Source organism: Ctenopharyngodon idella, chromosome 20, assembly GCF_019924925.1.
Source record: "Ctenopharyngodon idella isolate HZGC_01 chromosome 20, HZGC01, whole genome shotgun sequence".
Classification (NCBI taxonomy): Eukaryota; Metazoa; Chordata; class Actinopteri; order Cypriniformes; family Xenocyprididae; genus Ctenopharyngodon; species Ctenopharyngodon idella.
The window spans coordinates 33,341,906-33,413,994 of record NC_067239.1 but is presented as its reverse complement, the minus strand read 5'-3'; the positions used below and the strand labels follow the sequence as shown (position 1 = coordinate 33,413,994).

Below are 72,089 nucleotides of genomic sequence, written 5' to 3'. Positions count from 1 at the left end.
TCAAAGCTGAATTTTCAGTGTCACATGATCCTTCAGAAATCATTCTGATATGATAATTTGCTGCTCAAGAAACATTTATGATTATTATCAGTGTTGAAAACAGCTTCATATTTTTGCCTGTTTTAATGAATCTGGGTCAATGACGTGACGGGTCATTTTTTTGTCCAAAGGCCTTAATAATAATAATAATAATAAAAAACACAGATATGACATCCAAAGTATGTAAGGTAGTACAACTAGATCAATTTTATAGAAACCAAAAGGTTTTAATTATATTTTGCTACATATAAAGGCATTTTAAAGATTTTGAAGTGTCAAAAGGTCATTTGGTTTAACTGTCCGAAGGCCAATACAGCCATTTCATTTGTGATTAAAATATCTTAAAATGTAATAAATGTATATATTTTTTATTCTGCCATGATTTTATAACATCATATATCAACAGTGCAAAATAATATTAAAATTATGTGTAGAAGTCGTTGCTTTGTTATGAGAAAGAATGTCCGGAAAAATGAATTTCATTGATGTCATTCGGAGTAACCAATATAAAGGGACCATTTTGGATCAAGTCATGTGGTCAGTATCATGTGACAGGATGTGACATCATTCAGACACCTGTGAAGGATCACATGGTCATGAAGCAAAGTAACTAACTCTCTCTTAACTATTTGATAAATTCATGTTTTCACTTGCTCATACGCATGTCCCGAAACATCAGGTCATTCGGTACAACCGCTATAAAACATGAAAAATGTTGTAATATTTTAAAAACTTGTACTAAATATAAAATATTTGCTAGCTAGACATCAGCCTGTTAGCAGTGTTTGACAATATCGTCATTCGGTATAACCAAAAGTGTCATTCGGTGAAACCGAAATTTTGGTTAAACCAAATTACTTTTTTGGTCTTTTTCTAGTAAAAAAAAAAAAAAAATGACAAAAAGAGTGTTAATTGATTATAAAAACCACATAATCTCATTGTTAACACTTAATAAAACTTCAAAATTAATTATATCTTCATTATGTTTTAAAAAACCTTATTCGTCAATGACCCTCTTAACTTCGTCTGAATTTATTATTTCGCAATTCCACTTGGTGCCAACAGAAATTACTTCATGTTTAAAATCTAAATGGGTGTGGCCTAGTAGCAGCATCATTACCTGAAGCCCCTCCCCAAACCTACTCCACATCATTTCCTGTCCTCTCAGTACTAAATATTTTGGCAAAAAGGCACAACGTGAGTGGTGCAAAACGTCGTATTTGCAAAGGTGTTCGGAGTGTTTTGTTGTTATGAGGTTGCAAGGTTAACGGGAAGTTTCTACCACAACATGTAAATGCATGTTTTTGTGTGTCTCACCTCCGCACCACACCGTCAGACGGCAGGTTCTGCTGGTTCAGCTCCACTGCAAAGTTTCTGAGCTGGTCAGTGATATCAGCAGCGGATTGCAGACAACTTTGAGCTTCAATGAAAGCGTTGGCATCTCCACCCTGCAGCGCAAACACACACACACACACACACACACACACACGCCGAGAACAATACAAACCAGCCATCAGAAAAGCCCAGGATCAACAAATCCACACAGTCACCCTGCCGAGTGTGTGACTAGGCCTCGTTTATGTGGCAATCTGAACTACAGAACAAACAAAACTTAAATCTGTAAGCTTAAACTTAAACTTAAATCAGCTCTTGCTCAAACAGCAATATTACACACTAAAGAAACATGAACAGGAATAAGTGCTCTTTGAGTTTGAAATGAAACCTAAATCTCAGTTCAAACAACATAGATGAAATTAGCAAAAAACAAAGCAGAAGATACAGTTCAGTGTATATGAATATATGTATATATCTGTAACAAACTGAACAACTAAAGATTCGATTATTGTGTGCAAAATGCATCAGATCGTGTGTGAACAGAGTTTATTCATCCTCATGTCGTTCCAAACACGTATGACTTTCTTTCTTCGGTGTAACACAAAAGAAGATATTCTGAAGAATGTTCACGCTGCTCTTTTACACACACACCGCATTAGTATTTAGTCTTTTGTATTTCGTTTTTGTCTTTTCCAGTACAAATAACATTCTTAAATCAAGATACATTTACTTACCTAAGATATTAAGTGTCGCTTGGCGCTCTTTTTATTTATTGCCTTTTTTTCATATCACATGTTTTAGTAATCATCATAAATATCAATCGAAAGCTTACGAACTCAAGATTCAGTCTGTGAAAACCGTATTGAAATCGGATGTTGCATTACCATGGAAATGGTACTTTAATTTCTTTTAGCGAGCTCCTCAACTAGTGGGTGGTGTCAGGTTTCATATTACAATATTTATTTTAGCTACTTTATAGTCAAAACCTTTTCTAATCTTGACAAAACACATATCGGCGGAAAGGTCTGAGTCTCACGGTTCCATATTTGTCCACTATTTTGTGACAGAAGTGAAATTTGGACAGAAATGTATCAATTTGTAATGGAAGAAAAAATTCAATAGAATGTCGGTGACACCCAGTGGCTATTTTTGGTACATCATCTAAACAAAATCTCATGGGAACTTAAATTTTTGTGATATCAACTTCAAATTTGAAACACAACTTGATTAGACATATGGCTTTCATTTGATAGCAATTTTAAAGGGTTAGTTCACCCAAAAATGAAAATTCTGTCATTAATTACTCACCCTCATGTCGTTCCACACCTTCGTTAATCTTTGAAACACAAATTAAGATATTTTTGATGAAATCCGATGGCTCAGTGAGGCCTCCATAGCCAGCAATGACATTTCCTCTCTCAAGATCCATTAATGTACTAAAAACATATTTAAATCAGTTCATGTGAGTACAGTGGTTCAATATTAATATTATAAAGCGACGAGAATATTTTTGGTGCGCCAAAAAAAAACAAAATAACGACTTATATAGTGATGGCCGATTTCAAAACACTGCTTCATGAAGCTTCGGAGCGTTATGAATCTTTTGTGACGAATCATGATTCGGATCGTGTGTCAAACCGCCAAACTGCTGAAATCACGTGACTTTGGCGCTCCGAACCGCTGATTCGACACGCTGATTCATAACGCTCCGAAGCTTCATGAAGCAGTGTTTTGAAATCGGCCATCACTATATAAGTCTTTATTTAGTTTTTCTGGCGCACCAAAAATATTCTCGTGGCTTTATAATATTAATATTGAACCACTGTACTCACATGAACTGATTTAAATATGTTTTTAGTACATTAATGGATCTTGAGAGAGGAAATGTCATTGCTGGCTATGCAGGCCTCACTGAGCCATCGGATTTCAACAAAAATATCTTAATTTGTGTTACAAAGATGAACGAAGGTCTTATGGGTGTGGAACGGCATGAGGGTGAGTAATAAATGACATTATTTTCATTTTTGGGTGAACTAACACTTTAAAGTACAATATATTTGATAAAATATACATTTTATATAAAATAAAAAATGTTTACTACAATACATTTGATTTAAAATAAATTTAAACTTACATAACTTTTTCATATTTTTATTCATGCTAATTTTTTAAATAAGTAAATAAGGATAATTTTAATTTTTTGTGAACTAAATTTTATATATATATATATATATATATATATATATATATATATATATATATTTTTTTTTTTTTTTTTTTTTTTTTTTAATATTATTTTTATGATACATACCAGTCGGCAAAAAACAATCCAAAAAAAAAAAAAAAAAAAAATTTTAAAAATTGGGCAAAACGGAGGTAATGATTAATAATAGTAATAAACTATTATTTTAGCACATGCATTATACATGTTTTACTTTCATTTTCTCCAGAATGCCTCAGTCAGATGAGGAACAGGAGTGTTTTATTATCTGAGAAATGTTAATTATGTGTGTAAACACACTCATGTGATTCTCATGACCTGTACAGCACATTTATGATCCTGTGAACTCTTGACAAGGTTCCTGAATCCACAAAACTGTGAATATATAGGCTACTCACAGACTTAAGTATCACTGCTGTCCTGTCCAGGTAATCCTGACACTGAGTCTGTAGAAACAATATCCGCTGCTGCATAGACGGCATGGTAGGCCTGGTGGGAGAAAAAAATAAAAATCAGCTTTGCATCACAGGAATTAATTACATTTTAAAACGCATTCAAATTGAAAACAGTTCTTTTAAATTGTAATATTATTTTGCAATTTTTTACAGTTTTTACTGCATCAAATAAAAGCAGAAAACAATCTTATTTATTCCAAACTTTTGACCAGTACTGTATGTAAATGCAATTATCAGTACAAGCAATGCAGAGATTTATAAATGGGCTTTTCACTGCTGATCCTGCAGTAAACACTTCCTCAAGACAAGCTCCTCTAAACCATAAACGCTTCAAAAGCCCATCTGAACACTGACTGATTCATTGTGGTTTATGAGCAGCTTGTTCTTCGCTGATTTACGGCGATGCATTCCTCTATCGCCCTGCAGAATCTCTCAGTCAACCCGCGACACGGAGACGCCCAACCAGCCGGAGCAGGTCAAAAAACTCCTGTATATGAATCTGATCCATTTAATAAATCTCTCCAGTACTGAAAACACGGCTGTTTTGCTTCCAATACTTTCTATTTAGACTAATACTTGTCAGGTTTTATTATATTACAAGTTATACATGATTGTTTCCAACTGAAGATGATAGTTTTATAGGTCACTCCTTGAATTAATGATCTACTGTAGATAAAGACAGTTTAATGCTGTGCAAACAAAGCAATCAAGCACATCAGCTCCTGTTAGAAAAATATACTTTAAGAATTTTAAAAGCAAACGCTTTTAACTTTTCAACATTACAATGCTGGGTTGTTTCAACCCAAATTTGGGTCAAAAATGGACAAACATTTTTAAATTAAATTTTTAACCCAACGGTTGGGTTTGTCCATATTTGACCCACATTTGGGTTGAAATAATCGCATACAATTGAAATGTTAAAAAGCAGCTTTAAAAATGTAAAACAAATACAAAATTATATATACATTATATATATTAGAATATTATATATTTTAAATATATATGTATCGAAATATGATGTTGTATCATTAAAATATAGTATTATTATAATTTATTATTATGTGATATTTATGCATAAAATTGAAAAGTTAAAAAGCAGCTTTAAAAATGTAAAATACAAAATTATATAAACATTTTATATATTAAAATATTATATATTTTACAAATATATATTGAAATATGACATGTTATATAATTAAAATAGAATATTTAATATATTATATATTTTTAAAAAGATATATAATTATATTATTATTATAATTTATTATGATATAATATTTATGCATAAAATTGAAAAGTCAAAAAGCAGCTTTAAACATGCAAAACAAATACAAAATTATATATACACTATATATATATTAAAATATTATATATTTTAATATATATTGAAATATGATGTTGTATAATTAAAATATAATAAATTAAAAAGCATATTATTATTATAATTTATTATATAATTTTTATGCATAAAACTGAAAAGCTTTAAAAATGTAAAACAAATACATATTATATATATATTAAAATATATTAAATATTATATATTTAAATTATATATTAAAGTATATTATATATACATTATTATTATAATTTATATATTATTTATTATTTATATACATTATTATATAACATTTATATACACATATTACATTTTTAAAGCATATTGTTGAAAATGAAGTTTATTTTGCATTATGACTGTTCAGTTTATATAAATAAAATATAATACATTCTTAAATAAATTATTAAAATAAACCATACTAAAAAAAAATTATTTGATTTAATTTTATCTGATGCATTGTTTTACATTAATATCTTGCGTAGGCGTTCTGAGTTCTAAAACATGTGATACAAAGTTGAAACCAAAAGGAATGTTTTGGTGCAAAACATTCAACGAATAAAATTAGGCAAGTAAACAAATAGAAACCAGACATATCTAAACGACCCATCTCATTTGAATGGAGAATATGCATATGAATGCACAACAGAGTCGTTATTCATGTTTATGACCAGTAGCTGCCAAATGACTCATGAACTTCTGCGCAGCGCTTGGATACGGCAGCCATCGCCTTCCCCACAGGATCCTGCCATTACTGAGCATGTAGATTTACAGGAAGCTTTGCACGACAAGAGTCCTAAAGTGACCTGTAAACTCGCGCAGAAACGAAAACAAAGGAGCCACACAGTATCAGCAGGGATTGTGTTACCGAAGAGCCCGATCCACCTGCAGCAGAGGCCTACATTTACACAAGCTCACTTCAGAAACTCCCAGCTTTATATACTCTCATTCTGAGAGATATGAGCGCCTTTGATGTGTCTATATAACCTTTGAACCTCTGCTACAGTTTCACTTCAACAGACAATGTACTTCACTCAGGTTTTACTCCATCACTGTTTTTACTAAAATGCTGGGTTAAAAAACAACCCAAGTTGGGTTGAATATGGACAAACCCAGCAGTTGGGTTGAATGTTTGACACAACCTGCTGGGTAGTTTGATTTAACTCAACTATTGTTTAAAGATGACTATATGGCTGGCTTAAAATGAACCCAAAACATAATTACTAGAGGCAACAATAGTAATCAAAAGGTGAACATTTATTAATAAGCAATTTAATAAATGTTTATTATTTAATTATTAGTTATTAAACTTATTAATAAATGTTTCCTATTTTGGGTTAATTTTAAGTGAGCAATATAGTAATTTTTAAACAATAGTTGAGTTAAATAAAACTACCCAGCAGGTTGGTCAAACATTTAACCCAATTGCTGGGTTTGTCCATATTTAACCCAACTTGGGTTGTTTTTAACCCAGAGTGTAGTTCTGTTAAATACATCTCTTTCAACATTTTTAATCTTTTTGCATTATTATTTTTAAAATGATTTTGAATGATCTAAATGTTTACCATTTTGTATTAGATTTATTTTTTCTTAAATAGACCACGTCTGAACACTGACCCGAGCCTTGGAATTGTGAGAAAAAAGTCAGAATTGTGAGAAAAAAGTCGGTATTGTGAGGTATAAACTCGGAATTGCAAGATACAAACTCGGAATTGCGAGAAAAAAGTCGGAATTGTGAGATAGAAACTCAGATTTGCAAGAAAAAAATGGAATTGTGAGATAGAAACTCGGAATTTTGAGAAAAAATTCAGAATTGTGAGAAAAAGTCGGAATTGTGAGAAAAAAGTCGGTATTGTGAGGTATAAACTCGGAATTGCAAGATACAAACACGGAATTGCGAGAAAAAAGTCAGAATTGTGAGATAAACTCGGAATTGCGAGAAAAAAGTCGGAATTGTGAGATAGAAACTCAGATTTGCAAGAAAAAAATGGAATTGTGAGATAGAAACTCAGAATTGTGAGATAGAAACTTGGAATTGTGAGATAGAAACTCGGAATTGTGAGAAAAAAGTCAGAATTGTGAGATAGAAACTCGGAATTGCGAGAAAAAAGTCGGAATTGTGAGAAAAAAGTCGGTATTGTGAGGTATAAACTCGGAATTGCAAGATACAAACTCGGAATTGCGAGAAAAAAGTCAGAATTGTGAGATATAAACTCGGAATTGCGAGAAAAAAGTCGGAATTGTGAGAAAAAAGTCGGAATTGTGAGATAGAAACTCAGATTTGCAAGAAAAAAATGGAATTGTGAGATAGAAACTTGGAATTGTGAGATAGAAACTTGGAATTTTGAGAAAAAATTCAGAATTGTGAGAAAAAGTCGGAATTGTGAGATATAAACTCAGAATTGTAAGATATAAACTTGGAATTGTGAGATATAAACTCGGAATTGTGAGAAAAAAGTCGGTATTGTGAGGTATAAACTCAGAATTGCAAGATACAAACACGGAATTGCGAGAAAAAAGTCAGAATTGTGAGATAAACTCGGAATTGCAAGATACAAACACGGAATTGTGAGAAAAAAGTCAGAATTGTGAGATAGAAACTCGGAATTGCGAGAAAAAAGTCGGAATTGTGAGAAAAAAGTCGGTATTGTGAGGTATAAACTCGGAATTGCAAGATACAAACTCGGAATTGCGAGAAAAAAGTCAGAATTGTGAGATATAAACTCGGAATTGCGAGAAAAAAGTCGGAATTGTGAGATAGAAACTCAGATTTGCAAGAAAAAAATGGAATTGTGAGATAGAAACTTGGAATTGTGAGACAGAAACTTGGAATTTTGAGAAAAAATTCAGAATTGTGAGAAAAAGTCGGAATTGTGAGATATAAACTCAGAATTGTAAGATATAAACTTGGAATTGTGAGATATAAACTCGGAACTGTGAGAAAAAAGTCGGTATTGTGAGGTATAAACTCGGAATTGCAAGATACAAACACGGAATTGCGAGAAAAAAGTCAGAATTGTGAGATAAACTCGGAATTGCAAGATACAAACACGGAATTGCGAGAAAAAAGTCAGAATTGTGAGATAAACTCGGAATTGCGAGAAAAAAGTCGGAATTGTGAGATATAAACTCGGAATTGCGAGAAAAAAGTCGGAATTGTGAGATAGAAACTCAGAATTGTGAGATAGAAACTTGGAATTGTGAGATATAAACTCGGAATTGTGAGAAAAAAGTCAGAATTGTGAGATAGAAACTCAGAATTGTGAGATAGAAACTTGGAATTGTGAGATAGAAACTCGGAATTGTGAGAAAAAAGTCAGAATTGTGAGATAGAAACTCGGAATTGCGAGAAAAAAGTCGGAATTGTGAGATAGAAACTCGGAATTGTGAGAAAAAATTTGGAATTGTGAGAAAAAGTCAGAATTGTGAGATATAAACTCAGAATTGTAAGATATAAACTTGGAATTGCAAGAAAAATGTCGGAATTGTGAGATATAAACTTGCATATTATTTTTAAAATTATTTTGAATGATCTACCATTTTGTATTAGATTTAATTTTTCTTAAATAGTCCATGTCTGAACACTGAATACTAACATTTTTCTGGTTTCTATTTGTTTCTATTCTATTCTATTTGTTTACTCGCCTAATTTTATCCTTTGAATGTTTTGCACCAAAACATTCCATTTTGTTTCAACTTTGTATCACGTTTTAGAAGAACTCGGAACGCCTACTCAAGATATTAGTGTAAAATAATGCACCAGATAAAATTAAATCAAATAAAAAATATTTTAATATGGTTTATTTTAATAATTGGTGTGTACTTTTGACGCATTTTTTTTTAAATTCTGTATAAACTGAAACTTCCGCAAACAAAAACAAATTAGATACTTTTTGCATATAGTGCATGTTAATGCAAACGTTTAATTAAATTGTATTTATTATGTAGGTGAATTAATGTATAAAATAATAACACGTTCATATTAAACGCACGAACTTGCAGTGTTACAAGGACGCTATGGTAAAAAGAGTATAAAAAGCCAATGAAAACGCAAGTAACAGGTGTTTACTCACACTTGCCCCGCGCTCATAGAGCCTCTGGAGAAAGTTTGGTTGTATCCCTCCACGTACTCCTGGGTGAAGCCATTATTCCCCCGCTGCACCACCATCTCACCGTACGGATACGCGGCCGCGGCGTTGAGCTCGCTGCGCGACCCGGAGCGGCGTCCCGTCATGCTGAGCCCGCGCTGCGAGCCGTACATGCTCATGACTGCGCCCGAGCTTCACACTTAAAATGGCGGAGTTTTAAAAGTGAACCTGAGGTCAGATGCGCAGCTCCAGATGAACCAGCCGTGAAGAGCCTCTGATCGCAACTCCACTAGGAAGAGCCGCAGTTCACTGATCCGAAGTCACACCCACAGACCTCCATCTGAACACACCCTCACGTGCCTGGAGGCGTCTCTCTGTGCACTGTTGAGGGAAGTTTACAATTACATTCAGCATTATGACATGTTTAAAAACTATTTTAAACAACATACTTGTTGCTAATTATCGCGCATGCAGATTTATGACCTCCGAGAGTATATCTGTACTTTCAGAAATGCATTTGCATAACGATTTAAAGCATTGAAATATATTTTTTCCATAATCATGTCCCTTTAGGTGCAACTGAACATTTTAGTAACTTGAAATGTAGGTGTGCACATATGAAGTTTATACTTGTAAATCTATTAAAGTGACCTGCAAAAGGTGATTCAGAATGGTGAAAGATTTGAAATGCTTTAAAACACTTTCCCTTTACGTATTTACATATGAAAATTGAATGCTCATGAAATTAAAAGTCCAAGCAGAGATCATTCAGATGTGTTTGCCATCACTGATGGTTCTGGGTCTACAGGAAAGACGAGTCTTTCTCCTAAAAACACCCTGAAGACAGTTTCTGTCATTACGCTTCTCCAAGCTTCAATCGCCCTTGGCACCTGATTAAAGAAGCGGTACGCTGGTATGCCAGATATCGAACAGGTTAACACAGGACACGTTATAATGCATGCACATTAAACTCCAACTATCAATGCATGCGATCATTTCTTCTGAAATGATTAGAGTGCAGTTTTAGTTGTGTGTATGGGTGGGGTGTGTTGTGGCTTTCGACTTTGTGACTGAACTCAGAGGTCATTCGCTGCAGTAAATACAGAACCTCTGTGTGCTGCTTTAGGGTCTTTCCTCATGCACACTCCTCTTTTTCTCACATTTCTGACTTTTTCTCACAAATGCAAGTTTACATCTCACAATTCTGACTTTTTTCCACCTCCAAATTCTGAGTTTGCATCTCACAATTTAGATTTTCTGAGTTTACATCTTGTAATTCTGACTTATTTTTTCTCACAATTGTTTGTTTATATCTTACAATTCAGACTTTTATAAAAGTCTGAATTGTGAGAAATAAACTTTTGACTTTTAAATAAACTTTTATATCTTGCCATTCTAATTGGAGTTCTGACTTTTTCAGAATTGCGAGGGAAAAAAGTCAGAATTGTGAGAAATAAATGCAGAATTGTGAGGAAAAAGTCAGAATTATGAGATATAAACTGAATTGTGAGATAAAAAGTTGGAGAAAAAGTCTGAAATGTGAGATATAACTTGGAATTGCAAGGAAACAAATCTGAATTGTGAGATATAAACCTGCAATTGTGGAAAAAAAGTCAGAATTGTGTGAAAAAAAGTTAGGAATTGTGAGATATAAACTTGGAACTGCGAGGAAAAAAGTCGGAATTGTGAGATATAAACTCGGAATTGCAAGAAAAAAGTCGGAATTGAGAGATATAAACTCGGAATTGCAAGAAAAAAGTTGGAATTGTGAGATATAAACTCGGAATTGTGAGAAAAAAGTTGGAATTGTGAGATATAAACCCGGAATTGCGAGAAAAAAGTTGGAATTGTGAGATATAAACTCGGAATTGCGAGAAAAAAGTTGGATTTGTGAGATATAAACTCGGAATTGCAAGAAAAAGTCGGAATTGTGAGATATAAACTTGGAATTGCGCTAAAAAAAGTCGGAATTGTGATATATAAACTCGGAATTGCAAGAAAAAAGTCGGAGTTGTGAGATATAAACTCGGAATTGCGAGAAAAAAGTCGGAGTTGTGAGATATAAACTCAGAATTGTGAGAAAAAAGTCGGAATTGTGAGAAAAAAGCCGGAATTGTGAGATATAAACTCGGAATTGCGAGAAAAAAAGTCGGAATTGTGAGATATAAACTCGGAATTGCGAGAAAAAAAGTCGGAATTGTGAGATATAAACTTTCAACTTTTTAATAAACTTTTATATCTTGCAATTCTAAGATTATATCTTGGAATTCTGAATTTTTCTCAGAATTGCAAGGAAAAAAGTCAGAACTGTGAGATATAAACTTAAAATTGGGCGAAAAAAAGGCCAAAATTTGAGATAAAATGTCGCAACTACCTTTTTTAATCACACGTTTTAAATTATTTACTTTCTTAATGCATGCTCCTTGTCTTATTGTGCATGCTTTACCAGTGCATGTTATTCCCAAGAAGAAAAGGATTGCTTAGGTAATCAAAATATAATAACTTCGCCTCTGAGACTCAAAATGCATCATATTACAGAATTAAAATGCGTTCTGGACGCCGTTTCACATTGGCTTTAATAATGCCATCAGAATGCTGGTGTTTCTGTGGGTGTGAATGGCGTGTTAGCCCAGACATGCAGCCGCAGTATTTCACACCAGGACGTGTGAATGAGCACAACTGACCACGCATACGGTCACACACTCTGTGACAGGAGAGAGAGAGAGTTTCTGCCTGTCAGATTCAATCGGTTAATCAAAGCTCTGGGCACATTTCTGAAGGTTTTTACTGCATGTCTCAGCCTGACGCGCATTCCATCCCACCAAACCTCTGACTGTCACTAAACATATAATCAGAAGCATTTGTGAAAACACTTTCTCACCAAGAAATACACATCATTATTGCATAAGATAGAAAGCTGCAAATGGAATTTCTTCAACTGCTTCTCCTAGTGAGAAATGACATTTTTGATGAAGTCTCCTGCTTTTCAGATGTTTTTCCTGACAAAAAACCCAGTCTTCTCTACACTCTTAGAAGAAAAGGTTCATATACAGTACGCTTCAGGCCCTTCATATACAGTACAGAACCTTTTAAGGGTTCCATCATGAGATGGAAGAGGTGTAGTTGATATTTAAAATCTCTGACTGTACCAACTCACATTTAGAGGTACATGTTTTTCAGAAGTCGCTCTAATAATTTTCCCAGAGAGAATTGAGGCTGTTCTTTACACACACTTACACATGCAAACATGTTCAGTCTTTTTTTCCGTGTCGCCTCTAGCGAGGGTGGAGATGATCAGAACGTGGCCTAACAGATGCACTTTCCTTTAAAATACACAAACACACCGACATGCTGCAACTCTGCAGATTTTGGTTCACATACAGTGAATTTCAGAAAACCTGTTGAGAAAATGTCCGGGTCATATTTCACCGCAAAACCAAGAGAAAACAATTAAGATATTAAGATAGTGTGACATCATTTTCATGACATATAAGCTAAATCTCATCACTGCAATGCAATAAATAAACAACGTAATGCATGAAATATGTATGGATTATAATATTTGTTGCAAAATGCCTTTAAATTAAACTAATGCAAATTACTCCGTATTTCATTCTAATGGTAAAATACACAAAACAAAGAGAAGTTAGGAAGAAACATGCTTAAAATAATGACAAAATGCAAAAAAATTTCTTCATGCAAGGTACTTGTTTCTTTTGATTTTGAGGTGAAATATGACCCAAACATGTTTCTGTGAGTTGCATGTTATTATATAGCTGTTGGGCATGAGACTCGATCCTTATAAACTCACGGCTGGAATCAACTCAACAATTATATGACTAACAAACTGCCCTACGAGAAATTTTTAACCAGTGATGCTTGTTACAAATCCCTTCTACTGAGATGAGTAAACTCATGATGAGTCTCGACAGGGTTATAATGACTCAAGACACAAGCGTGTCTTCATGTCATTACTGTTTTTAATTATGTTATTCACATTTCATGTCATTTAGTCTTCATTAAAAACCCACATAATAAATTAGGCGTCTTTTCTCAAAACATTATGCAATGGTATTATGTTCATGTCTTCTGTGTCACAACCAGAGATGTGTAATACCTGAGAGAGGCTGTTTGTTTTCATCTCAATTCTTCATCCCATTCATCTCAATGGCAGATTCTCAGACAGTGCAGGATGTTCATCTTCACTCGGGGAATGTTCATTATGTGACAGATCACTCATCATAGGCAGCAATACAAGTGCAATCTGTCACAATAAAACCTGTCAACAACAAGTCAGAATTGTGAGATAAAGCATGGAACTGCGAGAAAAAAAGTCGGAATTGTGAGATCTAAAATTGGAATTGCAGAAAAAAAAGTCAGAATTGTGAGATATAAACTCAGAATTGTGAGAAAAAAGTCGGAATTGTGAGATATAAACTCGGAATTGTGAGAAAAAAGTCGGAATTGTGAGATCTAAAATTGGAATTGCAGAAAAAAAGTCAGAATTGTGAGATATAAACTCAGAATTGTGAGAAAAAAGTCGGAATTGTGAGATATAAACTCGGAATTGTGAGAAAAAAGTCGGAATTGTGAGATCTAAAATTGGAATTGCAGAAAAAAAGTCAGAATTGTGAGATATAAACTCAGAATTGTGAGAAAAAAAGTCGGAATTGTGAGATATAAACTCGGAATTGTGAGAAAAAAAGTCGGAATTGTGAGATATAAACTCGGAATTGTGAGAAAAAAGTCGGAATTGTGAGATATAAAATTGGAATTGCAGAAAAAAAAGTCAGAATTGTGAGATATAAACTCAGAATTGTGAGAAAAAAGTCGGAATTGTGAGATATAAACTCGAAATTGTGAGAAAAAAAGTTGGAGAAAAAAGTCGGAATTGTGAGATATAAACTCGGAATTGTTAGAAAAAAAGTCGGAATTGTGAGATATAAAATTGGAATTGCAGAAAAAAAAGTCAGAATTGTGAGATATAAACTCAGAATTGTGAGAAAAAAGTCGGAATTGTGAGATATAAACTCGGAATTGTGAGAAAAAAGTCGGAATTGTGAGATATAGATTCGGAACGGCAAGAAAAAAGTTGGAATTGGGAGATAAAGCTCGGAATTGTGAGATAAAGCTCGGAATTGCAAGAAAAAAGTCAGAATTGTGAGATATAAACTCGGAATTGTGAGAAAAAGTTGGAATTGTGAGATAGAAACTTTGATGAACTTTTTTGATGCACTTCAAGTGTTGAATACGGTATATTAATCCTATTAAAGCTAAAGAAGTTTTTAAGTCAAGAGCAGATTTGAGCAGTTTTGTTGTTGTTGTTCTTCTTCTTCTTTAATTAGCATTAATGCACAAGGTATACAGCTACTGTCACTTTAACACCAAATGCATGGATCAGACACGCACCAGATTTTCTCCCAACTTTTTAAGTTTATTAAGACTTTTTATTTTAACTTAGTTAAGACTGCTTACGAGAATACTCGCCAAAACAGGCATTTTGAGATAATTCTGTGTGTATTTGTCCGTTTAAGTGTGGTAAGACGTGAAACAGAACACAGCTTGGTAATGCCACACTGTCTGAAGCCTGATCGATGCGTCCACAAGTTCGTTTGGGTGCGCGCGACAAAAATGACATCATTGCAGCGTTGGCAGAAGTGTGCATTGAATGTGCGCAAACTGATTTCGAGGCAAATCTAACTTGTAACCAACAACCTTGTAGCCAATCACGACAACGTGCCGGCGGGCTTTAGCATATCATTAACAGCAAACTAGCAGAGGAGTCTCGAGAGAAGATATATTTCTGTTGTTATGAAAAATTGTGTAGATTTAGCAATATAGCGGGTGTATGATGTATATTACGATGTTATGATGAACTATATGTCTTTCTTCACCGACGTTCTGAGTTGTTCAAAGCGTTTGTAAGAAGGCAGCTGTCTGACATTAGCAACACATTATTAGCAGCTGTTTGATAATATAGTCAAGTACCGTTATGTGTCTGATGTTAAAGAGCGATATATTGTGCAGCGATAAGTAAGTTGACCGAGTGGATCTCTGAGCTGGAGTGAGTGAGAGGAGGCGGGGCTAATTTGCATATTCATGCATTTTTTCTGCATATTCCGCATATATTAAATGAAGCAAGGGTGTAGAGTTTCATTCAAGCTAAGTCATGAAGAAATTTTTTTCACAGGAAAAAACGTTTAAATATGTAATTCTGGTGATCAAAGATGAGTTTTAAGGGATAGAATGATTGACTACAGGGGGACTTTAATTGTTTATAAACTGATTATCTATCACTTTCATAAAAGATTTACCATCAACGTTTTTTAAAACACATGGAAATATCTGTTAAATATGTTTAGACTGGCATATATATGCTGTTTTAGGGGACAATGCCAGAGTGTCTGATCTAAAATGCAAATAAGCACAATCGAAACTGGCATATTTGGCAACTTACTACAATCACACGCCCTTACAGTGGTTCACACCAATCAAATGAGCGACATGGAAAGCAACTGCGTCACTTACTAAAAAAAACAAATGCTCAGCAAAACAGGCATATAGAAAAGAAAAGGCTATTTTAATGATTTCTAAGTGTAATGAGTTTTGTTTAGTAATTCCTGCTTGCTCATACAGGTTCAAAAGTAACGTTCCCATAATGTTTGAAGAATGATAAAATGGAATGTTTCCTTAACGTATGCATAACCAAGTAAAAACGTTTTTAAAACGTTTAGAAACATTCTTAGATTCTTATTTTTGTTAGCTGGGCAGATGTTTATTATTGTCTGTCAGGGGAATATCCTCTTAAGTTTAGTAAGTTCATTGTATTCAGCGTGAATGAATGAATGTGTGATTAGAGGAAACTCAGGATGCAGTTTTTTCAGCAGGAAGTGAGTCAGAAAGACCCTCCTGATGAGAAACGCTCAGATATTCTGGGAAAAAGCAAGAGAGAGACACTGTGTGTTTGTGTTTTGTTCCCAAAAGCCAAAACTGATCATGTTACGCTTCACCTGATACTCTTGTTAAACTCGCTTCCTTCTCTTTCACTCTATTGTCCATCATTCCCAAGATTCAAGCAGAATTATTAATGTTAAAAGTGTCTCCATTGTCAAACTGGGTGTTTCTTCAACAACGGACACTTTCATTCATGTGGACTAAAGTAAACTCTCTCTTATAGTTTAATTAGTCTAACAACAGACATCCAATTCCACCACATCTCCAATCACTATTTATTTTGTGGTGGAAATTATATTTCAAATATGTCTGGAATTAAATTTTAATTTAATTATTTTAATATATTACCATTTAAATGCAAGTCACTTTACCTTGAACTTCTTTATCTCTCTCTCTCTCTCACACACACACACACACACACACACACACACACACACACACACACACACCACATACACACACACACACACCACATACACCCACTCCGTGTCTCTGCCTCTGACACATGCAGGTGTTGCATAATCCTGATCAGAACAGGTTTGTTTGTCTGTGTGTGTGTGTGTGTGTGTGTGTGTGTGTGTGTGTGTGTGTGTGTGTGTGTGTGTGAGTGTGTGTGTGTGTCTGTGTGTGAGTGAGGGGCTGGGAGTAAAAATGGGTGTGTGTGTGTGACCTTGAGTGAGTGGGTGGAGATGAAACAAATATTTTGTCTTGCAACACACCCACACTGCGAGGCAAACTATGATAGAACGTTAGATAGATAGATAGATAGATAGATAGATAGATAGAGAGAGAGAGAGAGAGAGAGAGAGAGAGAGAGAGGGAGAGAACGAATGAACGATAGATAGATAGATAGATCTAAAGTAACGAATGAACAAATGATAGATAGATAGATCTAAAGTAACAAACGAATGAACGAACGATAGATAGATAGATAGAGAGAGAGAGAGAGGGAGAGAACTAATGAACGATAGATAGATAGATCTAAAGTAACGAATGAACAAATGATAGATAGATAGATCTAAAGTAACAAACGAATGAACGAACGAACGAACGATAGATAGATAGATAGATAGATAGACAGACAGACAGACAGACAGACAGATAGATAGATATATAGATAGATAGATAGATGGATAGATAGATAGATCTAAATAAATGAATGAAAGATAGATCTAAATAAATGAATGAACGAATGAACGATAGATAGATAGATCTAAAGAAATGAACGAATGAAAGAAAGATAGATAGATAGATCTAAAGAAATGAATGACAGATAGATAGATAGATAGAGAGAGAGGGAGAGAACGAATGAACGATAGATAGATAGATCTAAAGTAACAAACTAACGAACAAACGATAGATAGATAGATCTAAAGAAACGAACGAACGAAAGAAAGATAGATAGATCTAAAGAAATGAATGATAGATAGATAGATAGATAAATAGATATATAGATATGAAAAAACGAATGAATGAATGAATGAATGAATGATAGATAGATAGATCTAAAGTAACGAACTAATGAACGAACAAACGATAGATAGATAGATAGATAGATAGATAGATCTAAAGAAATGAACGAACGAACGAAAGATAGATTGATATATAGATAGAGAGAGGAGAGAACGAATGAACAATAGATATATAGATCTAAAGAAATGAATGATAGATAGATAGATAGATAGATAGATAGATAGATAGATCTAAAGTAACGAACGCGTGAACTAGCGAACGAAAGATAGATAGATAGATAGATAGATAGATAGATAGATAGATAGATCTAAAGAAACGAACGAACAAACGAGAGATAGATTGATTGATATATAGATAGAGAGGGAGAGAACGAATGAATGATAGATAGATAGATCTAAAGAAATTAACAATAGATAGATAGACAGATATGAACAAACGAATGAACGAATGAACAATAGATAGAATGATAGCATGAGTGTGTGAGCTGGATGAGCTCTGACTGTACTCTTGTTGTCTCAGTGTGAAGACGCTCATCTCTCTCTCTCTCTCTCTCTCTCTCTCTCTCTCTCTCTCCAGCAGATCAACAATAGCACATAATAAATGCTCCTCTTCTGAACTCATGATGTCACCTGGTTGGTTGCGGTGGCATCTGGCAGCTGAGCGCTCGCTGTCATCAATGATTGATGAGACCTTCTGTAGAAAGAAGAACAAAACACTAAATGTGAAGTACATGTTTGAGCTGCTGATGGTGATACTGGAGTATTTGTGGTAGTTTGGATGTTTACCATGTAAACATCATGGTGTGTGAATCAGGTAATGACTTACAGTAAATCATCTCATGGGAATTTATGAAGCTTATTTAGCAGCAGAAGTATTTTCTTCCATTCATTTTCTTCATACGGAAATTCTTGAATAAAGAGTTCTGATCCATGAACCAAAACATTACAAACGTTCATTTGAAGCAAAAAATATATGATAATCTGAAATGAATGAATGAATAAATAAATAAATAAATAAATAAATATGCTCCATATGGGTTTTACAAAATTCTTGAATTATTAAAAATACAATTCTTGTATTATCAAATATAAAAACGTATTTGATAATATGAAACGAACGAATGAATGAATGAATGAATGAAATTAATAAATTAATATTAATTCATTAATAATTTATATTAATTTAATAAATAAATAAATACTGTCCATATGGATTTTAGAACATTTTAGAATTATTTAAAAATTCTTAATAATTCTTGAATAATATCAAATACAAAAAGTATGATGCAATAATTAAATAAATAAATAAACAAACATACAAATTCCATATGAATTTTAGAAAATTCTTCTATTATAAAATATAAAAAGTATTTGATAATATGAAATGAGTGAATTAATGAATGAATTAATGAATGAAATTAATAAATTAAAATAAATAAACAAACAAACTCCATATGGATTTTAGAAAATTCTTGATAAAAAAATAAAATTCTTCTATTATCATATACAAAAAAGTGAAAATGAATGACTGAATGAATGAATTTAAATAAATAAATAAACAAATAAATATATTCTCCATATGGATTTTAGAAAATTCTTGAATTATTAAAAATAAAATTCTTGTATTATCAAATATAAAAAAGTATTTGATAATATGAAACAAATGAACCAATGATTGAATGAATGAATGAATGAATGAATGAATAAATGAATTGAATGAATGAATGAATGAATGAACAAACTCCATATGGATTTCAGAAAATTCTTGAATTATTAAAAATAAAATTCTTCTATTATCAAATATTTAAAAAAGTATTTGATAATATGAAACAAATTAACAAACGATTGAATAAATAAATAAATAAATAAATAAATAAATAAATAAATACTCTCCATAGGGATTTTAGAAAATTTTAGAATTATTTAAAATAAAATTCTTATAATATCAAATACAAAAAGTATGATGAAATAAACAAACAAACAAATTCCATATGAATTTTAGAAAATTCTTGAATTATTAAAAATAAAATTCTTCTATTATCAAATACAAAAAAAGTGAAAATGAATGACTGAATGAATTTAAATAAATAAATAAGGTACAAGACTGTATTTTACATTTGTTGCAGAAAATGAACTGCTCATCCCTCGTCTCTGACTATAAACACACTGTATGAGCAGAAGTCAGCAGAAACCCTTCAAATTCCACTCATTTCTCACACCACACCTTGTGCTTCAGGCTTTGTGGCAACAGTTTGTGGAGGTTCTTTTCCTTTTCCAAAGAAGATCATTTATAAAAATGACATACTGAACTTGAACCCCACTTAAACCTTTGAGATGAACAAGAAAACAAGAAGCTGGAATTCTGCTGATTCTGCAGAAGCGTGTGTCACAGCTCACGGTGGGAGTGTGTGCTTTTACATTTACTGGGAAATCATATTACTCTATGGAGAAGATGAAGAGGAGTTTTATTTCTGGAACACGACTGTTGTGCAATAACAGCAGGAGGAGACGCACCAGACTGAAACTAATGTTCTGCCTTCACTCCTCAGTGATCACATGACAAAACCGCACTGCTCCATATTGTTCTTTTTTAACATATAATGCCATCTGCTGGTCACTAAATATTAACTCAGATTTGGATTATGCACTTACAGACATGCGCCTCCAGGGGGAAGCAAACAGCAGCATTTCTTCTCACTTCAACATTTATTCTCTGTAGTTTGTATAAATGCTTTGGCCTTTGACCTTTTGTTAGTATATTAGAATTTAATTGAATTTGTTTCTGACCATTCAGATGGCAAATCTATATATATATATATATTTTTTTTTTTTTTTTTTTTTTTTTTATGTGATAATTGTTCTTCCTCCAGGGTGTGCATTATGGGTTAAAATCCCAATCCTCTCTTGAGCCCTATTTGGGGTTTGTTTTAATGGACACATTTGTACACTATAAAATTTTACACTACAAAAAAAATATACCACCAACTGATATCTAAATATAAATCAGTTGCAGCTGAATTGTGGCTGAATTTCTGTAAAATTGTTTTAAAAACTGGCCATCACAAACAACTATGATTGGTCCATTCTGACCAGCGCTGAGAAGAATAACAGCAATCAGATGAGTAAAGTTTGTGAACAAACGTTGATGTTGTCTTGACATGATTTAACATGTTGCTAGCATGTTTTAGCATGTTTGCTAGCATGACTTAATACGTTATGTTTAGTGTGCTGCTAGCATATTTTAGCATGTTTGCTAGCATGATTAACATGTTGCTAGCATGATTTAATATGTTGTTAACATGTTTTAACCTGTTAACGTTTGATTAGCATATCACTAGCATGTTTTAACATGTTGCTAGCATGATTTAACTCATTGCTAACATGTTTTAACATGTCGCTAGCACGATTAACATGTTACCATTATTAGCATGTTGTTAACATGACTTAACACATTGCTAGCATGTTTCTAGCATGTTTTAACATGTTGTTAACATGATTTAACACATTGCTAGCATGTTTTAGCATGTTGCTTACATGATTAGCATGTTTGCTAGCATGTTGTTAGCATTATGATTAGCATGTTTTGCTAACGTGTTTTAGTATGTTGATAACATGATTAGCATGTTGCTAACATGTTGTTAGAATGATTAGCATGTTGCTAGCATGTTTTAACACATTGCTAACATGTTTTAGTATGTTGATAACATGATTAGCATGTTGTTAAAATGTTGCTAGCATTATTAACATGTTGTTAGCATGATTATCATGTTGCTAGCATTTTTAACACATTGCTAACATGTTTAGCATTTCTCTTACATGATTAGCATGTTGCTAGTATGTTGTTAACATGATTAGCATGTTGCTAACATGTTTTAACACATTGCTAACATGTTTTAGTATGTTGATAACATGATTAGCATGTTGCTAACATGTTGATAGCATGATTAGCCTGTTGTTAGTCTGTTTTAACACATTGCTAACATGTTTTAGCATTTTGTTTACATGATTAGCATGTTGCTAACATGTTGATAACATGATTAGCATGTTATTAACATGTTGCTAGCATGATTAGCATGTTGTTAGCATGAATTGTTCTTAGCATGTTCCAGGGGGAACTCATGAAAATTTTGAGGTATACTTATCATTTTTCTCTTTCGATGTCATTCACTTAATTTCAAGTTATTATTCATTTTGTGACTATTTAAACATAAAATGGTCAACTTTGTCTTATGTATCCTAAATATACAGGATTAAATAATATTTTCAAAATGCATAATTGAAACATATTTTGAATGATCTGACAGCATTGCAGCTTGATTGGATTGTTTGTGTACAAACATAATGCTGAGTATTCATTGCACTCTTTGTTTAGACTATCATAGTTTAAAATGCTAATAATTATATTTTATGAGGGTATTTCATATTTCAGTAGACATAAATGTGCCGATAGATACAACGCTGCTGCAGTGCATGAGTCACCTGTGATAAAGCTCACCTGATGTACAGTACAGTGTCCTGAAGTGTTGAACTTGTCCTTGTTTGGAAATAAAGGATAATCCGCAGCAGAGTGAGCCAAGGACAGCAGACACTTCCAGGAGAAGCTTTGTGAGACGCATTTGGCCAGAAGAGCGGCGCTGAGTTGTGCCAGACCATATGGTGCATCAGGGCCTGAATGAATGAAAACATGCAAATATTTCAGTGACTTCAATCAATCACTAAAAGACTGATTAAACATTCCTATAGTGTTGCAAACATGTTCAGTACATTGTAAACATTTAACATGAATATCACTCTGCATTGTCTTTCTTCCATCTGTGCGCTACAACCGGCTTTACAACTAGATGAGTAAAGTTGGTGAACAAACTCTCATGTTGGCTTGACAAAGCCTTGTCTGAACGTTTAAAATAACTTTGAAAAGCTTGAACTTTTACTAAAAAAATAATTACTAACATGTTTTAGCACATTGCTAACATGAATTAACAGATTTCTAGCATGATTTAACACATCGTTAACATGTTTTAGCATGTTGCTAACATGATTTAACACATTGCTAACACATTTTAAAATGTTGCTAGAAAGGTTGTTTTAGCATGTTGTTAGCATGAATTAGCATGTTGCTAGCATGATTTAACACATTGTTAACATGTTTTAGCATGTTGCTAACATGATTTAACACATTGCTAACACATTTTAAAATGTTGCTAGAAAGGTTGTTTTAGCATTTTGTTAGCATGAATTAGCATGTTGCTAGCATGATTTAACACATCGTTAACATGTTTTAGCATGTTGCTAACATGATTTAACACATTGCTAACACATTTTAAAATGTTGCTAGAAAGGTTGTTTTAACATGTTGTTAGCATGAATTAGAATGTTGCTAGCATGATTTAACACATCGTTAGCATGTTTTAGCATGTTACTAACATGATTTAACACATTGCTAACACATTTTAAAATGTTGCTAGAAAGGTTGTTTTTACATGTTGTTAGCATGAATTAGCATGTTGCTGGCATGATTTAACACATCGTTAGCATGTTTTAGCCTGTTGCTAGCATGATTTAATACGTTGCTAACACATTTTAAAATGTTGCAAGGATTCTTGGCCTGTTGTTAGCATTAATTAGCATGTTGCTAGCATGTTAATTGCATGATTTAACATGTTGCTAGTATATTTTATCATTTTGTTAGCATGATTTAATGTTTTAGCATGTTTAACATGTTGCTATCATGTTTTAACATGAATATCACTCTGCATTGTTCTTCTCACACTCAAAAAAATCTTTTAAACTCAAAATCAATGTTTTTTAATTTCATGTTTGTTTATTTAATTATTTGGCAAGAAAATGTACAGTATACATAATGCACATTATAATATAATATAATATAATGTAATATAATATCCTCCTGAGACCCAGAAAAAAAAGTTTTTTGTATTTTTTCATGTCATTATATTGTTTAGAGCATAAAAAACAAATGAAAAAATAACATATTTGAAAATTTATATTTTATTCATATGTTATGCTGTAGTAAGTTGTTTAAAAAATAAAATGACATGAAATTACATGTATAGGCAAAAACAATGGGATTTTTTTTTTTAATCACCAATCAATTTTTAGGCTTCAGGATTTTTTTTGACCAAACTTTGTATAAAGATGATTCTCAACCATGTTATGAAAGATATAATAGAATTAATTGATATACCATTTTACTTTATGCAAAATGTGGGTAAAATGACCATACATAGGTTTTCCCATTCAATACAATGTATCAATACACTGTATCTAATTTGCATATTAATGTGTTCTTGGAGCAACATGCAATGAAATTGGCAACATTTTCATAATAATATCTAATAATTAATAGGAATATAGATATTGATATTCACTTGTTGTATCTCCTAAAATGCCTGATAAACATGATTTAAGTCCCGGTGTCCTCTACAGAGGAAGCCTCTGAAAATGTGGTATCTCTGCGAAGCCCTGAATGTGCTCTTTACAGGACATCCAGACTTAAAACTGTGACATGTATGATGTCAGAGAAAATCCCTCAAATATAATGTCCACTACAGAGGACAGAAGTCTATTCCGGGGTCCCATGAGGATATAATAGATCCTTAACGCTCTGCACTATTTTTCTCTTATAATAATAAATTCATCTTAACTCAAATCAATATTTTATGTCAATTTATTTAATTATTTATTTTGCAAGATAATGTACAGCATAATATAATAGATGTAATATTAGGCTATAGAACTTAATATAATATAATATAATATAATATAACACTGCACACTCTTTTTTCTCACATAATACATACTTTTAAAAAACAATATTTCATGTCCATTAAAAGGCAATAATTATTTATTTGGCGAGGTAATGTACATTATATGATGCACATTATAATATAGGCTAATATAATATAATGCTTGAATGCTGTTTTGTGTAATCTGTTTATTTGAAATAAACTGAACACAAATCTGCAGCAAATCTCCTGTTAAAGTTAAACGCGCAGTAATTGTTGAAGCCCACTGAAGTGTTTTTGCCCTGAGCTCATGGGGGGCAGATGCCACACAAAGGCTCTTTGTTGCGCTCGTCCAATCACACACACTGGAGGACAGAACCGCCAGTGCGTGTGCGCGCACGCGCGCGCCAATGGAAGAGCTCGGTCCCTGCGACGAGGGCGGGTCTCGCATTTGGATGCCGTGCGATGCTCGATCACCGGTGCAAGCGGGCGGACGGACACTGGGGCTGCTCTGCGTCGGGCGTGCGATGCACTGACCAAACCTTCACTACATAGGGGTTATTTATGAGCTAGTGTGCGAGCGTCGGGTGGGATCGGCTCAGCATCATCCCTGATGTGAGTACAGCGGAATTTAAGGATGGATACACGGGCCACACCTGTGCGCCAGCTGCGTAACCCGCGGACCTGTTGGAGACCACCGGGCACAGACTCACAGCTCTGGGCAGCAGACAGCCCAGCGATGGCGCTGTGACCACCGGGTTCGACAAAGACCTTATGGGGCCCTTTGCGCATCAACGCGCCCGCTGGATTATCATAGCTTCTGGATTCTGTTCGGACCGGCCTTATACTGACTGGACCGAACCTTCCGCCTTCTCTCAGTGTGTGTGAGTGTGATTTTGAGACAAAGACCGTGCGCGCACCGCTGAAACCCACGCGCTATGGATGCGGTTCGGCTGGACGGGCTCGACCCACCGGCGGAGAACGGCAATGTGTCGCAGCCCGAACCGCCCAAGCGGCTCTCGCAGGTGGACACGGTGGTTCTGCCCTTCCTCGGGGGGTTCGGGAGGTATCAGCGGCGCCTGGTGGCCCTGACTTGGATCCCGGCGTTCCTCATCTCGTTCATCCAGTTTTCGGATCACTTTCTGCTCGGCCAGCCGGACAGGAAGTGCGTCCGCCCGGATCAGGGCAGCGCGGGGAACGGGACGGGCTCGGATCGGGATTTATTCTTGGATCTGATCGCGAACGGGAGCGACGCCACCGAGAACAGCTACGTTACGGCGTGTATGTGCTCGGAGTGGCGCTTTGAGCTGCAGTCGGGACTGCAGCAGAATGTGGTCACCAAGGTAAGATCCTCTGATGGATGCCCTTGGAAAGGATTCCCTCCGGCTGATGGAAATCTACCATTTAAAGGAATAGCTCACCTAAAAATGAAAATTCCGTCATCGGTCAAATTCTGTCATATTCACTCTGCCTCGTGTCCTTCCAAACCCCTATGACTTGCTTTCTTCCCTGGAACACAACACAAGATGTTTAACCAGATGTTTGCATTGTTAATTTATACACAATGGAAGTGAATGGGGACTGGGAGGTTGTGAAAATGCAGGGAAGATTGTCAGCAAATAACAGCTTGAATTTAGGATTGTTCATCACATAATGGAAGCCCATTCCTCCACATAAAGAAAAACATTCTTTGGTAAATCATATTTATGGTATAAAATGTAAGAACTATGATATAAAAATACTTTTTTTTTGACATACTAAATCATAATTATGAGATAAAAAAGTCCAAATTATGACATACTGGACTGGTTTCACAGACAGAGCTTAGATTAAGCCAGGATTAGGCCTTAGTTCAATTAGGGCATTTAAGTAGCTTTAATAAACAAGCCTTAGAAACAAACATTACTGGTGTGAATCTTGAGACAAAACAATGGCTCTGACATATTTTAAGGTATGCTTTCAGCTCAAACATTTTAGTCTAGGACTATCTTAAGCCTTGTCTGTGAAACCGGGGGAATATGAGATAAAAAGTCAATTTTTTGACATACTAAGACATAATTATGAGATAAAAAGTCAAAATTATTAGGGATGCACCGATATGAAAATTTTGGCCGATACGATAACCGATAATTCTTTATATTTGAAAGCCGATAACCAACATATTTGCAGATAAATCTAAATCCAAATTTTTATATAATTTTTGAGAGCCTGATTACAAAAACAAAAGTCTCACCATTAAAAGCCATGTCCCAAACACACGATTATAATGTTCTCATTATAATATTATGTAGCCGATATGACACAATTGCGCTTAACTGTATTTTTTCTTTTTGAAGTGATTTCAATCATATTTCAAGCAATTCGAAACCATCATAGTGAACAGTGCGCATCTGAAGTGTCTCAGCTGAAGGAAATAATCCATTATTTATTGGCCTTAATATATAGGCCATATTTTCCTATCGGGTATAATACCGATAATTCTTTATATTTGAAAGCTGATACCCGATATATTAGCAGATAAATCTAAATCCAAATTTTTATATAATTTTTAAGAGCCTGATTACAAAAACAAAAGTCTCACCATTAAAAGCCACATCTTAAACACACGATTATAATGATGTTCTCATTATAATATTCTGTAGCCGATATGACAGACTTGCGCTTAACTGTATTTTCCTTTTTGAAGTGATTTCAATCATATTTCAAGCAATTCGAAACCATCATAGTGAACAGTGCGCATCTGAAGTGTCTCAGCTGAAGGAAATAATCCATTATTTATTGGCTTTAATATATCGGCCAAATTTTCTTATAAAGCCGATAACATTTAAAATGAACATATCTGCCGATACCGATAATTCTTTATATTTGAAAGCCGATAACCGATATATTTGCAGATAAATCTAAATCCAAATTTTTATATAATTTTTAAGAGCCTGATTACAAAAACAAAAGTCTCACCATTAAAAGCCACATCTTAAACACACGATTATAATGCTCTCGTTATAATATTATGTAGCCGATATGACAGACTTGCGCTTAACTGTGTTTTCCTGTTTGAAGTGATTTCAATCATATTTCAAGCAATTCAAAACCATAATGACGGACAGTGCACATCTGAAGTGTCTCAGCTGAAGGAAATAATCCATTATTTATCGGCCTTAATATATAGGCCATATTTTCCTATCGGGCCGATAACAATAACATTAAAAATGAACATATCTGCTGATAACCGATAATTCTTTATATTTGAAAGCCGATAGCCGATATATTGGCTGATAAATCTTAATCAAAACCATAATGACAGACAGTGCGCATCTGAAGTGTCTCAGCTGAAGGAAATAATCCATTATTTATCGGCTTTAATATATTTGGCCAAATTTTCTTATCATGCCGATAACGATAACATTAAAAATGAACATTTATCAGCCAATATTGATATGGTGGTTGATATATTGTGCATCCCTAAAAATTATGACATACTAACGTAACAATTATGACAAAAAAGTCAAAATGATGACAAAACATCATTAATTTTGAATTTTATGACATGATTTTAACTTTTTGTCTCATAATCACAATGTTTTAATCTCATAATTATAATCTACCAAAGCATGATTGGAGGAAATGGGCTTCCCTAACTTCATGACATTTCTTACATGGTGTTTTTTTCTTATTTTTATCATTTTTAAGCTCAACAACAGTCAGAAACATATCAGCAAGTGCAAATGAGCAAACCAAATGAACATTTAACATTCATTTTGCGTTGGAGTGACAAACCTACCTGAGAAAATTGAGAAATGACGGCAGAATTTACATTTTGTGGGTGAACTATTCCTTTATTTCCTTTAACAGAGACATCTGTGCAAAACACTGGAAACGTACAGGATCTTATCCTTTATTACCAGATCTAACATGGCACAGTGTGTTTACCATCTACTTTTGATGAGAAGAAATCACATAAAATCATGTTGCAGTTTTAAAAAACATGCACTGAAATTCACACCGAATATGTAAACAACATTTAACATGAAATCAGCTCTCCATTTTTAACCAGTTGTCACAGAACTATATCAATTATTTGATGCACATTGCAGATTTTGTTGAATAGGCCTTTTTTGAGCTTGCATTGATCAGCGATGGTTATGTAAATGAGGTGTTTAAACAGCAGTGTCACGGGGTTCGTGAGCGTATCACTTCACCTACAGTATGCATATCAGACGGATAATTGAGTGTTACACCCAGCACAGACTGGAGCAGATAACCCGTTTAAATGCTCACCACAACGTGCAGAGAGATAACTGAGGCCCGACAACTGCTCAGCGCTCTGAACCTAGAGTTTAAAGGGACGGTCAGATTGCACAAACAGTTCTTGACTCTGAATAAACATCTATGACTGCTGCATGCAGAACTAGCATTATCTCACACATTTCAGAGCTTCATCCACATTCCCATTTCCACAGAAGATGCCCTGTAAACACAAGCTTTCCTTCAAACTCTGAGATAAGTGATGCACAGCGTTCCTGTTTTTCTTTGGCCGAATAGCCGGACGCCTGATGACTTGCTGTGTGTGTGTGACCTTTCTCACACCGATAGTCTAGTGTCTTTACCGAGTGTGTTAAAGAGGGTCATTCATTCATGCCGCCGGGCGTGCAAACAAATGCTAATGAAGCATTCTGGCCCGTTTGGTGTTTGAGGACGAGACGACACTGCAGGATATTTGCTCACTATATGTTTATTGAAGTTTATTGGTCATTGTGAACTCAGCAGCGCAATTTCTAATCAAATTTGTAGTGGTAATTGTCATGTTTCAGTGATAGAAACACAGTGTCCTTCAAAGGTAGATGTGGAGTGAGTCATGCAGGATGCGTTTGATATTTTAGGCCCTACTTCTTTTTCCATCTGAAAATCAGTATAAACAAATGAATTATACTTATAAAGATATATTGCATCGCAAAGAGACTGCATAAGGAAAAAGATGCAATGTGACATTGTTTTCATGATATTTGACCACATTTCACCACCAAATTTTCATTATTGTACGTATCTGGATGATTTGGTTTTGAGCTTAAATTCTCAAATATAATTCACTAATTGTGTTTACTGTATTACATTTTGTAAGTAATTTGTATGTAATTCAATAAATTTAATTTTACACAGTATAGTAATAATATATATTAGATATTTTAATTAGGATAATGATAATTAGTGGTTATATGCTTAAATGTGCTTAACTGACATAAAAACTAAACATCTTTATATTTTTTGCATTTTGTTTTTAGGGTGAAATATTACTTAATTTTAATTATGATTCACTAGTTGTTTTAGTGTATTATAATAAAAATACTCTAATACAAAAATTTAAATCAGCATAAATTAAAATATGACAAATAGTTCCATCATGTATAAGTATTTTATAATTTCAATAAATGTATTTTTACACATTACAGTAAAATAAATTTAGATTTTTTTTATAACTAGTGAGGAGAAATGTGCTTAATTTGCATGAAAATAATATCACAAAACATTTTTATATTTTCGTTTTGTTTTTAGACTGAAATATTTCTGATTGTCAATTCACTAATTGTTTTGCTGTAATACAATAAAAAATACTCTAATACAAACATTCTGATCAGCATAAATTAAATTATAACATACTATAATCATGTATAAATATAGAATTTCAATAAATGCATTTTTTACACATTACAGTAATAGAAATTCATTTTTTTGTTAGGATAATGATTTTTTTTTTTTTTTTTTGAGAAAAGATGTTTTGCAATATTTTCAAGTCAGTTAGTTTCATTTTATTTTTAGGCTGAAATATCACTATATTCTTGAGAGGTTACACCATATATTTCATACTTACTGTAAATTAATTGGCCGGTTTTATGGTGTCAATTACAGGCCTGTATGACTTACTGTATGTCATATTTTGATTATATTGACAATTATGGTGCTATATAGTGTTTTTTATAGATATATGATATTTATGTTTCCATCTGTCTTGTTTTGGTTGCAGTGGACGCTGGTGTGTGACGGAGAGTGGAAGGTTCACATCGCCAAGTTCTCTCTGCTGGTCGGCTCCATTTTTGGCTACCTGCTGATGGGAGCGATGGCAGACTGGTACGTTAACAAAATATGTAGCATCTATGATGGTTACGATCATATATATATATATATATATATATATATATTCACAATACTTACTCTGAACCCTGTCAGGTTGGGCCGTATCCCAGTGCTGCTGGTGTCCGTGCTGTCCGTGCTGGTGTTCGGGTTAGCCGTGGCGTTTTCCGTGGATATGGCCATGTTCAGCACACTGCGCTTCTTTGAAGGTTTCTGTCTGGCGGCCATCAGACTGTCCCTTTATGTCCTGAGTGAGTTTTATTCTCTTAAAGTGTAAAGTATTTATCTATCAATCTAGTATTTGTTATTAGTATTAGTATTTGTGAGCATGTAAGATCTGCTGCATAAATAGACATACATAAATCCTGTAGCAGATCCAGGCAGGTGGAGCTGGGGAGGTGGAGGGGTTCAATGAGTCAGACTATTTAAATGTTGAGCAAGCAATCTCATTGGCTGCAGGATCAGCAGAGGCCAATCAGCTTGTGCCATGCGCTTACTGCTTGCAGATTGTAAAGGACCGATCATCCTGCGCCATCTAGAGTTTCATGACTGAACTAGATATATATAAAAATTAGGGCTGTTGATTTAATGTGTTAATTTAATTAATTTATTATGGGAAAAAATAATGTGTTAAAATTGTTAACGCATTTAACACACCCGCCCCACCCCAGTCCTATGTAGTTCATCTTACATTTCATTAATTGGTAACGAACTTGAAGCAGGGCAACAAATGAAGCTTATAGAATTAAGTGAGACTGACCCTAAAATTCAAGATATCAGGGCAAAAATGCCCCTGTATGAGTTTTTGTCTCATATTTATATCATATGATATAGTTAAGCAATATTATACGAGTAACGAGCGCAATATCACTTGAGTACTGTTTTTGTGATGATTTTATACAATAGTTCGATAAAAAAGAAGTTAATATTGTGTTATATTTCAGACACAACATTGTCTGTTTTTGAAATATTAAATATAAAATATAAAGCCAGAGCAGAACTGTTAAGCATCTCCGAGCAACACACAGCGGTGTTTCGTTTCTGAATGAATCCGTGTTTTGAGCGAATCAATCGGGTGAATCAATGATTCAATGACTCATTCATAAAGAGACTGTAGCTGCGTCCAAAATTGCGTTCTGTTAAATTTACTTCACGACCGTTGAAAAATTATGTTCTATATAGTACGAATTCATGTAGTATGAATGAAATCCGGACGTACTACATCCGCCATGTTTTTACTGTCACATGACCTACTAGCGTCAGTTACATCCCTACAACTCCATTCACAAATCCTCTCCCGTGGCCTCATGGGATAATAAAGTGTCCATCGAATGCGCACTTCAGAATCTCGCCGGAAGTAGTAAGTCATTTCGCCTACTGTTTTTCGAATACTATGAATTTGGACATACTACTCTGTTCGCATACTCTTTTTCACATACTATATAGTAGAGAAGTATTCGATTTCGGATGCAGCGATTTACTTCATTCCTGAATGAATCAGCTGTTTGAACGAATCGAATGAATGAATGACTCAATGACTTATTCATTTAGACATTTCCTGCCACCTACTGGCAGCTTTAGTTTCTTATTTAGAATATCATTTCATTTAAAATAATTTCATATTTCATTATAATAATAGAAACCTATTAAAGGTATAGTTCACCCAAAATTTAAAATAATTTACTCACCCTCATGGCCGCTGAAGCCTAAAGGTTTGTGTGCAATAAATTCTATGTTGAATCAAATAAAGTATTTATTTATTTATTTATTTTTTGTCTATTTGATGCTTTTCTCATTTAACACAATAATGACTTTAATTGATGTTTTGGTGGTAATTTCTCAGCCAAATTTGATGTGCAATTAATTTGCGAATAATTAGATTGATGGCAATTAATGATATATATATATATATATTATATTTATATATTTTTTAAGAATATTTAAATGAGAATCACCATTAAGAATAATTGCGAAAACAAACAAACAAACATATCTGGAATGTATAAAGCCTAAAATAGTCTTTATTTTCTTTATGCAAAATATAATTTCATACATATTCTTTTGATTTGAAAAAGTCGCCTCAAAGCCCAGGTCCTGTAAGCACACAGTTTAATTTATGTGCTTTAGAAAGCGTTTTCTGATGAGCAGACATTAAGCGATGCTGATTAAGTAGCTTTTTCAGAGACCGGGGGAAGCTGTGTGTGTGTGTGTGTGTGTGTGTTTAATCGCAAGAACACCTTAGAGTTCATTAATTTGCTCTAATGGAGCCACTTTTTGCTTCGCTCAGACTCAGATGACATTTGAAGTCTGATGCTTTACAGCACCCAATTTTCTCAGAAGCTTTTTGTTTGTGACGGACATCAAAATGATTTACAGAGGGAGAAATAAGCCGTAACGCTAACAAGACTTTCACTTTCATAAAATATTTTTTTTCCTGGTGTTTGCCAAGTCAAATCAGATGAAAAAATACAAAACTCTTAAATGCATCTTCACAAGAACAGAATAAACTCAGCAGCAAAAAATAATCAGCATCTCTTCTTTGTTTAATATCCGCTCATGACATGACAAATTGATCTGCTGGGAGTTCATCAGGGCAATATTAATGAGTTACTCACAGATAGACACACACATGAGTAGAGTTTTAGTATAACATTACACTGTAGTCTCTTCGCTTTATATGTAATTTTCCATAATTTATTGTTTTTGAAGAATAGCTGTACTGAAAAGCATTTATGGTCAACTAAAATATACTTTAATGTCATTTCTATTGAATCTTGTATGTCATGTATTTTAATAAATTTGCATTTACACATTTGACGTATATATCGAGTGAAACGGCTTCTGGAACAAGAAACAAATGTAGGGCGGGGCTTGATTTTGTCTGTGGGGAATTGATTGGATGGTTGTGGTTTGTGGATCTCATGTGAGTGACGCCCTCGTCATCAGGGAAGCGAACAGATGTCGCTGTAAGAGGGAGGAGAAGATATTCTGATTCAAGATTATGAGGAACATGAATTTAACACAATAATTATGTGCACCAATAAATCATTTATAATAATAAATACTGCAATATTCCAGAATTGTCCATTTTGAATTCATGACTTTAAGTGTCCGTTTGTTTTGATTCTGTGATGATCTCTCCGTCTCTAAGGGATTGAGTTGTGTTTGCCCAAATGGCGTTTCTCCATGACCATGATCGCCAGTCTGATCATCGTGGGCGGGCAGCTGCTGATGCCCGGTTTGGCGGCGCTGTGCCGTGATTGGCAGATTCTTCAGATCGCGATCATCGCTCCTTTTGTGCTTATGCTGCCGTATGTCTGGTAAGACGCTCAATAAAGCATAGAGTTCGGTTCGCCTACAGATGCATGAAACACGTAAAACTAGAAGAGCACTCAGATCAGATTGCACGACTGCAATGAATGGAAATAAAATCCTGTTTTATGAGGAAGAACCGACCCAGCTAACAGGGAACGTTCTCAGAACGTTCAGGCAAAGTTATGAACAAACGTTCTTCCAGTAACGTTAATGAAACACTTGTCCAAAGTTATCTGGTCTTTATTAATGTTCTCAAAACATTAGCACAAAAATATTATTTATAGATAGTTCATGGAACATTTTTACCTGAAAGGTTTAGTTCGATGTTCGTCTAATGTTTTTTAACCTTCTGGTGTTGCTTGCGTAGCGGTCAAAAATTACAGATTTTTTTTATTTCAATGAAATTAATATACTATATTTTAGTTTGATAATGTTATTTATGTAATATTTTGTATTTTTAGGGGATTTTATGTTACTAAACTATATTTATGGGATAGTTATGATCCATTTTTTACCTGTTAATCACTTTTTTGTTTAGACCGGAAAATTAAATTTCAGATTTAAACTGTGGTAAATCTAGAATGTTTAGGAGCACAAACTTAAGTTTGGTCAAGATTATTGCTGAAGTAAAAAAAAAAAAAAAAAAAAGTGGAACTAAAAAAAGTATAAAATGAAAAATGCTATTTTTTAAATTTTATACTAAATATATATTTTCCAAATATATTTATATGAATATGTAGTATATATATTATTTAGTATATGTTTTACTCTAAAACTGTGAGAAAATCTATAAAGCTATAAATCTAAACAAGTTGTGTTCCAAATTTGAAGTTGATATCTCAAAAAATGAGCTTTCAGTAAGATTTTGTTTGGTTGCAGTACCAAACGCTTCCACTAGGTGAAATTCATTTCCAATTCTTTCCAGTGCGTTCATTTTTAACTTTCGAATCATGTCCATTACTTTTTTGTGTTCACATATCAAGTGCCAAAACCTTTACCAAGTTTCGTACCATTCAGATGAAGTAAAAAAAATTCTAAAAAAACAAAACGCAAAATTTTTCGGTCAGAAATGACCAAAGAGCACCAGATGGTTAAATGTTTCTACTCGTTTCAGAACGTTCAGAGAACCTTCAAAAGTATCATTCCCGTAATATATTTGAAGAATAATAAAATTGAACGGTTCCGTAACGTTCGCATAACCAAGTGTTTTTAAAATATTTAAAAATCTGGACGTTTTGAACGGTCAGAGAACATTTAGAAGTAACGTTTTTATAACTTAGAGGGAACGTTAGCAAAATGTTATTAGAACATATTTTTGTTAGCTGGGTAATTACTAAGTTTGATGAATTTTACCATTAAATCTTTTAGTAGCACGTAAACTAGACATCTACATGCAGAACTGTATTCCACTTTGTTTTGTGCATGTGAAATAATTATTACTTTTGGACAGACCATTTCCTTTAAATACTTTAGTAGTATTTTGTTTTCTGTAACCGTTTGCATAAATTGCTGTGCCATATCTTGAATGAGTTTTTGCTTTGGTCCATTATGCTAGTCTATAATCAATTTCAAATTTAACCATCCTGAAACAACACACAAAAACAAGACGAACAGTTTGATTCACATTAGTCAGACTCCCGTTGTCTTTGCTCTTTTGTCAGGATGTTTCCCGAGTCTCTGCGCTGGTTGTTGGCCACTCAACATTACCAAAGAGCCAAGCGACAAATGTACCGAATCGCCCAGAGCAACAGCGTCGACACAGCAACCGACCCCAGTGGCATCCTCTCAGGTGAATACGGCTGTTGTTGATGTGAGGTGAATGTGTTTTACCTTGAGGATGATGATGATGATGGTGGTTTTGTAGAGCTGGAGACGGAACTGCAGCAGAAGCCAAAGACGTCCTGCGTAACGCAGCTGACCGGCACCCGAAACCTGTGGAAGAACACCGTGGTCCTGTGCGTGAACTCGTAAGTGCTGTCTCGGCTGCCTCTCAAAACCTAGTGAGCTGAAATGAGCCTCATAAGAGAGTGATCTGAAACACTCTACACAGGCAGAAATATCAGAGTTCATATTAGAGTCACTTTTGGAAGGCAAGTAGATTTATAATCAAAGTTTCTCAAATTAATTGACTCTTTTCTGGGATTGTTTGTGATTGTTGCCTAGCTGTCATCTAGTTCAGGGGTTTTCAGTGTTTTACATTCTACAAACAACCAAATATCAGGGACCCTCTTCCTAAAATTTAAAAGGCAATTTATACTGTGGAAAAATTACTATTATAATCTAATTTTTATTTATTTTAATGCATTTTTAGATATTTAATACATTTTTGATTTATTCTAAACTTATTTGAATTTTATTTATTATTTTTACAACTTTACACTGTTTCTTCTCTACATTTCGCATTTTATTTATTTTAATCAATTTTTATATATTTATTTTAATCAAATTATTTATTTTAATCTTTTTTTATTTTAATCTAATTTTAATAACCTTATTTATTTATTTGAATTGTATTACTTATTTTCACATCTTTACACTTTCTTCTCTACATTTCTAATTTTAATTTATTTATTTTAAATTCATTTTAATATTTTTTTTAATTTATTTTAATATTTATTTAAATACATTTTTATATATTTATTATAATTTTATCTTATTTTTTACATCTTTAGTTTCTTCTCTACATTTCTCTATTTATTTTAATAAATTTTTATATATTTATTTTAATCACATTTTTAATTTATTGTAATCTATTTATCTATTGTTTACTTGTTTATTTTAATCTAATTTTAATAACCTTTTTTATTTGAATTGTATTTCTTATTTTCACATCTTTACAGCTTCTCTACATTTCCCATTTTTATTTTTAATCAAAATTATTTATTTTAATCTTTTTTTATTTTAATCTAATTTTTATAACCTTATTTAATTTAATTTTTTTTCTTATTTTCACATCTTTACACTGTTTCTTCTCTACATTTCTAATTTTATTTATTTTAAATTCATTTTAATATTTTTTTAATTTATTTTAATATTCATTTAAATACATTTTTATATATTATATTTATTATAATTTTATCTTATTTTTTACATCTTTAGTTTCTTCTCTACATTTCTCTATTTATTTTAATAAATTTTTATATTTATTTTAATCTATTTTTTATTTACTTTTAATGTTTATTTATTTTAATAAATTTTTATATATTTATTTTAAACATTTTTATTTTAATTTTCTTTTTTTCTTTTTTTTTACATATTTTCTTCTCTACATTTCCTTTTATTTATTTTAATCAATTTTTATATATTTATTTTAATCTCATTTTTATTTATTTAAATTTTATTATTTTTCATTTATTTTTACATATTTACATCTTTTCTCATTTTTATTTAAATCTAATTTATTTTAATTGAATTTTTACTCTTGTATTTTAATTTAATTTTGAATCTTATTTACTATATATTTTTTCATATTATTATATATTTTATTTCACGGACCTCCTTTCACTCCCTATGAAAACCACTGATCTAGATGATGTCACTACCTGCAGTTTTGCATAGGCGAAGGTGCAATCAAAGCGATCTCGAAAGGCAGTTCGCTTGAAACGCAACCCTAGTGTGCGAGCTAATCATTGTGCATCTGTTCTCATCTCAACACATAATCAATCGGCCCTTCTTCCTCTCAGGTTGACGGGCTACGGCATCCATCACTGTTTTGCTCGCAGTGTTCTGGAAGGCAGCGAATCTCATCTGAATTACTACGCAGTGGCTGCCATCGCATTCGCCTCCTGTATTGTGGTGTGTCCTGTGGTGGGCGGCTTTGGCAGGAGAGGAGGCCTGCTTACCTTCATGATCATTACAGCCTTGGCATCGCTGCTGCAGCTGGGTCTGCTCAACCGTACGTACACTTACAGTCTATAACAGAGACTCTGTGGTTGTGTATCGTCCTCTGAATGTGTAGTAATGGCCGTTTTCTTTCTCCTAACACAGTAATCGGGAAGTACAGTCTTCGGCACGATGCAGGTAAAACTAAACAAGTACAGTATTATGCATTATATGTTTTATAAAGCAGTGGTTCTCTACTGTTGTGACGGGGATGTGGAAAAGCAGGGTTTTATTATCAAAATTAAGCTGGTCAGTTATTTTGGTGCATTTTTATCTCACTTGGCCAAATTAGTATTATATGTCAACATAAACAGGTTGCGTGACACATTCAATGAACTGCAACGTTTTAAAAATAAACATCCAGTTTATTCTTGCAAGTTCATCCAATTCAAGAGACGTTCAGAAACCAATTAAAAACCAATACATTTCAGTATTTCATTTTGAAGAGATTTTTGTGTACATTTTGTACGGTAAACAACTTCAGTGTTGGGTCACCACTTAATGTTCGGTCTTTGAAAAAAAACAGTTGAGAACCACTGTTATAAACGATCTTAAGTGTGTTTATAATTATGGAACCCTGTTTCCACTTTAGTATAGAAAAATAAAGTAAAAATGTAATTGCGACTTTATTTCTTCCTTTTCACATTGTCACTTTTTTTTTTACTTCATCAGAATGGTACGAAACTTGGTAAAGGTTTTAACACTTGCTATGTGAACACAAATAAATCATGGACATTATTCGAAGAGGTTACATGGTCCTGGAAAAAGGTGTCACACTTGTACTGTTTGCGTCAAAAATAACCGCATTGGAAACGAATGGGAAACTAGTGGAATTGTTTGGTACTGCACCCAAATAAAATCTTACTGAAAGCTCATATTTTGAGATATCAAGCTCAAATTTGGGACACAAGTTGCAGTTTTAGAGTAAAACATGTTTTGGAATATATATATTTCATATAAAAATGTTAAACATTTTTGCATAAATTGTCACATTGATTTGAGTGCAACCAATTTTATAAGAAATATTTAAATATTTTTGTGCTTGTTATTAATTTAACAACATGCACAAAAATTTCAGTGATTACCAATGTTGCTATAGGAGTACATTAGACAGAAAAATGCAGGGAAACACTGGATCTGTTTGTACAAAGTGTGTTTTGTCTGAAATCTTCTCTTGTCTGTCATAGTTCTGCGGGACACCCTGAATCGGCGCTTCTCGTACGCGTTCTCCATCATCGGGATGTTCTCGTCTCATGCTGTCAGCACACTCAGCATCTTTTACTGCGCAGAGATCACGCCGACTGTCATCAGGTCAGCACATCTCTGTCTCCAGCACAGATCCTGTCTGTCAGATGACTCTAAAGGGACGATGACTGTTCACACAGAAAGCAGTTTACAGAGGACTTGAGATTTGTGAAATATTTCACTGTACAGTTTTGGTCAGATAACCCTTTCTTGAGACCTTAACATCACTATTCTGATTTGTGAAAGTTTCACAGTACAGTTCCTGTCAGTTAACCCTTCCTATACTGTGAAAGATATCAGTGTACTGTAAAAAATTTCACAAATCAGAATAGTGAAGTTAGACCTTCAGGTAAGGGTTAACTGATCAAAACTGAACTGTGAAAGATTTCACAAATCACAATAATGAAGGAAGGGTTAACTGACCAAAATTGTATTGTGAAAGATTTCACAAATCACAAGACTTAAGTTAACCCAGGAAAGAGCTAACTGACCTACATAGACTGTGAAAGATTTCACAAATCACAGGGAAGCTACAGACTCAGGAAAGGGTAAACTGACAAAAACTGTACTGTGAAAAATTTCAAAAATCAGAATAGTGAAGTTAAGGACTCAAGGAAGGCTTAACAGACCAAAATTCTACTGTGAAATATTTCACAAATCACAATGGTGAAGGAAGGTGTTAACTGACCAAAACTGTACTGTGAAAGATTTCAGAAATCCCAACAGGGAAGCTACAGACTCAGGAAAGAGTTAACTGACCAAAATTGTAGTGTAAAAGATTTCACAAACCAGAATAGTCAAGTTAGGCACTCAGGGAAGGGTTAACTGATCAAAACCGAACTGTGAAATATTTCAGAAATCACAATAATGAAGGAAGGGTTAACTGACCAAAACTGTATCGTGAAAGATTTCAGAAATCACAATAGTGAAGTTAATGACTCATTAAAGAGTTAACTGACCAAAACTGTAATGTGAAAAAATTCACAAACCAGAGTAGTCAAGTTAGGCACTCAGGGAAGGGTTAACTGATCAAAACTGTATTGTGAAAGATTTCAGAAATCACAATAGTGAAGTTAATGACTCATTAAAGAGTTAACTGACCAAAATTGTACTGTGAAAGAATTCACAAATCACAACAGAGAAGCTACAGACTCAGGAAAGGGTTAACTGACCAAAATTGTACTGTGAAAAATTTCACAAAAATCACAATACTGAAGTTAACCCAGGAAAGTGTTAACTGGACCAAAATTGTACTGTGAAAGAATTCACAAATCACAACAGGGAAGCTACAGATTCAGGAAAGGGTTAACTGACAAAAACTGTACTGTGAAAAATTTCAAAAATCAGAATAGTGAAGTTAAGGACTCAAGGAAGGCTTAACAGACCAAAATTCTACTGTGAAATATTTCAGAAATCCCAACAGGGAAGCTACAGACTCAGGAAAGAGTTAACTGACCAAAATTGTACTGTGAAAAAATTCACAAACCAGAGTAGTCAAGTTAGGAACTCAGGCAAGGGTTAACTGATCAAAACCGAACTGTGAAATATTTCAGAAATCACAATAGTGAAGTTAATGACTCATTAAAGAGTTAACTGACCAAAATTGTACTGTGAAAGAATTCACAAACCACAACAGGGAAGCTACAGACTCAGGAAAGGGTTAACTGATCAAAACTGTATTGTGAAAGATTTCAGAAATCACAATAGTGAAGTTAATGACTCGTGAAAGAGTTAACTGACCAAAATTCTACTGTGAAATATTTCACACATCAGAATAGTGAAGTTAGGCAGTCAAGGAAGGGTTAACTGACAGGAACTGTACTGTGAAAGATTTCACAATTCGGAATAGTGAAGTTAAGGACTCAGGAAAGAGTTAACTGACCAAAATTGTACTTTGAAGGAATTTACAAATCACAACACGGAAGCTACGGACTCAGGGAAGGGTTAACTAAAACAAGTGATTTTGTATTAACGGTTTGTGTTTATTGGGAATAAACGTTAAAATAGAGAAAGCCTATTTTGTCTAAAGGTTCAATAAACTGTTCCATTTAAAAAAACAGATTTGTATGACTATTATTTTAGACTTTACAGGGTTAATACTTGCATGCCTGGCTTAGCAATAAACTTCATTACCTGTAATAAATGCGTGTTTTGACTAATCTTTTTGTTTGTCGTAACAGGGGTGGCGGCGTCGGTCTGGTCCTCGCGAGCGCAGGGTTCGGCATGTTAACAGCGCCTCTCATGGAGCTCCACAATCAGAAGGGTTTCTTCCTGCATCACGTGATCCTCACCTGCTGCACGCTGCTCTGCATCATTTGCATACCGTTGCTCCCGGAGACCGCCGGCCAACCGCTGCCCGAGACTATTGCTGAGGGGGAGGGGCTACTGCGGCGGCCCATCCTCCCTGGAGAGCAGCACCACCTCCTGGCCAGGACCGAGGTCAGGGAATACTCACGCGTTCAGGACACGCCCCTTCACCAGGTCGTGAACCCCGGCAACGGCTCAGTGCCTAGCAACAGTACAGCCAATGGCGTGAGGACTTCATGACAGCATTTTCTAAGATCGGCCAATTGAAGAACAGTGGGAACGATAAGTTTCGATTGTAAAGAACGAGCCTCATTCATTCGTTTTTAAAACCGCGGACTGAGACAGATGTCCCGATAAAAGTGTCAAACGCCTCATTAACCAGCATCGGTGAAGATTATTACCATTGTAGGAACTGAAAATGTTATTTTAACTTGCATTCAATGAAAGGAGTTCTATTTTTCGAACGGCCACTAATTTAATGTCTCCGAACAACAACCTCATGGAGGAGTTTCACTGATTTGAATGTGTTTTTTGTATGTTTGGTAAATGTTTGGTATTTATTAAGGACAGAATGACGACAGTAAGAACCGACGGGCCTCGTTCACGACACGAGTGAAGCAAATTTAAGTAGTTGTAATGCTTTCCATTCGTAGGAATGGTGGTCAAGCGCGACAGAAATGAGTTTTGCTCACGTTTCGTGAATGAAGCGCGTCGTGTTCGTGTGCACCTCACTATGTTCAGGTTTTTTTAGTCTGTCTGTTTTGCACTAAAACTAGAAAAGCAATCATGAGTCGGCCAGATGAATCTGAACTGAATGTGAATGAAACCACAACTAGACAGATGATGGCTGTTTAAAAAAATACAACAGCACAACTTAATGGTCTGCTCTTAACATGCAAACATTCACAAACTCAATAACCTTCATCTGGTGAAACCTGTCAGGAAAGTGTCACGGGTCATATCGCACAACAAAATCAATAGAAATACATTAAAGACAAGAAAAAAATTGGTGTACTTTTAAGAACATTAAGATTTTTCATTACTTCAATGATATTGTACTGGCTTTTGCTAAGTAAAAACATAAATGTATTAAAGTAATGAGAATTTAATGACAATCATCAAGAATAATAAAATTAAGAATAATGCGCAGATGCATTATGGTCATTTCCTTTTGCATTGTGCTAATGATATTTAGGAGGATGATGTCACAATGCTTAAATATTTTAATGGTTGTAAAAACAACCATTTTATTTATTTTACTTTTGATTCTGGAGTGAAATGAGACCCAGACACACTTTCATGACATTTACTCAAATCATAAATGTGAACTCTGGTTGATGTGGAGCATGACCACTAGAAGGGCTGCTGAGTGTTTTCATGTATATTATTATTATTATTATTATTATTAATGTGTAGAATAGCAGTGGAGTAACTTGAACATCACAAAACTCCTGTTTATCCTTAAACTACTGAATATAGAACCAAATTATGAAAAAACAAGTCTCCCGACCTTATAGCAGGACATTAATGAAACATTTCAAGGTTTTAAACTGTGACTGCAAGTATTGTGTGTATACAGGCTTCTGGGATATATATATTTATCTCTGAATGTGAGTCGTGGTATTTCACATCCTAATGGCAGGAGTAATAGTGAGTAATCAGAAACAAGCACAGGATCAATACTTACATATATGCATTTGGCTACTGTCCTGTATAAGCTTCAGCACTCCACGATACTGATTAAAGCACATTGGAAGAAAGAGCACAAACGAGTGAATCTCACAAAAACAACAACAACATGCCCAGGCCATTTTTCACTCCAAAAATCCAAAAGAAATGACAAAGTATATTTTTCTTAAAGAGAATGAAACCTATTTTTAGGACCAAAAATCTCTCATTACTTTAATGTGGGACAAAATATTATTAAAATTGTCAAGCACAATTGTAAGGTATACGTCACCAAAAAACTGCTTGATTATAAATAAAAAAATATTTTATTTTTAAAAACAGACTAAAATAACAGATTTTTTTTGGCTTGAAACATGACCTGGACACACATTAATGAGATTCACTCAAACATGGAGTGCATAAACAAATTTGTGCAAGAGACTGAAACATTTTCAATTAGCGTATTTTTCTGTATTTGACTCATTTTGACGATTAAGATTAGAATTTCATACATGTTAATAGTCCATTTTAAGACACTGCACTTGTAAATAAATACCGTTTTTAATACAGTTATTTTGTTGCTCGTATTTTAATAACAGGGTTCCCACACCTTCTGATCAATATCTATAACCTTTTGTCTTTTGTGATCACTCACAAAGAGCAATTTATAAGCAATTAGAGAACAGAAAAAATACCTTTTAAAACTTTTAAGAGGACTGGAAATCAAATGCTTTAATTTTTTAAGTATTTTTATGTATTAATCGCTTTTTGTATTACCAATGTGTGAACAGCTTGTAACGAAACTTAAAAAACGAAACCTTCCCCGACTTCCTAGGTTGTCTATGAAAGCCTGTAAACTGATTTTTATGCGAAAGACTCGGGCCGGTTTCGCCGGGAAAATTCAAAGGATCTGACGGTTACACGCGCTCCCGACATCGTCTCTTCCATTCAGTGACACATAAAACGAATGCTATTAGGGTTAATGCCGAAAAAGCCATCGAAAAGGGATTAAATTCAAAATATAGTCTCACACAGCTAAATCTATATTGTCTCAGATATACTTCATAATCAAACTATCTTAACAGTGTAATTTTAATTACCTCATCCGTCGACATGATGCCGGTGAATAGCAGAGCTGGTGCAAACATATCCACAATCACTATGATCAGATGATTTCTGAACTGTTGTTTCTCAATGCTGTCATTTTTGTTGTGTATATTTTGTTATTGAGAGGAAAGCGCGCCGCACATATTTACTACATATTCATCTAACCGTCGCTCTCAGCAGCGTGACGGCGTCGGGATGTTAGTTCGCTGCAAAGGTACTTCCAACTTCTTTTTACTTATAAGCAAAGACGGAAAATGAACTTCGCCGTCTCTTTTACGTTACGTGTGCGAGCACGAGCAATAATTTGCTGGCTGTAGTTCACTAAACGGCCACCGGTGTCGCTATTAATTCTACATAGAGACGCTTTAAAATCTCCCTCATATTTCCAGGTTTTACACAACCTGAAATGATTACATTAAAATACCTGATCATAGAAAATACCAGATCAGTTTTTACCAGGTTATTCATTGCTATAACCCACAAATGGCTCAGACTGGCTCATAACCAGAAAAGTACCACACAAAATAATATTGCATTGCAACAGCATAATTTTTGCGTTAGATTTATTGAGCTATGTACAAAAGAAGTGCCATGAAGTAAAACAGTGAATGTTTAAAACTTGTCAGGATGAAGCTCCATCTCCTTTTTGATTCTGTCCTCCACCAGTAATGCAAGACTTGAGTCCGTCATGGGTAAATTGTAACTTACAAATACCTGTTTCTTTGTCTTCTTTGCTGAAAAGAAAGAGAAAAATAAATGCTAGAAAACTAGTTGAACACCAGGTTTGCCAAATTCTCACCACAGAAAGTTGTAAAATTAGACAGTAATCAGTCTGATTAATTATAATGAGTGAAAGTGTTCTTACTCAGTCTCTGCGCGAGAGAGCTTGGTGTCGTGTCTGACGTGTCGCCCAGCACCAGAGTAGACAGAGGCATTGAATCCTGGGAAAAAGAGTAAATACATGACATGAGCTGCAGGAAACACATCTATGATGGAGATACTTTCATGAGTGTGATCAGAGAAGACATTTTAAATCAAAAATACACACTTGTAAAAAAAAAAAAATTGCCAGTAACAAAATATATTTGTTACAGACAAAAAAAAAATATATTGCTATAGTTATGTTAAATTAACTACGGTATTTTATGCTTATGAAAAATAGACTGAACATATTTAAATAATTCAAAATATCAATAAACAGTACATAATGTACTAAAAAAAAACACTGCATATATAATGTGTGTGTGTGTGTGTATGTATATATATATGTGTGTATATATATATGTGTGTGTATATATATATATATATATATATATATATATATATATATATATATATATATATATATATGCGCAGTGTTACTTTAGTATATTATTTATATATGTATATAAAATAACTAAAATAACATACATTTACTCATTTACCATTTAACGCATTCTGCATCAAAGTTTATATTCACGGAATAGTAATAAAATTCACAATAGTCATAATACAAATAACATTTCAATTAATTGTATATATATATATATATATATATATATATATATATATATATATTAAAAAATCGCGATATATATATTTTAATATATATATATATATATATATCTCAATCGCATACAAAATAAAAGTTTGAGTTTGCCTAATATATGTGGGTATACTGTGTGTAATTATGTATTATATGTAATTATGTATATAAATACAAACATCCATGTATATATTTGAGAAATATTTACAAGTATATGTATTTATTTATATTTTTATATAATTTATATTATATATAAATAAAAATATTTTGTACATAAATAACATATTTCTCTTAAATATATACATTAATTTGTGTGTATTTATATATACATATTAATTACACACAGTACTTACACATATATTAGGCAAACTAAAACTTATTTTGTATGCGATTAATCACGATTAATAGTTTGACAGCCCTAAAAATATATATATATATATATATATATATATATATATATATATAAAAATTACAATAATAATTATAGTTATATAAAATATTGCAATTTGATATTCGATAAAGATTATAATATTTTTCCAGGAGAAACCTTTTTAAAAATGTCTTAACATATATATATATATACACACACACACACACACACACACATACATATGGAGTGTTGTTTTAGAATATTATTAATGTACTACTATTTATTGATATTTTGAATTTAATTTTTAATTTGCTTTTACTATATACGTGTATGTGTGAGTGTGTGTATATATATATTACACACACACACACACACACACACACACACACACACACACACACACACTTTTCATAACACTGTCGGTATCCATAACACCAATGTCGAACATAATACTGGACTCACATATTTACTGACGATGGAAACGGCCAGATTCGACAGAACCGGGTTGGAACCGATCCAGAGGAAGAATCCGCCGCTCAGCTTCATCACATGGAAATTAACCTGCTGCTCCAGGATCTTCTCCGAGAAATCATGAACAGTGATGGACTCCACAGGCGCCTGAGCGCTGCAGTCACCGTTCGCCACAGTCTCCATCCCGATCAAGCTTCACACAGCGATCAAATAATGCAGAAATCTCATAATGAAAGTAAAAACACACGTCTGACACACGCGCTCTGCTCTTCCTCAGTTCCGCTCACTGAGAGCGACGCGAGACTCTAGCGACACTAGCTGGTCTGGCGGAGGAGTGCAAAAACAAAACCGTCGTGAATTTTACATTAAAGGGACAGTTCACCTAAAAATGAAATCATTTACTCGCCCTCAAGATGTTCCAAACCTGTACGAGTTTATTTTTTCTGCTGAACACAAAAGAAGATATTTTGAAGAATGTCAATAACAGTTGACTTCCATAGTATTTCCCCCCCCCCAAAATTATACTAGCAATTTGTATAACAAAAAATTTGTTTTTACATTTCATCATAATTATTGCACTTTCACCTATAAGCCCAAATCAAGAGAAAGTGCTTTATTTTACCTCATCTAGTTTCATGATTTATTATAAGCTATTTATCATATCAATTAACACACTCTCTACATTACGAAAACTGCTAAAACAAGAAAACAATGTTTTTTTCCTATTAAAACAACAGCAAAAAGAGACCTTGTATCGTCACACAGAGATTGCGTAAGTTCAGCAATCACAGTCGCAAACAATATAGTCGAGATTCATGTTTGGATTTATTACAGCTCATCGCAGAGAAGGTTCGAAACGCAGATTTAGTCGCACCAAACAGCACAAGCGGCTCGTGAAGAAACACAGACTGACTGAACGACATTTAAACTCTTGACATCTGGCAACCGCAAACATGAAAGCTCAGAGTAGATGCTTGTTAAAAACAGTCTGTAATATTCTGTCTCCCTTTTTTCGACAAAAATAAAGAGAGATTTTGGCAAAGGTTTTATTTTTTCAACTACATTTTAGTCTCGTCATTTTTCTTCAATGATGTTGCATGTTGATATAGTCACAGTTATCGTTTAATGACCTTATTGTCTTCTCGTCTTAGTCACAGGAAAAGAAAAAAAATTTCATCATTGTTTTCGATAGTTTTGCGAAAATAACACTATTTCATAGTCCACTTCCTCGTTTTCCTCAGTATCTGGACACCAAACCTCTGGAGGTCGTGATCTTCTCATCGAGTCAGAAATTCCTCCACCAGTGTGTTAAACTCAGTGGAATATCGCAGGTGCACATTATGCTTCCCCTCCGGGATCACGTGCAGCCTGAGAGACAGAAGCAGTCCATCAGCACAGAGAAAATCACTGAGATGAGCAGGATTTGTGCTGAAATCACCTCGAGCCCTTGATGTTCTGCTGAAGGTATTCTGGGTGACATGAGGGCACCATGGGATCTTTGGCCCCGTGGACGATCAGCGTGGGACAGGAAATCAGCTGCAGCACTTCCATACAGATGTTCCCTAATGAGAAAGATTTCACATTTCAGCACACTGAGCATCTGGACAGGATGATTCATTACTGTATTTTCATAATGAGAATGAGAATAACATCACAATGCAAAGAAAAACGGCATGAATTTGAACCACCGTGACATTTGATTTAGTGGATAAAATATTCAAATATTTTAGATCAAAACTTCTTTATTGCTTCAAAAACAAATAACATAAATAATAAAATGTATTTATTTATTTTCAAAACAATAAAGAACAAACAAAAATGATTGATTAACATTATTTTTTATTTATTTTAAAGCAATAAAGAACAAATAAAAAAGTACACACACATATATATTATATATTTACATTTAACTTTTATGTTAGATACGATTAATCGATTTGACAGCACTAAAAAAAGGCTTGATTGACATGAATTTTAATCACAATGATGTTTAATTTAGTGGATAAAATATTGAAATATTTTAGATCAAATGCTTCAAAAAAGAACAATATGTAAACAAATAATAAATTGTATTTGTTTGTTTGTTTTTAAAGCAATAAATAAATAAAAAAGGCCTGATTGACATGAATTTGAACCACAGTGACATTTAATTTAATTGAAATCTTTTCAAATATTATTTTAAAAACAAAACTAGTCTATTGCTTCAAAAGAAGAATATATAAATACATTTTATAATTTTTAAAGCAATAAAGCGGTTTCATTCTAAAATAATATTTGTATAAAAATAAAATTCCTCTTTTGTAAATTGTTTTGGATTAAAATGTCTGTTAAAAGAATAAATGCAAATAAATGTAAAAGAATTTCAGCCTTTTAATGAGGCTCTTCATTATAATCTCATCAACTTTATTCAAATAAAAAATTAAAATTTAATTCAGAAATTGAAAGCATGTTCATCTCAGAAGAGATATATTGAAGTCATTATGAATTGCATTCATTTTTAACACATTCTCATACTGTAATTGACTCTAACATCAAAGTTGCATGGTGCAATCTGATGCTTTGACATTTTATCACTGGAAAATACAAATAATGTCACAATACAACGAAATAAAAGGCCGGATTAAAATATCAGGCTAATCAGGCAACTACAAAACACTAAAACTGGGCGATAAAATGAAACTAGTCCTCACCCTGCGGGTTGCGTGTAAACTGGCTGATCCCGTCTACCCATCTCTCCCACGTCTGACGGAAGTACTGAGCGCCGTACATCTCCTCCATCGGCCGTCGCATCCGCTCACTCCACAACGAGACGTCACGGATCGCTGAAACACAGTTCAGTGTGATGATGACACAAGAAAATCCCTGCCTTTCCTCTGATAAACTCTTGACCTGTCTTACCCTGATAGATCTGAACATCTTCTTCAGACACGTAAGCGTTGGAGCCCCAAACCACCATCTTGTCAATGAGTTTGGGGTTTAACGCAGCCGCGATCAGAGCAGTGATGCCGCCGTCACTCCAGCCTAACAGAGAGAAACGCCTGAAACCCAGAGCCTGAAGGACAGTGAGGAATTACACTCTATTAGAGGTCTGTTTATGGATATGGTAGTCAATTTAGTATCATAGTGGCTTGTGGTTCACACGAGGATGTCAGAAATGATAAAATGCGAAAAAAAAAAAAAAAAAAAAAATGAATATTAAAGAACTCTTGTGTATTGTCTCATACTTTATTGTGTATTATTGTTATTTTTACTGGTTATTGCCCCTTATGTAGGTCTAATCTTTTTTATTTATAGTCTTTATGATTTATTGTCTTTCTTAAGAGAAATGGACAAAATAATTTCATTGTACAGATGACAATAAACATATTGACTACTTTTATACTTGACTTTTTTTTTTCTTTATTACAAACTTCATTACGGTTACATCACCACATTTTTGACTTTTGATGAAAAATGATAAAATTTTATTTTAATTGAAAATCGAAAACATCTTCATCACAGAAAAGGTGTATTTGAGTCACTATTTCATTTTAAAGGGTCATTTTGAGTGTCACATAATTGACTCTGGAATCAAGGTAGATTTCTTTCTGATTTCTGGTTTAAAATTTCATCGCTGCAGCACAATGTCAACATCAAGATTTTGCCACTGATTGATATTTAACTCTTTCGTGTCATACTTGCATTAAGTCCAGCGCATCCTTCGCATCTCTGTGGAAGAAATCAGCAGGAAAATCTCTGTCTGGAGGACGTGAGCGTCCGTAACCCCGTGGGTCCCACGCCACCAGCGTAAACTGCCTCTTATCCAGCTTCTCAAGCTGTGGGCCAAAATCAGTCTGAGCACTTCCTATCACCACATAAAGAGACAAAATAGACAAGAAAATAACGTGATATGCCTTAATGGATTCTTACTAAACAACAATACACTACCAGAACATTTCTGTATTTGGTTGCATTGTGAATATTTGCAGCTTGTTTCTGTATTCGGTTGCGTTGTGAGTATTTGCAGCGTGTTTCTGTATTTGCAGCGCGTTTCTGTATTTGGTTGCATTGTGAGCATTTGCAGCGCGTTTCTGTATTCGGTTGTGTTGTGAGTATTTGCAGTGTGTTTCTGTATTCGCAGCGCGTGTCTGTATTTGGTTGCGTTGTGAGTATTTGCAGCGTGTTTCTGTATTTGGTTGCGTTGTGAGTATTTGCAGCGTGTTTCTGTATTTGCAGCTTGTGTCTGTATTTCGTTGCGTTGTGAGTATTTGCAGCACGTTTCTGTATTCGGTTGCATTGTGAGTATTTGCAGCACGTTTCTGTATTCGGTTGCATTGTGAGTATTTGCAACGTGTTTCTGTATTCGGTTGCATTGTGAGTATTTGCAGCGCGTTTCTGTATTTGGTTGCGTTGTGAGTATTTGCAACGTGTTTCTGTATTTGCAGCGCGTGTCTGTATTTCGTTGCGTTGTGAGTATTTGCAACGTGTTTCTGTATTTGGTTGCGTTGTGAGTATTTGCAGCGTGTTTCTGTATTTGCAGCGCGTGTTTCTGTATTTGGTTGCGTTGTGAGTATTTGCAACGTGTTTCTGTATTTGGTTGTGTTGTGAGTATTTGCAACGTGTTTCTGTATTTGGTTGCGTTGTGAGTATTTGCAGCGCGTTTCTGTATTTGGTTGCATTGTGAGTATTTGCAGCGTGTTTCTGTATTTGCAGCGCGTGTTTCTGTATTTGGTTGCGTTGTGAGTATTTGCAACGTGTTTCTGTATTTGGTTGTGTTGTGAGTATTTGCAACGTGTTTCTGTATTTGGTTGCGTTGTGAGTATTTGCAGCGTGTTTCTGTATTTGCAGCGCGTGTTTCTGTATTTGGTTGCGTTGTGAGTATTTGCAGCGCGTTTCTGTATTTGGTTGCGTTGTGAGTATTTGCAACGTGTTTTTGTATTCGGTTGCGTTGTGAAAATTTGCAGCGTGTTTCTGTATTTGCAGCGCGTGTCTGTATTTCGTTGCGTTGTGAGTATTTGCAGCGTGTTTCTGTATTTGCAGCGCGTTTCTGTATTTGGTTGCATTGTGAGTATTTGCAGCGTGTTTCTGTATTTGCAGCGCGTGTCTGTATTTGGTTGCGTTGCGAGTATTTGCAGCGTGTTTCTGTATTTGCAGCGCGTGTCTGTATTTGGTTGCGTTGTGAGTATTTGCAGCGCGTTTCTGTATTTGGTTGCATTGTGAGTATTTGCAGCGTGTTTCTGTATTTGCAGCGCGTGTTTCTGTATTTGGTTGCGTTGTGAGTATTTGCAACGTGTTTCTGTATTTGGTTGTGTTGTGAGTATTTGCAACGTGTTTCTGTATTTGGTTGCGTTGTGAGTATTTGCAGCGTGTTTCTGTATTTGCAGCGCGTGTTTCTGTATTTGGTTGCGTTGTGAGTATTTGCAGCGCGTTTCTGTATTTGGTTGCGTTGTGAGTATTTGCAACGTGTTTCTGTATTCGGTTGCGTTGTGAAAATTTGCAGCGTGTTTCTGTATTTGCAGCGCGTGTCTGTATTTCGTTGCGTTGTGAGTATTTGCAGCGTGTTTCTGTATTTGCAGCGCGTCTGTATTTGGTTGCGTTGCGAGTATTTGCAGCGTGTTTCTGTATTTGCAGCTTGTTTCTGTATTTGGTTGCGTTGTGAGTATTTGCAGCGTGTTTCTGTATTTGCAGCGTGTGTCTGTATTTGGTTGCGTTGCGAGTATTTGCAGCGTGTTTCTGTATTTGGTTGCGTTGTGAGTATTTGCAGCGTGTTTCTGTATTTGGTTGCGTTGTGAGTATTTGCAGCGTGTTTCTGTATTTGCAGCGCGTGTCTGTATTTCGTTGCGTTGTGAGTATTTGCAGAATGTTTCTGTATTCGGTTGCGTTGTGAGTATTTGCAGAACGTTTCTGTATTCGGTTGCATTGTGAGTATTTGCAGCGTGTTCCTGTATTTGGTTGCGTTGTGAGTATTTGCAGAACGTTTCTGTATTCGGTTGCGTTGTGAGTATTTGCAGCGTGTTTCTGTATTTCGTTGCGTTTTGAGTATTTGCAGAACGTTTCTGTATTCGGTTGCGTTGTGAGTATTTGCAGCGTGTTTCTGTATTTTGCTGTATTGTGAGTATTTGCAGCGCGTGTCTGTATTTCGTTGCGTTGTGAGCATCTGCAGCACGTGTGTTGTCAAATTGATGTTTTCTTGCTGGTGTTTTTTTCTATTTGCATGAGTTTTCTTCATTTGCAGTGCATTGAGCTTTCTCGGTCACCATATATAATAGTATATAAATAATACTTAAACGTTAACGATAACGCTGGAACACACTCATTCGTTACTATAATTAAAGGAACATGTACAGTGAATATTTGATTATCTTCTCCAGCTTATCCACTTTACTTATTTAGTTTTCTAGAGGATTTCAAAGCTCAATTCAGCAGAGCAGAAGGCATTTATCATGAGAAACAAATGCAGTCACGTGTGACAGACTTTGACGGGTTGTATGTATACTGTATTGCAATGCAGACCTAAAGCTCCAGGCAGCAGCAGCACAGCGTGTTTTCCGTCTCCAGCGCGCTGATAGTGCAGATCCACTCCATTCACGGACATCTTACCGGAGACAGACATACTGTACAAGAGATGAACTCGTGTCAGTGCAAACCGAGCAATCACTTTTATCACTTTATTTATTTACTACCATATCATTCTACGCACAAAACTAAACAGAATGCATGATTTCACCTTCTGCAAACTAGTCTATAAACTCACGAACTGACGTTTTACCCGTAGAATCGTCTCTGTATTACAGCTCTTCTGAAGACGCTGGATATTAAGAGTCCAGTTTGACTGTAAACGAGTGTCGCCATTAGAGCAGAAACACCTGAAACTGAAGTTAAAACACCGGGAACGAGACAGCGAAACTGCGAATGTGATAATCGGGATTAACAATCAATCATTGATTTCACGTTCAGCAGATTCTACACACATGGAAAAAGAACAGGGATTCCAGATTTTTTATAAAAAACGGCAAAAATAAATAAAATTATCACTGTAATTTTATATCTGTAAATTTCTGCCGCACCTGAAATGAACAAAACCAGTATATTTTATAAGGTTTTGGAATCACTTGAGCAAGAGAACAAACAGCTTTACAATGATGATGATGAGGGCTAAAATTCTGTATATATTCATAATCCTTATATATTTATTATTATTAATAATTATTATTATTGCCTGCCATAATTGTTTAACAACAACAACAACAACAACAAATATATAATATAAAAATCACAATATATTATTTTAATGCATTATTATTATTGTTACACTATAAATGATTTACTCTATTAACTTTGCAAAATGCAAAATGTTTAATTTTTGTTGAGCAGTACTTGGATCAAGTCTTCAATGTGAATATATTTGATGCACGCTTGTGAAAGCAGAATTAAAGCTCTGGAAAAGTCGATAAGACTGTTTCACTTCCCAGTGGCTCAAGCCCGCAGCGTCACGCTGGTCTGCACTGGGGTTTCACTAACAATCATCTGCTCAACACACAGTTAAGCCCGACACATGCGTGCTGCTCTGCCCACAGGTGCTGGGATGAGTGGGGGCGTCCCTCATCGAGACTCTGGCCCCTCAGCGTCCCCCTGAGATTGATCATTCAAGGACAGGACAGAGGAATGTTTACATCTGTGTGTATGAGTGCATGTACAGCAGCGAGTGCATGGGGAATTGAAGGGGATTTTTCTGACATTCTCACAATCTCCAATGTGTACAACCGTCAGCATTGCATGAGTGTGGTAAGAGCACGACAACATCAGCAGAGAGAGAGAGAGCGCACGCAATAAGAGCTTCACATCACAAGTGCTTTCTATATCTGCATTCAGTTCCAATTTCATCCAATATTCTTTATTATAAGTTATAGTATCAGCATATGCAAATATGAAGCATGTCTCGTGCTATTTCCTGTCATATCCCAGATTTTCATACGAGGTTCTGTTTGCACTTCATAAAACTAACTTATAGTTTAATAACTCATATGCAAATAATCTTTTGGGGGGAAAATGGTCAGTAGATTGTACTACAATCTGTATAAAACATATTAAAGTGTAATGCCTGTATATTGTGCATTCTGATGTGGTTTCTAGTTCTTTGCAGAGTTATTTGATTATAGTTATTTCAGTAACAGTTTTCACCAATAATTACCAGATGTTGAGTTTAAACCCCATTGTACATCCAATGCATTCATTATATGAAGTCTGATACTCCTGTGATTTGCTTTTATTGTGTTTAATCTGGCCTAATTCAAGGCTAAACCCTAAACTCAGCCCTGAGAACATCTGTCCAGGGTACACAGGCCTTGGCTTCCTCTAACACACCATATTTGATTAGGACATTTACTGTTTCTTGCTTTTGGGACAAGGTGTTGAACTCTTTTAGCAACACTGGTTTTCCGGTTTTTCTTTCAGTTCAAATGAGAAAAGCCTGTGTGTGTTATTTTGGCATGTGTGAAAGAATATGGCAGCAGATGTTGCTGGATTTGAGGACAGAGGGGGGCAAAGGGCCCTGTTGCCGGGCAAAAATAATCGCATTTAGCAACACGACCTGTTGACATTGCAAATGCTTGGTTTGCAGTGGCAGGTCACCTGGTTGAAGGGATAGTTCACCCCAAAATGAAAATTCTGTCATCATTTACTCACAAAAGAAGATATTTTGAAGAATATGGGTAACCAAAGCAGTTGATGGGCCCTATTGAATTTTTTTTCCATACTATGGAAGTCAATGGGGCCCATAAACTGTTTGGTTACCCATATTCTTCAAAATATCTTTTGAAGGGAATTCATACAGGTTTGAGGGTGAGTAAATGATGACAGAATTTTCATTTTTGGGTGAACTGTCCCTTTAAGTGCATATGCACTGCTGTTTGTGCACTTGTTCAAGCAGAAATCCCTGCAAAGGCTTGTTTGACCCACAACAAGGACGATAATTATAACAATAACGATAAATATATGGTTTTAGAAATAGCACTGCCACACCACAGCTATAACGATACAGGGAAACGATAACGATCACTTTCTGGACGATTTTTTTCCAGCTGTTAAACGATAAAACACTGACAGCCAATCAGAATCCATTCTAATTTAAGGGCTCGCGCATTTAAAATGGCGGACGACATTGCGGAGAAGTTAATCACCCGCGCATTTAAAATGGCGGACGACATTGCGGAGAAGTTAATCACCCGCGCATTTAAAATGGCGGACGACATTGCGGAGAAGTTAATCGCTGAGATCCAGAAAAGTCCACCACTGTTTGACAAGTCAAACCCCCTTTTCAAAGACACAAGAAAATGGATATATGGAAAACAATCGGTCATACCCTCGGAATAAATGGTGAGCGAAATGTAATTAGAGATGAGATCAAACACAAAATTACCTCAGATTACGCTACTATTCACTCGAAACATAGCATGCTGAGGACATCTGCTGGTTAAAGCCGTGTAAATACAACAAAAACAGCAAAAACATGTTGTACACACTTTGAAACCGCAGCGCGTGAGCTTTGAATAAACTGGCCGTTATCGTTCGTTGGTGTGGAAGTAAAAATAGTTATCTTTCTTGGTGTGAACGGGCCTTAACGATAATAACGACGCACGATATCTTTGGAATCACTTTCAGAGTGATTTTTGTCCAGGGGCCTGTATCATGAAGCCGGATTAGCTGGCTAGCCAGGTAAATTTCAGATTAGTTTGTGCCAATCCTGGGTTTTAGGTACCATGAAAGTGGCTTTTAGCGGTGTTCATCACCAAAGTAACTTACGCTCCGGGGCAGGTTATGTTCTGGTTCAGAGATTTCAAACCGAATTTGGGCTAATCGGATGTGAGCTAAATAAACTGACACATCCAACGCAATAAAGTCACGCCCAGTTTCTCGTCCTCCAAATTAAAGGTCACTATATAATAATAAAAAATAAAAAAAAATTGACAATGAAATTGTCTGGCTTTAATGATAATTATTTTATGATTTATATAATTATTATATGATATATATTATTATTAATCCAATACACACAAGCAATTTTAGTTTAGCAGTTATTATTAAGCATTTAGTTTCAATGAATATTAATATATACAGGTCATATGTAATATAAATAAGCTTTAATATGACTACATGTGACCTTACATTTATGAGTCTCTATCGCTATAAATTATCAACTAAATAAACTAACTACACAAGTTTCACTTGCACTGATAGAGCAAGATAATTTATTTTATTTGTACTCTTTCATGGACAAGTATTTTCATCAGTGTAAATGAGTTTAAATTCTTCATTTTCTTCAATCTCTTAACCTTCAGCAAAAGAGTTTTGAATCACGCTGGCTCTCTCGCAAGAAGTGAATCATAGATTCTCTCTGTTGCAAGGCATCTGATTGGCTGTTCTCCACTGATGTCACAAATTCATGTGCACAAGCTCCACAAACTCAGGATCAAAGCCTGAGTTGACAAAGAAAGTTGATGTTCAGCATCATGGTACCAACAAAGCCGGATTGGAATGGTTTGGTTTTGTCAACTCAAAACTAATCCTACAACCCTGAGTTTGTTCAACTATCATCATGGTACAGGCCCCAGCTGATGAATGATAAAAACATTGCCAGCCAATCAGAATCCATCCTGCTTCAGGAGCGTGCGCATTTAAAGCGACAGACGACAAAACTGCAGCGCGCAAATATAATAAATCACATTTCTTGACTGTCCAAATCAATCAAATCAAAATAACAAAGCACCGTAACCAGTAAACTACAGTCGTCATCTGAGAAATTAGACTTTCTGAGAACAAACGCTGTGAAACTCATGATCAGGCGAAGCTGAAGAAAGTGGAGAGTGTTTCACTAGATCCCGCAAGTGAAATTAAACTTTCCCTGTTTTCAGATGAGGAAAGGAAAGTGCGACAAATCTCACAAGACAATGAATCTCTATCTCATGTTTTGTAACTTTCTAACAGGAGTTTTTCACAGATGTGTGTGTGTGTGTGTGTGTGTGTGTGTGTGTGAGAAAGTCAGAATGAAAGAAGCAGAAAAGGCGGAAAGGAAGGGTTTATACTTTGCTTTTGAAAGGTTTTGAAAGGAGCAAAATGAGCTATAAAAGCAGTTAATGCGGGCAGAGAGTCAAAATTCATTCAAAATAAAGAGAATCAGAACAAATGTTTATCATTTATAATAAATGTCCTGCTTTTGAAAAGCTTCTCATGTGTTTTTAGGGAAAAAAGCTTGGAATGAATAATTGAATGTTAAAAGGGTTTAAAAAGCATCATTCTGAAATTGTGTTTTTGCATAAATAAACAAATCAATAAATAAACAGTTTTAAAGTGGTGGATTTACATTTTTTTTTATAAAAAAAAGATTTAAAAGTGATGGATTTACTAATTTCTAAAATTTTATTTATTTTTATAATGAATAAACAACTAAATAACATTTAAAAATGGGTAAATCTATCACTTTTAAATAATTTATTTTTATAAATTAAATAAATAAATGGTTTAAGAGTGAATGGTTTACCAATTTAAAAATTGTATTTATTTTTATAATGAATAATTAAATAAAATTAAAAAACGGGTAAAATCATCACTTTTATATAATTTATTTTTATAAATAAATAGAAAACAATTGATGGATTTACCCATTTTTAAACTGTATTTATTTTATAAACAAATAAATGGTTTAAAAGTGATGATTTACAAATTTTAACATTTATTTTTATAAATAATAAATGAAATAAATGGTTTAAAAGTGACGAATTTCCCTTTTTAATGTCATTTTTTTATAATAAATAAATAAAGGTTTAAAAGTAGGATTTACACATTTTAATATACATATTTTATATATATATATAATTTGATTTAATCCAATTTAACTGATATTTTATGTTTTTAGCCTTATTTTTGGCACGACAGCAGGTTTTAGCCCAAATGGCTGCTGGTAAATGACAAACATTGAACTTCCTGCAGGGCTTAAGATGTGAAATGAATAAAATATGTTCATAAATACACATTTAACCCAACATGCCAGTTTCATATAGTGTCACAACATCAATCGAAACAAAGCCGTTCTCATGGGTGTGTGTGTGTGTGTGTAAGCGCTCATCTGTTTTTATGCATCTGTATATATGATGAAGGGATGTATGTATTTATGTTTGAATTTGTGATAATTATCTGATGGATGTTTCTCTGATCTTCATGTCAATCTTTCAGAACTTTCATCTTTTCTCACTGGCGGCAACCCAAAATCTGTCTGTTTCCTAAATGAACAAGACGTCATGTTAGACGTGTTTTCAACAGAAGAAATAAACGGCTCTGTTCCTAAAGTTAAGGCATCACAGACATCCAGAATGCACTGCAACAAGCTCAGAAAAAAAAAATGTATCCAATATGACAGACAAAAACAAAAGAGATGTTGGTTATAAATAATTAAAATTAATCAAATACAGAAAAAATAGTTCAATCTAATTTAAATGAACCGTTTTACCCTGTGCATGAGGTTTTTAACTACTTTATCAAACTTTATTGAAATTAAGTCGTCTTCTGTGGGTTTCGTTTGAAATCAGTCACTTCTGAGCTTCCATTTCAACAGATAGCAAGAGTTCGAGTGTGTAAATAAATCAATTCTCACATCCATATGCAACGTGTGTATGATTTAACGTGACATCAGGAGCTGCATGAAGTCTTATAAAAGAAATTGATTCTATAAACATTGACATGATTAAATGAAGACAGTTTAAACATGATAAATGTGTCAAATATCGTATGATAACCCTTCTCTCATATATTAATAGATGACTGATATTTGTACCTTGAAGAACAATCTACTCCTTGTATGAGTAAGAGTTTATTTTTATTATTCCTCATAAGTCTCTTTGGGGGGGGAAAAGCACCTTTCAAATGACAGTGCAAATATTTTACAAAACATTTCATCTAAAATTATAGATTATTTTTTACATTTCTGCATTTAGGCACCATTAATTCACACCATCCATCAGTTTTTTCTTCATGTCTGCGGAAAGATGCATTTAGATGAATCTCATGAAAACATTTCGAGGTCAAATCAAATAAGAAAACATACTTTGGGGTCAAACATGATGTGAGATTCATTTTAACTTCATGACTTAACAGTTTTGTAAGAGTTTCGTGCTGAACAGATGAGTTAAGATGAGTTAAACAGGTGGTTCATTTGTAGACGGGATTCATTTGAATATCCGGCAGTCGACCACAAAACGTAACAGATTTCTGGGAAAACGTTTGCATTTTCGTGAGTCGTGAATAAAATGAAAATAAATTAAAAATTAAATAAAATTATTTTATTTTATTTCTTTTTAATTTAATTTAATAAAATGTTAGTACATTTAATGTTATTTCATTTAATATTTAATTTATTTCATTTATTTTCAATTAATTTAATTAGTTTATTTTAATAAAATGCAACAGAATTCTGGGAAAGTGTTTGCATTTTGAGTCATGAATAAAATAAAATAAAATAAAGTTAAGTTAAAATGAAATTAAATAAAAAATTTAATGAAATTAAAATACATTTAAAAAAACAAATAACATAAAATTAAATAAAATTAATTAAAATAAATAAGAAATTAAATTAAATTATTAAATTAAAAAAAACAAAATTACATTTTATTTAAAATTAAATTAAATTACATTAAATTAAAAAATAACAACATTAAATTAAATAAAAAAAATCCACAGTCTAAGCTGTTAATTATATTTCCACGAATTCTGCTTGTATATGCTGTACAGTATATGAATTTCTGAGTTGAATAGAGTTTCTTATAGAACTTGTTGATCTGTAGATTCCCATATAATAATAATTGTATTTGCAAGTGACAAAATAATAAAATATCAAGTACATGTTGCTAATTTAAATGACTCAAACTTAAAAAATGTGTGAATATCATTGTTTAGATGTCCTTTTTTGTTAAATGTTTTGTTTGTAAAGTGTGTTCATGCATATTTTTGCAATAAATGCCACTTGTTTTAATATTTCACATCAATGCATTTTATGATGCAATGACATTCAGACATTTTTAAGTGTCTGAACACCTTTAGGGCTGCTGTATTCATTCATGATGTCTGATTTATTGGATTCCCACAGGATTCCCAATGATTTATTGGATTTTCCACAGGAAAAGACATTGCATGAAACCCTATAAAGCTTCTAAATAATTCTTTAACCTTTGTGGCCAAAAGGAGCAGATAAAAGTGTTGTTATTGTGTGCGTGTTGCTGAGTAATTGGTCCCAGAGGACTCGTGTTCACGTCCAGTCATAACACAAGGACCACGAACACTCACAGGTGCACATCGCCACCAAAACTGCTCTGTCATTTAACACGGAGGGGAATTTGTGGCTTTAAACTGCTGCTGTCATGTCACGTCTGTGATATTAATAAAATCCCTTCAATGGAACAGTGACAAATATAGTAAAACCTGCACAAATTGACTCAATAGTGACATAAAGTGGGCAAATTAATGTTATTTCACACTCTATAATGCAAATAATTTAACAGTAATAACAGTGGCACAAATTATGTTCTTGTTTTCCAGTACAAATATTTGAAACATTCTTAAATCAAGATACATTAACTGGAGAAGCAAAACGACTGAAGATATTAAATCTGGTTTTAAGCACAAACGTACCTATTTCTGATACATTTTTCAGTTAACAAGACTTGCTTTTCAAGTACATGTATCTTGATTTGAAAATGTTCAGATATTTTTACTGGAAAACGAGACAAAAATAGTAAAACAGATTTGCAGTGTGAACTTTCATGACTTTGAGATTGACATCTGTTGGAGAATCGTGATGCTCCACCCATGAATAGGCAAATAATTGAATCTCAAAACTGAACTACATGAGTTATCAAAACCAAATTCTGCCCAGCCTCTGCTGAAGACATCAGCCACCATCACAGCTTATAATAATACAGCATTATTGCACTATATTCCCACATTTTGATTTATACAGCTGGATCAAACTGAGGATGTCGGGAAGCTCCGGGAACGGGAAGCTGCGTCAGTGGCTGATCGAACAGGTGGACACTGGGAAATATCCCGGGTTAGTGTGGGAGGATCGAGAGCGAACCACCTTCCGCATCCCGTGGAAACACGCAGGGAAGCAGGACTATAACAGAGACGAGGACGCGGCGCTCTTCAAGGTGATGAAAGTCACTATATGAGTAACACTTCACAGTGTACACAATAATCAATATTAATAATTGTATTTGCAAGCAACAAAATAATAAATATGAAGTACATGTTGCTATTAACACTTATAAATGTGTGTTTAAGTCTTTTTAATCAAATGTTTTAGGTGTATTCGTGCATTTTTTTTTTATGCAATAAATGACACTTGTTTTGATATTTTACATCAATGACATTCAGCCATTTTTAAAGGTGCAATGTGTAATTTTTAAGAGGATCTATTGACAGAAATGCAATATAATATACATAACTATGTTTTCTGTGGTGTGTAAAGACCTTACATAATGAACTGTTATGTTTTTATTACCTTAGAATGAGCCATTTCTATCTACATACACCGCGGGTCCCCTTACATGTTAAGTCGCCATTTTGCGCCGGCATGTTTCTACAGTAGCCCTAAACGTACAAACTGCTCTACAGAGCGCGTAGGCTATCTCACCGCTAAGATTTACACACTGCACCTTTAAGTGTCTTTAGGGCTGCTGTATACATTCATACATAACAGCTTGTGAATGAGTGTTAATGACGTCTGGTTTATTGGATCAGGCCTGGGCTCTGTTTAAGGGGAAGTATCGTGAGGGAATAGATAAACCGGATCCACCCACCTGGAAAACGCGTCTCAGGTGCGCGCTGAACAAGAGCAGCGACTTTGAGGAGCTCGTGGGCCGAAGTCAGCTGGACGTTTCAGAGCCGTTTAAAGTTTACCGGGTTATTCCTGAGGGAACCAAAAGAGGTAAACACTCACATACAAGCATGAATATACATCTGTTTGGGTCTCTATATGTCCCATATAGACACACACACACACACACACATAAATATTACATTTAAATAGCCTATGATATTCATATGACGTTAAATAATAACAAAACATACTATTAGGGCTGTCGAAATTAACGGATCAATTTTGCGATTTATTTTTATTTTTTTTCCATTTTAACCGTTTTCCTGGAATCCTTTGGCTAGCGTTACATTATATGATCATCACACTATCATTTATTCAAGTCCTTTTAAACCATTCAAGACGCAAACGAGAGCTCAAATCTGTAGGCCTACTGGCGCGCTGCGCTCTCTGTTTTCACTCACCCGAAACGCGCGCACAAGGCCCGGGTATTCTTCACTTTCCGCGTCCGGACGCGTCTTGCGCGCAGTCGTGTCCGCATCCGCACAGCTTTTAAAGTATACTCAACCGCTGTGATGAATGCGGATAGCGGTTCTACACATGCGCAGTACTATTGACTATATGACTCTCAGGGTTGCCAGGTTTTCACAACAAAACCCGCCCAATTGCTACTCAAAACTCGCCCAATCATGTTTCAGGGGGTTCCCCAGTAAAATCCGCGTTTTTGGCGAGGTTCCCCTGGTAAAATTCGCATTCCAGGGGCTAAATATCATGTTATTTGGGGTTGTTTCAACCTGCGGACATGAAAAACAACCCGCGGCAATAGCGTAAAAGTAGCCCAATTCCGCGGGCAACACCGGTGATTCTTCTGTCTTTCTTGCGCATGCGCTGTTGTACGGGCACCGTCTGCGCGGTCTCAAAAATTGGGCTGCACATGGTGCAGACATCCGCGATCCCTCCTGATGACGACATTTACATCACGCGGACGCAGACGGCCGAAGTATACAGCGCGCCAGTACCGCACTGAGTTCTCTTTCGCACTTTAACAGACAGACACAAAATTACGTTGAAATGCCGATTATTGTTGAGTATCCTTGTAATCAGTCTTAAATGAGTTAAAAAATTTTAAATGATGTAAGAGTTATGAGAACATCAGATGTGTGTCAGATCCACGTCTGGTGCGTCAGGTCTTAAAGTGACAGCAGCCTAATAAACCTGCTGCTGTCTGTCATTAATGTTAATCAAAGAACAAAAGACCAAGAGAAAATTACTCACAGCTCTTGGCTGAATAACTTTTGTAGCTTTAATAAGGATTCGCCTATATATTTTGGCAGAGCAGGTAAAAATCAGAACAATATGCAATAAAAAAAATATAATTTTAATTAAAATTGTAATGTTAGGTGTGATCAAACATGATTAATTACAGAAGAATGTGCAATTAATTAGGTGATTTTTTTTATGCATAATGCATATATACATATATATATAATTTCTAAAAATGTGTGTGTGTATATATATATATATATATATTTAATTAAAAATTTAAATGAAATAGCCTAGATAAATATAAAAATATATAGAAATAAGTATATATGTATATTAAAAATACAAATTTAAAAAAATGAAATTCAATTTAATTAAAACGAATTTCTCCTCCATTTCAGGACCAAAATCATATGAGAAAGTTTCCACAACCTCAGGTCATCATAACTACCCGTTTTATCCGTCATATCAACCGGTGGAGAGTCAGGTAACACTAGCGTAAACAAGTTTCTTGCAGACTACAACTGCCCATGATAATATGTATGAGAGATGAAAATGATTCAAAGATGGTACTGATCTGTTTCTATGGCCGTCTCCCTGTTCAGGTGTGTAACTTCCTGTCTGCTGCAGACCGTAGCTGGAGGGACTTCCTGTGTGAGCAGAACTCACTGTCAGACGTCCACTTCAGCCAGAACTCGCGCTGGGACACTGGTATTTACTCTGTGTGTGTGGTCATTTGTTTATTAAATATATTCTCATTTAAAGTGAAGAGTGAGTGTGTGTGTGTGTGTTTCCAGGGTACCAGATAAGTGGATCTTTTTACAGCTGTAACACATTTGATTCTCCTCCCTCACCGTTCACCCTGGAGACCAGCATGAGATCAGCAGAGGCCATGGCACTGTCAGGTACACACACTCCCTAGAAACATCTACCGACAAATGCAGTGATCTCTTTATGAACTGTTTTTCATTGCAGCACAACACTAAGGACGTTTTGTCCAGTTTTGTTGTTCTTCCATAAGTCTCACCTGTGTCTCTGAATCTCTTCCAGACGCGCGTCTGCAGGTGACGGTGTTCAGCGGTGAGACTCTGGTCGCAGATGTCACCGTCACGAGCGCTGAGGGCTGTCGACTGGCTCCTCATGACGACAACTGGAGCTACAGTGGCCCGGGCGGCCCGGAGCTGGTGCCTCTTCCTGGAGCGCTGGAGGGGGGCATTCTGCTCTGGATGACGCCCGACGGCCTGTACGCCCGATGCTTCTGTCAGAGCCAGGTCTACTGCGACGGGACGCAATCAAACCTGAGCACCAAACTCTGTAAACTAGAGAGGGAGCAGACCAGCAAACTACTGGACACACAACTCTTCCTGACAGGTTAGAATGAGCAACAAAAACACCGCGCACACACACCAGGGTTGGAAATTATTGGAGGCTTGGGACAAAAATGTCTCCAAAATTAATAAAATTGCTTTCAAAAACCAAGATATGGTGCAAAAAAGTTCTTGTTTTTAATATCTATAAGTAATATCACACAAGCAAAAGTGCTGTTTTCCCGAATATCAGCACGTTTGCAAATCTGATCTTGATTTTATACAATTCAATAAACGATAAGTTAATAGGCTCTTAGTATTGACTTATATTTTAGACTCAATATTGTCTATTTTTCCTCTATTTTGCCAACAAAAATAGTTCCAAACAGTCAAGCCATTGCGCGTCTTTGAGGTTTCAGTTTCGTTACTGAATGAATCCACGTTTTTGAACAAATCGTTCTACTGAATGACTCAATGACTCATTCAGTCACTTCTGGTTTGTCCCTGAATGAATCAGCTGGAACGAATCGTTCTAATGAATGACTCGGTGACTCATTCAGTCCCTTCTGCTTTGTCCCTGAATGAATCAGCCGTTTTGAACGAATCACTCTAATGAATGACTCGACAACTCATTCGGTCACTACTGTTTTGTCCCTGAATGAATCAGCCATTTTGAACGAATCACTCTAATGAATGACTCGATGACTCACTCAGTCACTTCTGCTTTGTCCCTGAATGAATCAGCAGTTTTGAACAAATCTTTTGAGTGAATGATTCAATGACTAACTCGTTAAGACAATGATTTGCCGCCACCTACTGGCCGTTTAAGTATCATTTCATTTTATCTGAGGGGACTGAGTGACAAAGATTGAACACTGTTCTGGTTAGAGAGAGAGAATGCGTTTATAAACAGACTATTAAGAGCGAAATATGAGATAACATTGTAAATATAACAGAGATAAAGTAATTGCTGTTGCATTGCATACAATGTTTTTGTCTGTCTTTTTTTTCCTTTTGGGAAATTGCAAAGGTCACTTCTGACGACAACTAAACAGCATATTTAAAGTCGGCATGAAAGAGAAGTTTCACTAGTCTTTTCTTCCCTATTAGATGTCACTGCAAAAGGGAGGGGAAGTTGTTTTGATTCAAGATTGTGAGGGCACATGAATTAAATGGACAAATCATTTATAATAAATACTACAATATTCCATAAAAAAATAATAATTGTCAATTTTGATTTCATGTTGACTTTTAATGTTCTATTCACTCACTCTTTCAGAACTCCAGGGTTATTTCCTGCACACACGTCCTCCTCCGCGTTTCCACGTGCAGCTGTTTTTTGAGTGCTGTGACCCCTCCGCAGACAAGAGACCCCTGACAGTTCAGGTAGTGACCTTTGACCTCTCCATCCACACTGATGTGCAATGTTCACCTCCACACGACAAAACACAGCTCACTTCTCTTGTCCTGCAGGTGGAGCCGCTGTTCGCCCGGCAGCTGCTGCTCCTCCTCCAGCAGGGCGGCGTGAATTACATGAGAAGCACCCATGAACTTTCACCTCTGACCCCTGAGCAGATTTACACCCATCAAGATTTCCCTGCCATCAACGCACACCAGACGCATGGCAGCTTCATCCAAGAGTGACCCCGCAGGAGATACAAGACGTTTCTAGATTTTACTGTGTATTGGCAAAGTAAAAGATACCAATTTTTAATTAACAGTTAATAATATTAATAACCCCAAAACTACATACAGGTGAGCCACGTAGCAACTTAATGCATTAATACAAAGTGTGTCACAACATTTTACAGGTCCTTCAAAACAAATACATAATATATTACTATTTTTTTTATATATATATATATATATATATATATATATATATATATATATATATATATATATATATATATATATATATATATATATATATATAAAAAATAAAAAAACCAAAATATATTTCTTAAAGGAACACTCCACTTTTTTTGAAAATAGGCTCATTATCCAGCTCCCCTGGAGTTAAACAGTTGAGTTTTACCGTTTTTGAATCCATTCAGCCGATCTCCGGGTCTGGCAGTACCACTTTTAGCATAGCTTAGCATAGTTCATTGAATCTGATTAGACCGTTAGCATCTCGCTCAAAAATGACCAAAGAGTTTCAATATTTTTCCTATTTAAAACTTGACTCTTCTGTAGTTACATCGTGTACTAAGACCGACGGAAAATGAAAAGTTGTGATTTTCTAGGCCGATATGGCTAGGAACTATACTCTCATTCCGGCGTAATAATCAAGGAACTTTGCTGCCGTACCATGGGTGCAGCAGGCGCAATGATATTACGCAGCGTCTGTGACCCCCTGCTTACACAGGGAGCGTGCCTTGCAACCATGGAGACATTTGTGAGAAAAGCTGCGTAATATCATTGCGCCTGCTGCAGCCATGGTACGGCAGCAAAGTTCCTTGATTAATAAGCCGGAATGGGAGTATAGTTCCTAGCCATATCGGCCTAGAAAATCGCAACTTTTCATTTTCCGTCGGTCTTAGTACACAATGTAACTACAGAAGAGTCAAGTTTTAAATAGGAAAAATATCGAAACTCTTTGGTAATTTTTTAACGAGATGCTAACAGTCTAATCAGATTCAATGAACTATGCTAAGCTATGCTAAAAGTGGTACCGCCAGACCCGGAGATCGGCTGAATGGATTCGAAAACGGTAAAACTCAACTGTTTAACTCCAGGGGAGCTGGAAAATGAGCCTATTTTCAAAAAAAGTGGAGTGTTCCTTTAAATTATATATATATAATTTAAGAAATATATTTTGTTTTTTAATTTTATTTAAATTATATATATATATATATAATTTAAATAAAATTAAAAAACAAAATATATTTTATATATATATATATATATATGGAAAAATAATTAAAGTATTAATCTGAAAACATTAAGAAATATTTCAGTGGCTGTCTGATTAATAATGTTTATATTTTTGTGCTTTGTATGTTATTTTCTCTGCTTGCACTGTTATGTTGTAAATTCAACTGCATCTCAGGGACAAAATCTGTTCAAAATGAATGTATGTGAATTAAATATCCACATACTGCTTATTGCACAGTATATACTGTAAAATGAAATAAATAAAAGTATGTGAAACTATATATTATGCAATGATAAACACATCAGTAACACTTCACCATAACTTTACAATTAGTTACGAATGAACCAATGTGTGTTAATAAATGCTGTAAAACATACTGTTCATGTTAGTTAATGCATTAACTTGTGTTATTGTAACGTGTTACCATTTCAAACAGCGGTTTGATGGAGTATATTGTCACATTTCTCTATAGCATGTGTCCATTTATGCAAATATTATACATTTTAGCATTAAATATTATAAATGTTTGGTCTAAATCTGCCCCTTCAATTAACAAAGAATGAGTCATTTATTTCTTCATTTATTGCATTTATTTGGTTCACTTTAAAACACAGAAATGCACAATAAATATGACATTCACTGGCTACCATACACAACTGGACAGTGTTTGAAATCAGAGACAATTTTTAGAGTGAAACACTTGTAAACTTTTTCTTTCCCTACATGGACCACGTAATACGGTTTTGGAATGGACACGGTTAGTAAATACCCACAGATGCTGTCTAGTAGTGAAATGAGTGACGCTTCCAGAGATCTCAAACCATTCAGACCTCTAACAATAGTTTGTGTCACAGCAACGGAGGCCGAGCAGAACTTCACGCCGTTCCAAGTCGTGCCACGAGATAACATCAGGAAGTGACATCGTTCAGTGAGTGATTGCATACACAAACCCACAGTGAAGTGGTGAACCTGATTTGCTAGAAACTGAAGCAACTTTGTTACTAGTGAAATAGTGTTCAAAAATAATACTGGCATCTCTTCATTTCAAGTGCTTCCCTTTCAAATGAACTAGAAGACGTCCCTAAAATATCACAAAACAGTAAAACAATCATCACGTAGGAATATGATTATACATGTCACGGTTAATATAAAAAACGCAAACAGACAAAACTGAATATAAAACATTGGAGAACAAGGCAAATAAAATGCTTTGGTCAAAATAAATGATTCGTGGTACATATTGGCAGGAGGACGTCCATTTACTCGAGTCAAACGAACATGAAAATGCACCAAATGAACTAAACGCATCAAATCGCCACGATGTAAACAAAAAATATTTTCGATTTGAGCAGCTGACCCTGACGCAGCGGATTTGGCCACCGAATGCTTCCCGAGTATCATACACAGTCCGGAAAATGATTCCTCTCCGTTCACGTACACAAATATGTGTTTATATATTGGTTATATTTCAGCAGGAGAACATCTTTAAAGAACATTGCATGCTGGGATGGCTGAGAGTGGCGTTGGAGGTTAAAGCCGCCGCAAACTTCTCTCTCTGCACTCTAGTCTGAAGCTCAGACCAAGTAAAAACTCACTCGTCATCAAGTATGACTGGATTTGCGCAAACCGCATCGGGTGAACCCGCCAAACAGCCTCGTACAGTACAGGATAAAGCGACGCCCAACATTTCTTCATATGTCATGCCGTGAGCTTGGCGAAGCGTGTCTCACAGTGCGTGTGGGTACGTAAGCGTGTCTATGTATGCGCAGGTGCTCATTCGAAGGCCCACACCTCGAGGTTTTGGATGGTGAAGTCCTGTTTGGAGGACAGTGGCAGGTTATTGAAGGTGGAGCACTTGGACGTGGTGCCGTGGTAAAGGTCAGCGTCCAGCCACAGGCCCAGACGACCCCTGGAAAGCAGACAGTTGAGCGTCAAACATGAGGCAGAGAGAGATACACGCATGTACGGCACGTTAGCATGTTTCTGAACTCACCCTCCTCCTCCGATCTGAAGAGAATCCGTGTTTCCTTTCACAAAGTAGGAGTTTTCACCCGTCCAGCGGTACACCTGAAGATGAGAGACGCTGAGTGTCATTATTTGGATGTTTTTTGAAGGCCAGTTTGAAGTCCGAAAGTATTGAGACCTCATGCGGTTTGATTACTTGAGTAATTTGCTTTGTGGTTGCTAGGCAAGCTAAGGTGTTCTGTGGGGTTGCTAGGGACCTCTGAGGAGGTTGCTAAGCTGTTTCAAGATGGTTGCTAGGGAGCTGGTGGGTTACTGGTTACTAAGGAGTTGCTAAAATATTCTGAGTGGTTGTAAAGGCATTACTTAATGTTTGGTATTGTTCTCTGAGTGGTTTCTAGGGTGTTGCTGGGGAGTTGTTAAGGTGTTCTGAGTGTTTGAATTGATTTCTAAGGAGCGCTGAGAGGTTGCTAAGCTGTTTCAAGATAGTTTGCCATGGAGCTGGTGGGTTACTGGTTACTAAGCAGTTGCTAACATTTTCTGAGTGGTTGCAAGGGCATTACTTTATGTTTGCTATTGTTCTCTGAGCGGTTTCTAGGGTGTTGCTAGGGACCTCTGAGAGGTTGCTAAGCTGTTTCAAGATGGTTGCTAGGGAGCTGGTGGGTTACTGGTTACTAAGCAGTTGCTAACATTTTCTGAGTGGTTGCAAGGGCATTACTTTATGTTTGCTTTTGTTCTCTGAGCGGTTTCTAGGGTGTTGCTAGGGACATCTGAGAGGTTGCTAAGCTGTTTCAAGATGGTTGCTAGGGAGCTGGTGGGTTACTGGTTACTAAGCAGTTGCTAACATTTTCTGAGTGGTTGCAAGGGCATTAAATAACAGTTGCTATTGTTCTCTAAGCGGTTTCTAGGGTGTTGCTAGGGACCTCTGAGAGGTTGCTAAGCTGTTTCAAGATGGTTGCTAGGGAGCTGGTGGGTTGCTGGTTACCAAGCAGTTGCTAACATTTTCTGAGTGGTTGCAAGGGCATTACATAACAGGTGCTATTGTTCTCTAAGCGGTTTCTAGGGTGTTGCTAGGGACCTCTGAGAGGTTGCTAAGCTGTTTCAAGACGGTTGCTAGGGAGCTGGTGGGTTACTGGTTACTAAGCAGTTGCAAGGGCATTACATAACAGTTGCTATTGTTCTCTGAGCGGTTTCTAGGGTGTTGCTACGGACCTCTGAGAGGTTGCTAAGCTGTTTCAAGATGGTTGCTAGGGAGCTGGTGGGTTACTGGTTACTAAGCAGTTGCTAACATTTTCTGAGTGGTTGCAAGGGCATTACTTTATGTTTGCTATTGTTCTCTGAGCGGTTTCTAGGGTGTTGCTAGGGACATCTGAGAGGTTGCTAAGCTGTTTCAAGATAGTTTGCCATGGAGCTGGTGGGTTACTGGTTACTAAGCAGTTGCTAACATTTTCTGAGTGGTTGAAAGGGCATTACATAACAGTTGCTATTGTTCTCTGAGCGGTTTCTAGGGTGTTGCTAGGGACCTCTGAGAGGTTGCTAAGCTGTTTCAAAACGGTTGCTAGGGAGCTGGTGGGTTACTGGTTACTAAGCAGTTGCTAACATTTTCTGAGTGGTTGCAAGGGCATTACATAACAGTTGCTATTGTTCTCTGAGCGGTTTCTAGGGTGTTGCTAGGGACATCTGAGAGGTTGCTAAGCAGTTTCAAGATGGTTGCTAGGGAGCTGGTGGGTTGCTGGTTACCAAGCAGTTGCTAACATTTTCTGAGTGGTTGCAAGGGCATTACTTTATGTTTGCTATTGTTCTCTGAGCGGTTTCTAGGGTGTTGCTAGGGACATCTGAGAGGTTGCTAAGCTGTTTCAAGATGGTTGCTAGGGAGCTGGTGGGTTACTGGTTACTAAGCAGTTGCTAACATTTTCTGAGTGGTTGCAAGGGCATTACATAACAGTTGCTATTGTTCTCTGAGCGGTTTCTAGGGTGTTGCTACGGACCTCTGAGAGGTTGCTAAGCTGTTTCAAGATGGTTGCTAGGGAGCTGGTGGGTTACTGGTTACTAAGCAGTTGCTAACATTTTCTGAGTGGTTGCAAGGGCATTACTTTATGTTTGCTATTGTTCTCTGAGCGGTTTCTAGGGTGTTGTTAGGGACATCTGAGAGGTTGCTAAGCTGTTTCAAGATGGTTGCTAG

At 35.1% G+C, this 72,089-nt stretch overlaps 5 protein-coding genes and 1 pseudogene across 11 annotated transcripts in view; 2 read left to right on the top strand and 4 right to left on the bottom strand.

Annotated features, from left to right (window-relative positions):
• Nucleotides 1–9,846, bottom strand: part of LOC127502640 (desmoplakin-like) — a 32,234-nt pseudogene extending 22,388 nt beyond the window's left edge.
• Nucleotides 9,847–25,050: 15,204 nt separating this feature from the next.
• Nucleotides 25,051–43,027, top strand: LOC127502587 (solute carrier family 22 member 23-like). Its single transcript, XM_051875599.1, has 10 exons — nucleotides 25,051–25,983; nucleotides 30,660–30,763; nucleotides 30,863–31,017; nucleotides 33,918–34,086; nucleotides 35,743–35,870; nucleotides 35,946–36,048; nucleotides 37,765–37,976; nucleotides 38,069–38,101; nucleotides 39,151–39,274; nucleotides 41,389–43,027. The coding sequence occupies exons 1-10, from the start codon at nucleotides 25,579–25,581 to the stop codon at nucleotides 41,753–41,755; spliced, it is 1,800 nt and encodes a 599-aa protein (XP_051731559.1). The 5' UTR covers nucleotides 25,051–25,578; the 3' UTR covers nucleotides 41,756–43,027.
• A 1,809-nt stretch (nucleotides 43,028–44,836) lies between these two features.
• Nucleotides 44,837–46,971, bottom strand: LOC127502589 (proteasome assembly chaperone 4-like). Its single transcript, XM_051875604.1, has 3 exons — nucleotides 46,648–46,971; nucleotides 45,156–45,231; nucleotides 44,837–45,024 (listed from the first exon to the last, which is right to left on the bottom strand). Exons 1-3 carry the CDS (start codon nucleotides 46,837–46,839, stop codon nucleotides 44,903–44,905), a joined length of 390 nt encoding a protein of 129 aa, XP_051731564.1. The 5' UTR covers nucleotides 46,840–46,971; the 3' UTR covers nucleotides 44,837–44,902.
• Nucleotides 46,972–47,687: 716 nt separating this feature from the next.
• Nucleotides 47,688–53,580, bottom strand: LOC127502588 (valacyclovir hydrolase-like). Of its 4 annotated transcripts, none has more exons than XM_051875600.1 (7): nucleotides 53,405–53,580; nucleotides 53,149–53,249; nucleotides 50,334–50,500; nucleotides 49,555–49,708; nucleotides 49,347–49,478; nucleotides 48,095–48,218; nucleotides 47,688–48,024 (listed from the first exon to the last, which is right to left on the bottom strand). In XM_051875600.1, the coding sequence occupies exons 1-7, from the start codon at nucleotides 53,485–53,487 to the stop codon at nucleotides 47,934–47,936; spliced, it is 852 nt and encodes a 283-aa protein (XP_051731560.1). In that variant the 5' UTR covers nucleotides 53,488–53,580; the 3' UTR covers nucleotides 47,688–47,933. The 4 variants fall into 4 exon arrangements, with proteins under 4 accessions (XP_051731560.1, XP_051731562.1, XP_051731561.1 ...); XM_051875602.1 differs by having other exon boundaries at nucleotides 53,398–53,532; XM_051875601.1 differs by having other exon boundaries at nucleotides 53,363–53,520.
• A 7,947-nt stretch (nucleotides 53,581–61,527) lies between these two features.
• LOC127502896 (interferon regulatory factor 4-like) lies at nucleotides 61,528–66,971 on the top strand. Its single transcript, XM_051876336.1, has 8 exons — nucleotides 61,528–61,829; nucleotides 62,422–62,608; nucleotides 64,162–64,247; nucleotides 64,366–64,471; nucleotides 64,558–64,665; nucleotides 64,811–65,131; nucleotides 66,347–66,453; nucleotides 66,541–66,971. The coding sequence occupies exons 1-8, from the start codon at nucleotides 61,656–61,658 to the stop codon at nucleotides 66,709–66,711; spliced, it is 1,260 nt and encodes a 419-aa protein (XP_051732296.1). The 5' UTR covers nucleotides 61,528–61,655; the 3' UTR covers nucleotides 66,712–66,971.
• A 1,541-nt stretch (nucleotides 66,972–68,512) lies between these two features.
• Nucleotides 68,513–72,089, bottom strand: part of LOC127502439 (nuclear receptor coactivator 7-like) — a 22,076-nt gene continuing 18,499 nt past the window's right edge. For all 4 annotated transcript variants that reach the window (XM_051875370.1, XM_051875367.1, XM_051875369.1 and 1 more), the window contains 2 exons: nucleotides 69,939–70,012; nucleotides 68,513–69,854 (listed from right to left, as the gene is read on the bottom strand). In XM_051875370.1, coding sequence (XP_051731330.1) covers nucleotides 69,719–69,854; nucleotides 69,939–70,012 — 210 coding nt within the window. In that variant the 3' untranslated portion in view covers nucleotides 68,513–69,718. The remainder of the gene's footprint in view (nucleotides 69,855–69,938; nucleotides 70,013–72,089) is intronic.

Excerpts from the sequence above, each read along its gene's own strand:
- LOC127502587 (XM_051875599.1), top strand. The coding sequence starts at position 25,579 with ATGGATGCGGTTCGGCTGGACGGGCTCGACCCACCGGCGGAGAACGGC. Across the intron at positions 36,049-37,764 it reads GTGGTCCTGTGCGTGAACTC|GTTGACGGGCTACGGCATCC; the intron begins GTAAGTGCTGTC and ends TCTTCCTCTCAG. Across the intron at positions 38,102-39,150 it reads CAGTCTTCGGCACGATGCAG|TTCTGCGGGACACCCTGAAT; the intron begins GTAAAACTAAAC and ends TGTCTGTCATAG.
- LOC127502589 (XM_051875604.1), bottom strand. The coding sequence starts at position 46,839 with ATGGAGACTGTGGCGAACGGTGACTGCAGCGCTCAGGCGCCTGTGGAG. Across the intron at positions 45,232-46,647 it reads TTTCCATCGTCAGTAAATAT|GATTCAATGCCTCTGTCTAC; the intron begins GTGAGTCCAGTA and ends TCTTTTTCCCAG. Across the intron at positions 45,025-45,155 it reads CTCTCTCGCGCAGAGACTGA|CAAAGAAGACAAAGAAACAG; the intron begins GTAAGAACACTT and ends CTTTCTTTTCAG.
- LOC127502588 (XM_051875600.1), bottom strand. The coding sequence starts at position 53,487 with ATGGCGACACTCGTTTACAGTCAAACTGGACTCTTAATATCCAGCGTC. Across the intron at positions 53,250-53,404 it reads ATACAGAGACGATTCTACGG|TATGTCTGTCTCCGGTAAGA; the intron begins GTAAAACGTCAG and ends TCTCTTGTACAG. Across the intron at positions 49,709-50,333 it reads ATGCGCTGGACTTAATGCAA|GCTCTGGGTTTCAGGCGTTT; the intron begins GTATGACACGAA and ends ACTGTCCTTCAG.
- LOC127502896 (XM_051876336.1), top strand. The coding sequence starts at position 61,656 with ATGTCGGGAAGCTCCGGGAACGGGAAGCTGCGTCAGTGGCTGATCGAA. Across the intron at positions 64,666-64,810 it reads AGAGGCCATGGCACTGTCAG|ACGCGCGTCTGCAGGTGACG; the intron begins GTACACACACTC and ends AATCTCTTCCAG. Across the intron at positions 65,132-66,346 it reads CACACAACTCTTCCTGACAG|AACTCCAGGGTTATTTCCTG; the intron begins GTTAGAATGAGC and ends TCACTCTTTCAG.